This window comes from Schistosoma haematobium, chromosome ZW (genome assembly GCF_000699445.3).
Source record: "Schistosoma haematobium chromosome ZW, whole genome shotgun sequence".
Classification (NCBI taxonomy): Eukaryota; Metazoa; Platyhelminthes; class Trematoda; order Strigeidida; family Schistosomatidae; genus Schistosoma; species Schistosoma haematobium.
The window spans coordinates 8,528,051-8,593,473 of NC_067195.1; the positions used below are offsets into that span (position 1 = coordinate 8,528,051).

Below are 65,423 nucleotides of genomic sequence, written 5' to 3' on the forward strand. Positions count from 1 at the left end.
TTAAAAGACTTTCTACTGAAGCACTCTGTACTGTTGAAACTCAACTGTGAGATTCTTTTCATCTGTCGGTTGCAAAAGTAACTTCCGTGTGTGCTCATTTGGAGATCCTCTGGTACCAGGTTCGGTTTTAAAGTAAAAAAACTAAGAGTTAAACTTGAAGCTTCGTCATCTGACCAGACCTCAGTTGATAGCCATCAACTCTGACATGCAGGTACGTCCAGTTGGCGAGTCCCGAATAGGACGAAACGCGCGCCATGGATTTCACTTCTAGCCACTATCCATCTTTGCTTAAAAAGCTTATGACTTAAGGCTCTATCGAGGCGATCCGCACAGGATTCACATATGCCAACATGAGACTGATCAATTGCAGTCCTAAACAACAATGTGAAGATTCATGTAAACAATACCAAGTGAAGTTACACTTATCATTTTAATCATCTAAGTATTTGTAAAGCACACTTCATATATGTGTTTTCTTTGATTATTTCAAAAGAGTGAGTAATTTATTTCAATGAGAATGAAGAGTTTTCACTAATATGATCGCAATACTTATTGGATAATGAATATGAAGTAGTTATCTTTAAAGTCTTTAGGTCGATAGATTCTATCTATACAAGAGAAGAATAAATGACATTATTATTATCTATCAAGAAAATCGTGAACTTAAAGGTATCCTACATGAATTCAATAATTGTTTAGGGTCAATTATTTTGAAGCTGGAGTTGGAGATGAACTCGGAATATCCATTCCTTGATATCTTGTTGAAGAAAAAGATGAATAGTTCTCTACAAATATAAGTATATGTAATGCTAACCTAGAATAAGCAATATACAGATCTTCAAGTTGAATGGCTTTGGTTTGAACGACAAACTTAATCTACTCTCTATCTTTGAAGATCAGATTAATTTACATCGAGGACGCTATCAATGACGAATTGAATGTAGTCCTTTCTCAGGTTTATTAAAAAAAGTCTAATACCCAAAAGTAAGTGAAAAACGTCATTGGTGATGAATGTTAAATCTAAAGGCAATGACACAGGAATTGCGAAAAAAGATGATTAGCAAAATCATTATCAAAGAATTTATGCTCTGTAGACCTTCGAAATACCTTCGCGGGCCGACTAGTTATTCAACGATATCTTAATAATAAATTTTCACTTTGACTCAACTTAGTATGTTTATCAGTTCACTTGGTCTTGTGGAGCAAGTTATATAGGCTACACAAAGTGTAGTGCAATTTGGTTGGCTGTTGCGCAATCACTATAATTTTGTAATATATTTTATTATTATTATTATCAGAATAGGGGTTTATGGAGATTTTAGTAATTTAATAGTTGAATTCATGAGTCGATGTAAGCTAGACCATCATTGAAAACCTGGGAGTACTGAACGCCTGTTTCATTCTACTATGGGACTCATCAATGGTGCTCACTCATGAACCCGCATCAAAGGGACGCAAATTCACGACCTTCTGTCTCAAGCACAAATTCTTAAACTCTAGACCACTGAACCGACATCTAACGGTGTTAGTGTCTAACTTCCACCAATCCATGATCTTGCTCAACCATTCATCCATTGTCTGTAGCAGATACCTGTCTGTACCCAACACAGATTGGAATCCACTGGTCACGGCATGGGAGATTGTGGATGTACACTGTTGAGGAGTCCCATACTACAAAGAAAGGGCCGTCCAGTGCTTCCAGATTTTCAGTGGTGGTCTAGCTTGCATCTACTCATGAATTCAACTATTAAACTACTACCATCTCCAATAACCCCCATCCTGGTAATTTTTTTTGTCTAATGCAACCTCAAATTTTCATTTTATTGACTTCTACATATGAGACTCATTTTATTACAAATATCCTTTTTTATTTAGATAGATGTAAGTCACAACCATCATGCATAATACCGTTTTCTTTGTTATATTACTCGAGATAGCTATCTCACTTCGTACTTCCACTTTAAATTCAATAACCAAATTCTATAGATCTTTTGTTTCTAGCTTTATTATTCATGATAAATTTATGGTATTTGTAATTGACACAAAGCTTTCGAAATTTGTTCTAATGTTAGAAAGTATAGTTCTATAGAATAACTTCGTTTATCATCCTCCAATATGAATCAGTTCATTATTCAATATGCAGTGAAAGTGATATATTATGGAACTTCTACTAATCCTAATCTATAAAATTTAGAATAGTCAATATTTAAGATTTACAATGTACTTAATATTTTTACATTCAGCAATTAAAAATAATGAAAACAAAAAAAGGAACTAGTCTCCATCAATAATAGAGTATACTTTAAAACATTTCAAGTAAAACTGAAGATAAACGATATATATATATATATATATATATATTCATTTCAAAACTTCGATTTGTTCTTCCATCTATGAAAAGTGCTTATTACTTTGACAAAAAGGTTTTCTGTTTTGTTTTTCGGCACCAAAATCTTTTGTGATATAAATTTAACTACTGTTTTATTGTAAGTAGTTAAAATTGTTCGTTTAATTTACTGTGTTAAATAACACTACTACAACGTTGTAAGTTGTATTTGAAGATTTGACAATAAAATACAACGAAGCTAATTATTAAAATTCTTATTTCTGAGGTTTTTAATATTTCTGTCAGATTAATGAATATTGTGTTGGAAATTCTGGTGTATCTCTACAATGATTTGATGAAATATCATTTGAAGCATCCTCTTCATCATTTATTTCATTTCGATGTATATTAATTCTATCGGTTAATGATCTAGAAAAAAATTCTGTTGTTATAGAATCTGCTTCATTCAAATCTAAATTTGTATATGTTTGTGTATAGTATGAATTATTTGCTTTCTCAGACATTAAATAAAATGGGAATTTAACAATATCTGTAGTAACTTCTGGTAGATTAGTTGTTAAATGAGATGATTGAAAAGAGGGCGAAGAAGATGATGAGGAAGAAGAAGGTATAAAATATGACATATATGTTCTAGATAAATCATTATTTGACTGGAATCCATCTTTATAATTATCTTTATTAAATACAGGTTCGTTATTTAACAAAGAATCTTGTTCAATATGACCATATATTGTATTTGTATCATTACATGGAATTTTTGCCATTAATTCAGATCCAGAAAATTTTGATAATCTTCCTTGATCAATATTTTGATTTATATTTGATAAAGGTTTATTATCTAATGCTGAATCCATAAAATTTAAGGAATCATTTATTGTAGAAGTTCTATTCGATAATCGATTTAAGTATTTACTCGAAAGATTTGAATTTGTCGGCAATATAAATGAAATTCCGGATTCATTATTATTGAATGTGGTAAATGATGGAGATGAAGATGATGAAAATGATGTTGATGAATTATAAAGTTCATCTTTACTATCATTTATTGTAGAATTGTCATTATGTTCAATAGATTTCTTGATTATTGTTGGCGAATCATGATCTAATGTGGGTATTGAAGAACAGTTTGTTATTAACTTTGTAGTATCTGAAACAAAGCAAAAGAATTAAGGAAAAATATATCACTGATATAGGAATATTGAATAAGTTTGTAAGGATTTTCCTATACTCTATAAAGTGAGTAATAACAGCCGATTTTAAGGGCTTGGATTTGAACATCTAGAGTTCTTGAAAAGCATTCAATCGTTCATTATTTAGTGTACTTAGTGTTATATAAATATATCTTACAACTTTCATGAAATAATATATCATTGTAATAGGTTTGAATATAAAGTAGTTGAAGGTAATCAGCAAGAAATTTAGAACCTAGTTTTTGTGGAAGCTAACACTTATCAATAAGGAGTATATACGATCGACCTTAAAGCATCACACTTCATGTGGTGTCCGATATGCTCTTGTCGGCCCTTGAAAATCCAAGCAAGGTAGCATAATTTTCGTGGCACGCCGTACTCATATCCCCAGCAGGTCTCCAAGGTGAACAGTCTCTGGCAATCGAACAATGTAGGTTAGTGAATTCGGCAAGTTGGATCGGTAATTTCGAGAGGAGGATTGGCTCTGGGGGTCGAGTCAGACAGACCGAGATCAGATACGTGTCGGTCCAGTTGGGGGTTGGTTTCTTTGCTGCTTTGCGTGCTTCGTTGCGCGGTGTGGTGAGGTTAAAGGACTTTGACCCGGGTCGATCGTGAACGGTTTCAGCTGTTAGTGTCGTGCAGCTATCAACGCGCGAGGACTTGCTCCACGTTACGTCAAGTGGCTGTACTTCCATTGGATCTTAAATTATTCATTACCACTTATGGATAAATCAATCTTAACTACTAAGTTCAATATGATTTTTCTTCTTCTTGTTATTTTAAACTAAACCTCATTGATTATGATTGGTGAATTTTTTGTTTAGAATAATATTACCAATAGAAATTTAGTCGGGTTTTTTTCACCTAATGTAAAGCTCTATTTAAATCTAAAGTCATAAAATTATAACATCTTAATTCTATGATGATGCTATGTTTGAAGCGGTTACAGGTTCACCTAGTCTGCGAACGCAACTAAAACTCTGTGACCAAAGATCAATAAGCTAGATATTCTTATGTGTCCCGGCCCCGCTAACCAAAGAGAGAAGTAGAAGCTTGGAACGGGAAAATATATCCCGCAAGTAGCGAGAAGCACGAGCGATAACAACAGACACAAATTAAACATATATATACAGCATAAAACTGTCCTTGGGAAACGTTACAAAATAGCGTACTAAAATATACAACGGACCAATAGCGTTAAAGATTCTCTCAAGTGGGAAATACGACATGAACATGAGAAGAGCGTTTTTGGCGCAAAACCAAAGAAATTTAAATTCTAAAAATAAAATTACAAAACTAAGGTATTTCCCAAGTGAATTCTGGGGTTCTAACATCCTCAACAGATGAGAATTTCCACATAGTTTGTATTATTAATTCAATGAGTACTCGAGAATAGAATTTACCTATAAGTGTTGGGGGATTCAATTATCTTACAAGAAAGCACGATTTTCGCACTATACAGTGAAGATTATTAAGCGAATAATGTAACATATATATATCAGTATAGAGTTGTGGAGATTGTTGAGTGTTAAATTGGCATCATGAATGGATCAATGTTAAACCATCATTGAAAACCTGGATGCACCCATGATATTGTGCATCAGTTCATCCTTGTCTTCAGTGAGTAACTGCTACATATTAGCAGTGTTCTAGAGAGTAAAAGTTTTTGGTTCGAATCCCGCATGTAAGATCGTGGATGAGCACTGTTGTAGAGTCCTATAGTAGAACGAAACGGTCGTTCAGTGCTTCCGAGTTTCCAATGGTGGTCTAACATTGATTATTTCATGATATATATTTTCGGATTTTGTATTGTTTTTATAACTGGAAAAAAATGGACTATCAAAGAAAACAAACATATTTGCATTATTTTTGTTAAGTTCACTCTGATTATATTTTCCATGAAATATAATCCAATTTTCCTACAATTGTATAGTTACAAACCGTTTCCGAATTTATATACATAAATCACGTCATTCATTCATATGTATATTAATTCTGACTCGTATTCAATGAATTTAAATATAAGAAATATTAGATTAGCTTTACCATATTTTACATGTATCCGGTCGTGACAACTCTTTATTGTAATCTCGAATCATTGTTTTCATTATTAAAAACAATAACCAATATCTATTTATGTATCTATCTGTCTACACTTCCTTCACTCTCTCACTCACACACATAAACACACACACACACGCAACATTCGCTAGTTTGTACGTCAAATTTTAAAAAGAAAAAGACTAAATATAACGAGAAAAAAAAGAAAACAAACAATAATAAAACTAATTTTTTTCGTTTTCTCTCAATGTTTTCCTTTAGAATCATTAACACGAAAAATAATACTACTCATTATGACTGTAATTTGAATAATTTATAAATACAACTAAGAGGAAATGATATAAGTTTGTCTGTTCCTCTTTTTGTATACTCTTTTTAATTATTGTTTATTTTGTAGAACAGATGAATTGTGGGTAACAATAGAATCAAGGATATATAGATTCTGTCTTATTTAGGAATTATCAGAAGGAGTTTTATGGAGATTTTTGTGGTCTGGTGTTTAAGCCTGCGAGCGCTTAACTGATAGGTCCTGGGTTTGATGCGCACAGCTGAGGAGTTCCATACTAGGGCGAAACGACCGTCCAGTGCTTCCAGGTTTTCTATGATGGTCTTCCTTCGATTGACTCATGATTTCAACTATTCAAATTATTTAAAAAATTATCATCTAGATGTTTCTGCATCTCATTGTTGATGTTCATATTTTAACATAATTCATCTATTCTATAAAGTTTTATCAAATCAATTCTCAACAGACATATATATTAACAATGATTGACTGAGATTCAGTTATGAATACATGAAGCTGAATAAACAAGATCTGTACTAATAATAATATTGTTCATTTAGTTTTTATAATATAGGAAGTTTAGATTGTTGAATTTTGGAATGAACATCCTAAACCAAAACACCTTGGACAATTGTTCAGACCTAGTATGAGACCCTTTACTAGTGGCGATCAATGATTCTACTGAGGATCAATTCTAGGGATTTCAAGTCACTCGGTGAACATTTAGACTATTGAGTTGGGATCCAAAGGTCTATTTGTTTTTCTTCAAGTTGTACAATCACTTTCTAGGTAATTGTTACACATTCAAGATGATTAAACTCCACTGGTCAAGATTTCTTCTGAAATCACCACTTCAAACAAGTTACTAACGAGCGCATGAATGTTACAATTATATGTGTGAGGTTGTGAATGCTCACTGCTTAGGATTAGCACATTAGGTTGAAACAACTATCTAATACTTTTTATTTCCATTTGTTACCTGACTAAGATTAGCTTGTGGTGTTGATCACATCATTTATTAATTAAATTCTTTAAAGCAAAATGAAGCTCTGACCAGTAGAGTTCATCTTTGTCAGTCGTGAGACAGTTACTCATTGAAGACAATGATGGACGGTCGCGCAATATTTTGGATTGTTTGACGTAAGACATTAACACCGTTGGATGCCAACTCAGTGGTGTAGAGATTAAGCGTTCGCGAGCGAGACTAGAGGTCCTAGGTTCGAGTGCCACGTGTGAGATCGTGGATGCGTACTGCTGAGGAGTTCCATAGGAGGACAAAATGGCTGTTCACTGCTTACAGCTTTTCAATCATCTAACATTGATCCATTCATAATATCAATCTAAACTCAACAATTTCCACAACCATATACTGATAAAATGAAATGAGACAGAAACACAATATTTTTATCTTTAAATGAAATGATACATAGGACTAGCGATAAATAGTTAATTAAATCCATTAGCATGTCATGTATTTCATTATCATAAACCAGCAAAAAATTATTTATAATTCTTTGTTGAATTACGCTTTATTCAATAGTTCAAAATCTTATTATTTAATCTGTTACTCAAAAACATCGTCAACAAACTGTTCAAACTAATCAGACTTTTGATTGAGATCATGAACCAATTGATGTTAGACCACCATTGAAAACCTGAAAGTACTGGACGACCATTTCGTTCCATTGTGGGACTCCTCAGCAGTGCGCATTTACGATCCCGCTCGCGAGATCTCAATCAAAATTTTAATAATCTCCACAACCCTATACTGATAATCAGACTTTAATACATTTATTTGTTGTTATCAATGAAATAATATGTAGAATATCGTGTAGTAGTTAAATACTATCGTTCAAGATTTCAACATCTATCACTAGACAGTATGTCATAACATTTTAGTATAATGTATTTGTTACTTCATATGCACTGAGGATCAACAGTTGATGTATCAGTGGAATAATTTATCATACGAGTGCCCCAGCGTTAATGTTCCTATTAAGTATTTGCTAATATACATTCAAGTACTCTACATGACTATCATTTTTCATGAGTTCTAATGATTTTGAAATTTTAGATTCATCGATTACTGAAAATCTCGTTTAACTATCAATTATACAGAATGAATTCAGACAACGTTTAGTAGGTATGACACCCAATGTTCGGCGGCCTACGCTCTATTGAGAGTAACAGGCGTAACTAAGTAAGTAAGGAAGGAAGGAAGGTAAGGAAGGGAGGAAGTAAGTAAGTGATTAAGTGATTGATTGATTGATTGATTGATTGAGTGAGTGAGTGAGTGAGTAACTATCGTTTCATAATTTACTCGCAAAACATGGATTAATCAAACCTAAACAAGAACAATCAGTAAACATTACAACATTATAACACTAACCTGTACATTTCACTTCGAAATTCTGTAATCGATTTTTACGATGTATATTGATGTGCTCTTTTCCTATCAATTTGTTTTTATGAATTGGCGTACTTGAAATTAATTTTAACGATGATGATGAGGATGATGTGAACAATTGTGGTCGTGTTACTGTATCTGTCATTACTGTAGTTGTTTTCTCTACCATTGTTGTTGCTATTATCGGTATTGAAGTAGATGATGATGATGTTGATGCTGAGATGGACAATGTTTCTACAATTTCATTCATATCATTCCTATGAGATGTATTATTATTAATTATTAATCCATTGTAATTTTTAAACATTTCTGGTTTAAATGTTGAACACTCTATGTTATCCAGTTGATTCTTTTCACCAATTTGATTTTCATTCTCATTATGTACATTAAGACTTTGAGATAATTTATAAGAAAGAAAATTCTGATGTTGTTGTACATAATCAGAATATTTCTCTGGATCATGTGTATGATTATTATCATGATGATGATGATGACGATGATGTTGATGATGATGATGAAGATGAGAATGAGATGATGAATATTGTGGAATTGCATTTTGTTGATGTGAAAACTCAACATTTAAATGACCTTGTTGTTCACTTTCTTGTTGTCGTTGTTGTTGGATATGAAAATTTTCAATTGTATCATTAATCAATAAATTCAAGTTCTTATTTTTCCCACCAAATGTATATCCATTTCCATATAATGTATTAAAACCATTTGATGCTGCCATTGTTAAACCTAATAATCCAGTTATACTATAATCAGTTGATAAACCAATATGATTAGATCCATTATTGAAACATGTTAAATCATTTAATGTATTTATATTTGATATAGATTGTTTACTGACAGATTTTTGTACTAAATAATTTGTAATACTACTATTATCATCATTATTAGTAATATTATAATCATCAGTATTATTTGTATTAGTTAATGAAGGATATAATTGATTACACATAGAACGTTGTATATATTCATCATGAATATAATGATTATGTAATAATCTTTCATCATTAATAATATTCCTATTTAATTTATTATATATATCATTTGGTAATGTATTTATAATTTTTGGTAATGTAATATCTTTAATATCATTAATAGTAGTAGTATTAGCAGTAGTATTAGTAGTAGTACTAATAGTTTTATTATAATTAGTTAAATAATTTCTTTCACCTATTTCATTTATTTCATCAATAAATTTAAAATTTAAATTATTTAATTGATTTTTAAATGATTCACAATTTTCTGATGAAATAACATTTGATAAATTTGAATTTACCGCTTGATTTAAATGTTCAACAGTTTCGTCATAATTTCGATTAAAATATGGTGTAAATTGTGAATATTCCAATGAACTAATGGTATTATTATTATTATTATTATTATTATTAGGAAATGTATAAGAAACTTCTGGATAACTATTATTATTATTATCATATATCCTTCCATTTCTTGAACTATTAAACATTGTCGGTGAATGATGAAAACGTTTTATATCGGGATTTAAAAGATTTGAAGTTGTTTTATCTGTGAACATTAATTGTTTAAATGATGATCTTACCGAATGAGATGATGTATTAGATTTTGTTGTTGTTGTTGTCATTGTTGTTGCTAAAGTTCCTATTGATGTTGATCTACCTCCAACTACTGATAATGTTATTGGACTATGATTTATATAGTTTTCTTGTCCAAACTCGCATAGTTTAATTGATTTTGGTGAAGAATCAGTTTGAAGACTTAAAGGTGTTGTTGCAGGTGAATCATGATAATTTGAATCTTGACTTAATTGAGTTTTATTTGTTGGTGATGTATTATGAATATGACGATGACTACGTTTTCTAGATAGTACATTATGTGGTTCCATTGAAGTTTGGTTATCCTATGTCAGTTAGATAGAAAAAAACAGTAACAAGTTGTTTGTTTAGAGAAGAGTTTTGAAATTTAGACTGAAACGATATCAGGACAGACGTTCATCAACATTTAAATGATAATATGGAGTGCAGTTAATGTATATTTGGATCACTTCACTTATCTAGGAAGTTTCATCAGTCCTAGTGGATTGTCATCTGACAAAACCTTTAGTTGAATTCAAAAAGCTCACTTGGCTTTTGGCGATTTGCATCACCTGTGGTGTGTGTACACCATCCGTCTGCCAACTGAAAGACGAGTATACTGTCCTGTAGTTCTTTCTTTTTTATTTTGAAGTTATGAAATCTAGTCATTAAAGATATGGGGATATTCGTGCATTACTAAGGTTTGCTCACAAATGCATTCAAAGTATTTCTCGCTTATGTTGGGACAGTTATGTTAACAATACTGATGTTAGACGTAAAGTACTAGGTAAAGTAGGCTAATCGATTGCTGAGATTATGAATCTTCATCAATTGATATGGTTGGAGCATGTACGTTAAATTATCAGAATACTAGTAAATTTATGAGATGTTGTATCAATCACATTGAAGAAAGTGGCAATTTTTTGGCCCAAAGTTCAAAATGTCTGCCAACTATTGACCGGGGAATGAATAATTTGAAAAAGAATCCAGTTCATTGACGAACACTACTTAAAAATCAATTTCTAGAAACCCTCTTATAGTACAATTTTACGTATTTATTATAGTTAAATTTTGATGTGTTTTCGTCAATGTACAATTACAGTCTTAATTTTGTAGAAATTCTGTCTTCATTTTGATGATTATCTGTTCATTCTAATTTCATAGATTAATGGTAAATATCACATAAGAAAAGTAAATATGATGGCTAAATTACTCCTTTGAGTATAAATACAGTTGTATGCAATAAATGGAGGAGAATTCCACTAGATTACAAATGGATTAAAATTAATACATTCAAAATAATCGGATTCCAACAAGCTGACATAAAAATACTATACTTTCTCGAAACAAAAACAGTGAAAATTTCGAATTCCAACCCAGTGTAAAATATTTAATTACTTACTCCTGCCTATTACCTCTCGTAGAGGAGTATAGGCCACACACCAGAATTCACCATCGAAATTTGTCCTGGGCAATCCTTTCCAGTTGTTATTCATCCTTTTAATGTCTGTTTCGAATTCTCGATGCAATGTGTTCTTTGATTTTCCTTATTTCCATTTTCCCTCAGGATTCAAGGTTAGCGCTTGTCTCGTGATGCAGTTTGGTGATTTCCGTAATGTATGTTCCATCTAACTCCACCGTCTTTACCCAATTTCCTCTTGAGTTGGGATCAGGTTTGTTCTCTCTTCCACAGTAGGTTGTTGCTCATAGTATGCAGTCAACGGACATTGAGCATCGGCTTATCTGTTTACTCTCACCCTTTCTCTTTCTTCTGGCCGTCGACCGGATTATGAAGACCTCTACATCTCAGGAGAAGCATGAAGTGTAATGGACAACTTGAATGCAACTTAACGATTTGGACTTCGCAGATGACCTAGCCCTTCTACCTCCTACACACGAGCAAATGCAGGTCAAGACAGCCAGTGTAGTAGCAGCCTCTGAGTCAGTATGCTCTAACATGCATAAGGGAAAAGCCAAGATCCTCAAATACAACACGGAGAACACCATCCCAATCACACTTCATAGAGAAGCTATAGAAGAGATGAGAACTTTCACATTTCTGGGCAGCATCACTGATGAACGAGGAGTATCTGATGCAGGGTGGATGTGATAATTAGAAGTATTTGCATTGTTATACAAACTAGGAATCTCAAAAATAACGCAATTTAGACCATGAAGAAATAGATGAGAACAAACGAACATATTGTATTCGAAATTCGAAATCAGGCAGTAATCAAGTACAAAGGAATCATTAGTTCATACAAACACCATAGCGGCATTCCTAAAACTGAAGAGCATGTTAAACTCAAAACAACTGTCAACCAACATCAAAATCAGAACCTTTAATAAGAACGTCAAGACAGTTCTACTGAATGGAGCTGAAACTTGAAGAACTACCACGACCATCGTGTCAAAAATGCACAAGTATTTGTAAACATTTACTTACACAAGATAATCAATGTCCGTTGACTGCATACTATGAGCAACAACCTACTGTGGAAGAGAGAACAAACCTGATCCCAACTCAAGAGGAAATTGGGTAAAGACGGTGGAGTTAGATGGAACATACATTACGGAAATCACCAAACTGCATCACGAGACAAGCGCTAACCTTGAATCCTGAGGGAAAATGGAAATAAGGAAAATCAAAGAACACATTGCATCGAGAATTCGAAACAGACATTAAAAGGATGAATAACAACTGGAAAGGATTGCCCAGGACAAATTTCGATGGTGAATTCTGGTGTGTGGCCTATACTCCTCTACGAGAGGTAATAGGCACAAGTAAGTAATAAAGAAATAAAACAAATATATTTAGAAGGACTTCAATCATGTGACAATAAGTTACAATATACATTCAAATACAAATGTAGGTAAAAATACTTTTATACGATAATGTTGTACTATGTAGTACTATATCAACCGCAAACGGGTTATTCTTGCTTCCAAACAGACCTTTTTATTCATTCTCCCAGAGTCACGTTTGACCTTGTCACTTATTCGCTTATTAATTTTGACTGGCTTTATATGAGCATATGTGTGTGTATTATGTACTCTATTCATCTCATGTCTTTAGCTTAGTTCTTCTCTCTATAAATGTTGAGTTACGTTTTATCAAAACGTGTTGCCTAGCTCGCCTTCTTGGCTTCACTTTGATTAACTACTTTTCATTATGAGTTTCTGTCTAGATAAATAAGTACTTGAAATAAGTTCATCCAACTCAACCCGTTTTTGGCTTCTTGTTACTGCCGTCATACAAACAGGGTTAGCCTATGTAATACATGGAGTTAAATGGAAGATCTACGTTCACAGAATATTTATACGTTCATCTAAATTCGGATCAGATCAACGAGCCACAAAAATGGGATGTAATCAATATATAAATTGTACTTTTTTTCCTTCATCTTATACTAACTTGCCTTATTTCTAACAATACGATTAATTGATGATACAGATGGTACATTTTCTACTGTACATATTTGATCCTTTAATAAACGATCACGTATTTCCCATGCGAACATAGTTGGATTATCCTCTTTATATTTGCAGATAGCTTCAACAACGGAAGCCGTTGCAACTTTTGGCTTTGATCCACCAATAACACCAGGTCGTATACTTCCAGTTTCATAATACCTAAATAATTAAAAATACATTATAAATTATAAATCATTCAATAAGTATCAGGTAACTGGATATTAACCTCCGATTACATCGAAGATTATGTTCATATGAAAACAATTTCTTACAACATACAAACATTGTATTGGTAATCGTTTACATTTTTCCGTTGAAGTTAACCACTGTATTTGATCAATCACTGTTGATACATATTCATTCTGAGTAGATTCCTCAACCAGTGTCATTTTGTTGTAAGCTTTCATTAAAGTCATGATTAGTAGTGACTAGCAGTTGAATTCAAGATGTTAGTTCCATTGTATTTGGAATTCGTCATTTAAATGTACCTATTTCTCAATATTGAGTTTCACAGCGATATTTGTAAATAGATGTCGTTATCAAGAGCATCCATTTAGAATGTAGATATGCCAGTAGGGATTCATCAATTCCAGACCAACAAAGTCAGATATGTTTAAACAGATGTAATTATTGATCAATTATATCAATTTACGACATCAGTAAATTGCAGATTAACCAAAGCTAGGAATGGGAATCTTTGTAAGGCAGTCATTAGCGTAAGTGACTTGAAATCGTGACACATTTCTTCTTATCTTAATTGATCGATATCAGTCAAATAAAAATGTCCTGATTTTGAAATAGTTTACGTTGTTAAAAGGAAAATTTATTATACGCTAGTATACTACTTAATTTGTATGTGAGCAGTGTAAGACGAGACTTCTTTATGTATTAAATAAACTATTAGATAGTAAAAGTTAAATGACTGGAGTATACAACCTTCGATAACTCAGTTTCAAACTAGTCATACTTTAACTTTTCGATTATCGATAATTAAATAGTGTTATTTGTTTCCACTAAAAAGTTTGATTTAAAGCTAAGTACATGAGTAGTCTTTGTCTGGAAGTAGTATAACTATTAAGTAAATTTTCATAGCCACACAATATGTACATCCAACAGAAGAGGTTGATAAATTATTGGTTTACCTACAAATTATCACAAGTTATAAAGCTATACGGGTTGTATATCGTATTTATAAATGTTGATGTTAGTAATAATTATCAACTTGTTTAAATGTAAATATAGTAAACGCAGGTACTCAGTAAAGTAAAGTTTTGGCCTAATTTGGAAGCTTCACAAGGTCTGTTCGAATGCCAGTCAACAGGAACATTTCCAGAGTACAAAATATTGATTAGCTTTGTCCAATAACATCACCTGAGGTGTAAACAAAAATATTCTCCTGCCTATAAAAAAGTTTAATAGTAGACATAACTCTTTTGTGTATCATTTTTTAACTACACTATTGTAAAATTGTCACTAAAGGCCACCCCTAACTTACTAGTGCTGTTAGGCAGTTTAAGGTTGTTGCTGAGATACTCTAAATTTATGTTACATTCTAGTCAAACCTCTTCAATAAGATATACCTACAATATTGAGCTAACTGATGTCACCTGTGGGATTTGAAATGATGTCACCCAATACTACGGCCTTAGATACCAACTTTGAGCTTTTGCCTCGCAGTTGACTAGTGGGATTGAGATATTTACAGTGATTAACAGTGCACACTATATTGAGTCGTTTAGACTGGTTATCATATTGCAACCGGATCGTTGTAATTCTTTTAGGCATTATAGGACTAACAAAACATTGGTCACTGTATAATAAATCAATGCAACTCTCAGTTATCGCTGTTAGTTTTTAATAGTGGAACAATTAAGTAAACAGAGGTAATCCCAAAAATAGTATTGAAAAAGTAATTCTGTTAATTGATTGATTGCAATGTCAAATTATCCTTTACTAAAATAATAGTAACATATATTACACTTTCTATTATATACCATATCTTGGTATACTATACTGATTAGGATATAAGAGTGCCAGAAAAACTCTCTGGATGATAAGAAATAAGACATAATTGATTCCTATAAACTGCATGAAATCAATGCTTGATAGTTGTCTAAAAAAATGGGATAATACTCAAATATATATTCACTTATAATTAATTACAATAATATAAGATTATACTTACCGTCCTAAAATTTTACTAACACAACCATGTGAAACTCTTAATTGTCTACTAATATCACATGGTCGTACATTTTGATTGGCTAATTGAACTATTTGTTGTCTAACTTGATTTGGTAATGGACGTCCATTGACAAAAACACCTCCAAGTTGATTTATTCCACCATGTCCTTTGAAAAAAAAAATAAACAAAAAATAAGGACATAGTAAACTACATTCACTTGGTATTGTTTTATTTGAATCTTCACATTGATGTTCAGAACTGCAATTGATCAGTCTCTTATTGGAATATGTACATCTTGTTCAGATTGCCTTGATATAGTCTTAAGTCACAGGGTCAGGTACATCCAGCTGACCAGTCCCAAATAGGACGAAACGCGCGTTCTGGATATCACTGCTAGCCACTATCCATCTTTGCTTATAGTAAACTACAGTCTATTATTTTTAGTAGTAGTATCAGTAGTATATATTTTTAGTTAAAGGTATTTATAAAATTTGTAAAAAACTTTTTTAAAATTATTTTTGTGATTCAAAACAATTTTATTCACTGTTGAATCTTTCAAAATTTCAGTCTGTAACTATTGCCTCACTTTATTGGATTATGATAATCAACATGACAGTAAATGGTGTTTATTTTGGAAAAACTCTGATTTTCAACTATACAAATAAACTGTTTCAATGGACCTTCTCTTTATTGAATTAAACTTTTGAGTTTGAACTTCTTCAATTCTTATTTATGTTTCTGGTTGACCTGCTATCATACTGCTATTAAATTAAAGTATTATTCGATTATTATGCATGTTATCAAACTTTATCTAGGAATGATTCTACTGAAGACTTTGGATTCTGTTTATTCAGTAGCCATTATTTATTTGTAAAGAAATCATTAATTCACATAGATTGATGTGAATCATCGTGCAGAATGTGCAAATAAACGATTTGAATTCATTGAAACCTTCTATATTGAGCTGCTTTCCGTAGACTTTAATTACTAGACATTATTAATTACAACCATCTTGAAGTTATTGTATCTAGTTCAATTACGTTAATGAATAAATACATTTTGGCTTACATTTTAGTTCACCTTTATCTCAGTTTAGTTTCATCTGGACAGATAATTCTAGTGCTTTTACTTTACTGCATGTTGTCGACAACATCAATCGTGTAGGGTTGTGGAGATTATTAAGTTATTGATTGAGATCATGAACCGATTGATGATAGACCACCATTGAAAACCTGGAAGCACTGGACGGCCGTTTTATCCTATAGTGGAACTCCTGAGCCATGCGCATCTACGATCTCGCACGCGGGATTCAAACCCATGGCCTTCAATCTCGCACACAAACGCTCAACCTACTAGAGTGAGGGTACAGACAGATATCCATCTCAGCACAATGGAAGATGGTCGCGGAATTTCGTGGATTGGTTAAGGTCAGACATTAACACCATTCGATGCCGGCTCATTGGTCTAGTAGGCTGAGAGTTCAGTGCTTTCAGGTTTTCAACAGTGATCTAACATCGATCGCTTCATGATCTCAATCAACAACATCAACTGTATCAAGTCCAGACTTGATACATATTTTTGTTTAGAATTCGTCCAAAAATCATAAATCAGATAAAAAACATTTGACGTAAAATACATAAGTATTTAAATATATATGTTCCCATAGTTACAAGATTAGTAAAAAAAAAACAATAATCCCTCTCAAACAATCTAACTATAATATTAAACAGAAATAAATACTTGAGGGAAGAAAACTCGACATTTTCTTTTTAAAACAGTAAAAATGAGTGTTTACATCATAACAGTCGAAATTAATAATAGTAATGATAGCAATAATAATAATAGTAATAATAGTAATAGTAATAATGTAGGGAGATATTTCTACATCTATTTATTCATTATTATGCCATACATTCCCTAAGTTGTTTCCATCTAGCATCTTGTCTTTAAGCACTATATATATATATATATATATATATATATATATATATATATATATATATATATATATATATAGTGCTCTTGTAAGAGATAATTTGTTATGCTCCATTTATAGCCGACTCTGATTTTCTTTTCTTGTTTTCTTTCATTTGTCTCATTCAACTGTTTTGCATATTTCTTTTCGTGTTTTTGTTGTTGTTATTATGGTCGTCGTCGTTGTGGTAGTTTCAGTTGTTTTCAACCTGCTAACATTTAATTTATTTAGATAAACTTTCTTTTCCCCCATCGAATTTATGTGTGTTTGTGAATGTGTATATAGAAAATAAGAGTTGTCTAGCTATTCACTCGTTAATATATAAACAGCTACATTTATTTCTGTTAGCAGGTTCGCACGCGCACACACACAAATAGGAACGTAAGCAACATTTCTGGTTATAGTTATGCATTTATTTAGTAGCCAGTCGTCAATCCTTATACTTTTCCTATGTTTTATTAATTGGGAAAATATAAAACTGAACGAATTCAAGAGAGATTTTATAAGAATGACAAGAAGAGAAATAGATTTCAAAGTGAATGCATGACTTAACATAAGTATAATAATAATATTATCAATTGTAAATTAGTGGAATTATTCGAATACTTCTAATGAATGTTATCATTATCATATTTGTATGCTTATTTGTTTATATATAATCTTCAGTTTTTCCCTTGCTTCGTAGCGCGTTTGCGCACGAGACCAAAGGTCCCGGGTTTGAGTCCCTCAGGTGCGGGACAGTGGATGCTCACCACTGAAGAGTTTCGCATCAGGACGAAACGGCCGTCCAGTGTTTTCACCTTTTCAATGGTGGTCTAACATTTATGATCTCAATCAAAATTATCTAAAGTGAATTGGTTTAGAATCTTCGATTGAACTGGAATCGTTCAATTTGACATATGTGGTGACTAATAGTTAAATTTAGAATATTCATTTCTTTGTATTCGGGACTCGTCATTTGAATTTACCTATATCCCAATGTGGAGTTTCACAGTGATGTTTGTAATTAAGTGTTGTCATTCAGAGAATCCATTTAAAATGTTGATATGCTATTGGGGATTCGTCAATTTCAGAACTTGACATAAAAAAAAACAATTCAAAATTCATATCTGTTACATAATCTATAAATTATTTGAATTCAGTAGCTCAGTGGGTAACACGTAGATGTTTAAAGCCTATAGTACCAGATTCAATTTTCAGTGTGAATATGATCACCAGAACTCTGGTGTATTAGAACGAAGCCTAATATATGGACTGAAATATGGATCTTTATATCCACTTCTAGCTATAATCCATGTGTAATATGAACATAGTGATTGTAATCTATCAAAATATTAGTAAATTACTCAAACTGAAATTCATTTCTGAATACTAATTAGATCACTAAAATCAATTTTGAATGGTACACTTTAATCATTTGATTTCATTATGGAAGATGACTTGGACTTTACTGTTTATTGTTGTGTGTTTTAATAAAATGTTATGAATGTACGATATTGATAAAGGAGTGTATTACTCTTACAAAATTAAATATTTCAAATGGATTTTGGATGTATTTTCATATATACAATTAGTAATGACTTGATGATGTCTAATGAAGGCTTCAAAAGAACATTAAATTACTGCAAGTTCATGGGTTTATTACTTGAAGTTTATTTTTTATTTTTCTGGCATGTGAAACTAAACTGGGGTTTATTTCTAAAATATATTTTATTTGAATCGATAAAGCAATAAAAATTATACACCAAATCTGAATATTATCCATAAATTCCATATGTTTAACATTTACATCAAAATCTGAGGTAGTTGAATGTTTGAAGTTGATCAAACGTTCGAAGATAGAAAGTCTAGCAGCTTACTGTTTGATCTTATAGGACGAGCTCCTGTAGTGTAAGATACATAGGTCATAGCTATAGCTCGCTTTCAATACGGATATTTAAATTTAAACCGTTTTTATATTAATTATTCATAGAAATTAGGTACTAATTCACAATTGCTCTATTACTGAATATTCAACTAACCACTCTTCCTTCGATTATTAAAGATCATTAACATTGTAGAGTAATATATGAAAAGCATAATGATTAATTATCAGTAAAATAAGACAGTCACTTATCTTATTAGTGAATAATTAACCAAATATTAAACCAATTTGATAGAATGATTCAATGAAACTATACCTTTATTTCATCTCAAAGTAAAAAAAGAAGATAGTCAAATGATCCATAATTAGAGCAATGCGTTCATTAAAAGTCAATCAGTCAGTTACAAGGTAGGATCAAATTGTCATACATTAGCATAGCAAGATGAATATCGGATTCATAGAAGGAGTTTATTCGATGATGTAATATATATGAAAGGAAGATTTTATGTTAGGATATAGTATAGAAAGCAATGAATATATTTTACAAATATTGGCTTTTACAAAATATGCTTTATCTGAAATCGTGATATCTATGGTCTAAGCCACTTACTTGCATCTTGTTTTTTAGATATAACAGTAAATTATCTTAACCTTTATAGTCAATACTAATAATTAGCATAAAAATAACTTTATAGAACAATAATTATAACACTGTACTATGTGTATATGAATCTGTCACATTAGATTTAAGTATCAAAATATTGGTTAAATGGAAATTTTTTTATTCATGGCTTCTAGAAGAACTTAAAATTCATATGATCCTTTTTATAGACTACATGGTTTTGATCAACAGATTCCACCACAAAGGAACTAGAATGTTTCCACTTTGACTGATGTAAAAATATCAGTATGGGGTTCTGGAGATTATTTAGTTACTGATTGAGATCATGAATCGGTTGATGTTAGACCAGTGGAGCTAATCCGTGTCTAATAGAGACAAGTATCTACCTCAGTACAATAGAAGATGATCACGCAGTATCGTGGATTGGTTGAGATCAGATATTAACACCATTGGATGCCGGCTCAGTGGTCTAGTTGGTTGGGCGTTCGCACGCGAGACTGGAGTCCATGTGTTCGAGTCCTGCGAGCGAGATCGTGGATGAGCACTGCTGGGGAGTCTCACAATATGACGAAATAACTGTCCAGTGCTTCCAGGTTTTCACTGGTGGTTCAACATCAACTGATTCATGATCTCAATCGATAATGTGAAAATACATGATTATTATGTAATCTGAAATTAAGGCTATGACATTTGTTAATTTCTTGTGTTGATGAACATATAAAGTAAAGTGCAATTTTTACTCACTATCTGGATTATTATTGATGGACTGAATTTGTGCGTATGGTTTCAGTATAAAATCTGTGGAGCATATAACTAGTAAAATGACAAATCAACTGAAATATCTAACTTCAGGGAATATTATGACCAATATAAATGGATATAGAGTATGGACATTGCAACAAATACAAATTATTTTGAAAGGGATAACATAAGTGTACACAAAGCTTCACAAAATAAGGCTTTACTTCAATTAATCTGTTTGTTGAACAGAATATATATTAACCGAATAGCATCATTTCTTTGATCACGTTAAAATTCTTTATATATATAAGCTATCAATATATCGAGAAAAAAACTGATTTAAACTGGCTAAGGATTGTAGGGAAGTTGAGTACGACGTCCACGCTCGTGATCTGGTGCGGATGCATGACCGAGCGCCTTTAGCTAGGTAAGTCCATTAAAACTAATGTCGAAGACTTATTTACCACTACAATATATATATATATATATATATATATCCTCCCATTATTTTAATGTTAAGATTGTCAATACAGAGGGATGGTATATGGTGAACTATTTAGAAGAAAGGTATAGAATAAAACTGAGAACCTAAAGTTCCCCTGATAAATTTACTACCCAATAAACTATTCAACAAGATTTTAGTGAAAAGTGACAATAGAAACAAACTGTAATATTTAATTAAGAGTTCAAATTCTACTTCCTTAGGAAATTTAAAATCAAAACAAATCAGGATAACTCAACTAATCAGTATTATGTACTCCTCCGGATCCCCTCTGGGGCTACTGACGGTGCCAAGTCCTCATAAAGGAGGAGGGGTTGGTATTGGGTTAGCGACCTCATCCAGTAGGAAACTAGCTCGCTAAAAAACGCTAACCAAAAACTTTTTCCTTTTCATCCAATAGAGTTTATTTACGTGATAACATTTAAATCTAAAATATTTTGATAAACCAGTTGATTAAGTCAAATAGTTAATTAGTAAGCAGTCTATCCTTCATTTTCGCTTTATTATAAATCGGATTACACAATTTATACAAATCTACTGATTTGGACAACTATTTTCATTTCAGTTTGAACCATTTATAAGAGTTCAAAACATTTATAAGTCATGATTTTTTAAAATCTCGAATTTGTTTTACGATTTACTAATCTTTAAATTCCTCATCTGACGACCTTCTTGAATATCCGTGTTACCTGTTCTTGCTATTTAGATATTCCAACAAGTTATCTGTTTCTTACTAGTAAAGGGGTTGTGGAGATTATTAAGGTTTTGATTGAGATCATGAACCGATTGATGTTAGACCATCACAATTGAAAACCTGGAAGCACTGGACTGCCGTTTCGTCCTATTGTGGGACTCCTCAGCAGTGCGCATCCACGATCCCGCGAGTGGGATTCGAACCCAGGGCCTTCGGTCTTGAAACGGCCGTCCAGTGCTTCCAGGTTTTCAATTGTGATGTTCTAACATTAATCGGTTCATGATCTCAACCAAAAACTTAATTATCTGTTTCTATTTATTTCAATATATCATTATGTTTATTATTGGCATGACCCATTCAAACGCATTTATTAAAAATTTGCAATCTTTTAGTGCACAACTTACAAAAAAAGTAAAATCAAAGACATTGTGGTGGTTGACAGAAGTATGCACTGAAAGGAGTGAACATTATTCAGATGTCAATTCATGAACTGCTAACATCTAACTGAAAATCACTAATTGGCAGGATGGACCATCTTTAACTCCTATTAAATCTAAACATGTATCTTAAGTGTGATGTAATCATAATTCAAGAATCTTGGTTAAATGATTTACAAGACGATTGTTCATCATCACTGTAAGATTTCAAGATTGATCTAGCAATAACAAAAGAAAACTTGTTGAAATACTTTGCACTGAGAATTCTATATTGTAACATAAAAACAATACTGAATAAAGCCATTAAGAATCATGATAATAATCAGCTTTTATTCAAATGTCATCTACTTTACATCAGATAGAAACTATTCCCTGATTACATAATACTTTTATTCTATTTCTCTATTTCACTAATTGATATTACTTCGTTGAAAATCAATATCTACTCAACATACGAAAAATAAAAATAGTTGTAACAAAATACATCAAAGAGAAATAATGAAAATAACGGCGTCATTCAACTATCTATAATATTAACTATTAATAATCTATGCTATAATTTTATTTAACCGCGGTGTATCCCTCTATATATTGATCTATATGTATATTTGTATATAAGATAGAGCGAGGGGTGGGGGTGGAATAAAGACAAAAGCATTTGCAACTATCATTTTGTCTTATCTTTTATTGTTGTATCATATTTTAAGATAATATAATATTAATATTTAAAAAACGTAATCCCTTAACTAATTGATACCATGTATTAGGTCTTATTAACTTGCTTTTTTAATAAGTTAACTAAATGACAAAAATTGATATTGTAGTGTATGCTACTTATATCGGCCGACATAAGTAGTATGTAACACAAATCAGAAGAGGGATGTATGTCAGCAGAAAAAGCGAGACTATGGGTGAACCAATCAGATTTACGATAAAAGGTCATGGATTTTGACGCGAAATTTATTCACTTATTTGGCTAAATAATGTCTTTGTATTATAGCTGATGTCAGTTCGTGATGAAAACCCTAAATCTACTTCCCAACACTAACCATCAACTGTAAGTCATAATCTTTATTCTGCGCACCCCTTTATAACCGTCATTTAGCCCAAGTAAGTAGTTAGACACTCTCAAGGTCATTTTAGCGACGCTCAAAGGTCGTCCATACATTATAGCCTGACCACAGAAGGCTGTGAAAGTCAACTTGAAGAAAACAGAAAAGGGAAATAGAAATGAATTGTGAATTAGAAGAATCATACAGAATGTGAAAGACAATTGTTAGAAGATTTACAAATGAAGTATTCAGTGTGTAGTTCTTATATTTTATGAAGATATTCTATAATTTTGTATGAAATCATGAATTGATCATTTTCACTTAGTCTTCATTCATGACAATATTACTAGGAAAATGTCAAATGAAATACTGGCCATATACATATAGAACATTAGTGGACCTATATACATGAATGTGTGAAAAAGAAACAATTTCTAAGGTTACAAAAGTGTTTGTGCGTATATTTTCGATGACCATTTATAATTTCTTGTAAAATATCTGTTAATAATTACAAAAAATGCGTTAGTTTTTACTTTAATAAAATAGAAAATATTAAGTTCCAAGACTGTTCTGTAACATGTAAATAGTAGACCATGTGTTTCTGTGTCTGTATGTATACATGTTTGTTAATAGGTGTAGCTGTTCCCTCTTCTAACTAATCACAAACTAGGAAGCCTTAGAGACATGAAAATTTCATAAATTTATAAAATCTACATTTTTGAGTTAGTTTACTGTTGTTCTGCATTGTGCGTGTGTGTATTTGCATATATACGAGCATACATGGATACATACATACATACATACATACATACATACATACATACATACATACATACATACATACATACATACATACATACATACATACATACATACATACATACATACATACATACATACATACATACATACATACATACATACATACATACATACATACATACATACATACATACATACATATACTCACTTTCTTTCTTCCCGCCTATTTTCTCATGGTTACATTTTTTGTTTTACCTCTTCTTCTTCTTCTTTTCTTCCTTTTTTCGTTCATATCAATAATTGTACCAACCATTTTTCATTAAATATGGTCATGCTTCAATAATCATTAACAATCGTCATCATTAAATATTATTTCCATCGATAATATATTCTTGTGTTATATATTTTTTTCTGTCATTTTGACAGGAAAACTATATTTTTAAAAATTCAAGATCATATTTTGTAGAATAAGAAGCATTATATAATCTTGTTGAAAGTAGTCACTTATTTTCAGATCAAAATTTCCTATATTTATTTGCTGATTACGTAGCTAAATATTGACAGAATTAAATAACAAACATAGTCACTACTCAATAAGTGCTTCTTTTATCATTTAAAATCAATCAGAATTGGATAGAATGAAAAAAAGTCAATAATTCGTAAAGTAGTTTTGTAACAGTATTGGAAATCATTACATGTGACATTATTAACGTGAGTCTGGAAGAAGAGGAACAAGCCTTACGTAAGCTAGAACCTACAGAACAATTGACAAAACTAATAAGTTTTCCCTTTTTGTACTCGAACCGCGTCTTTCAATTCTTTTCAAAAATATATCTGTTGTGACAGTACGCCGGCGTTCTTAGTTCAGAGGCATTTACCAGTCCTAACAGTTAGATTGTTGTTTCAGATTGTTCCTGCTTCAAACTAAACGCCAGTATTATGTGCTACAGTTTATCATAATATTCGTAGAAGAAAATCGATTTTTAATTATCTTTTTTTTATAGCTTATTACAAATTAGTTTTTCATGTCTAATCTTAATTGACATCATCATCACTATCAGTTGGACCAAAAAGTGTATCACATATAAGAATTGAATGTTGAATAGTAAGAAGTACAATTCATTGATTATTTTATTGAATATTTATCACTGACATTATAAACCTTTACCTATTCATATTCATAGTTATTAGTTTCTCATGGGGATTAAATTAATTAGTCAGATGTAATATTGAGTATACAATGAATGTTTTACGGAGAAAACGAAAAATATATAGTTAATTAGGTTCTAGACATTATAGCTATGTAGTTCTATTATATCAACCTTTATTTAAAGAATATGAATGACTCAGTAAATATACCGAGTTTTAATTTGATTAAACCGAACAAACAAAAAATGACTTTCATTTACATACATATGTACACATAAAAAGATGTTAAAATATTGTCATTTGAATCTGAACCGATCAATGTTAGACCATTAATGAAATCCTGGAAATACTAGATGGCTGTTTCGTTCCAGTATGAGGCTCTTCAGGAGTGCATATAAATGAACCCGTACTCAGGAATTGAACCTAAGACCTTCAGTTTTGTGCGAGAACGCTTAACCTTCACACCATTGAGCCGGTGTCCAACGGTGTTAATCTCTTAGTCTGACTAATCGACGATATTTAACGACCATCTTTCATTCATCCATGTCCATATCCGTATGTGTCTGTGGTTAACCATTAGACATAACTAGTCTTAAAACATCAAATAAATGAATTACTTTTTGATAAAATTGGTATGTTATTTAATAGTTTGGAAATTTATGATTTCATGCAAACTAAAATGTTATTCTAAATATTTTTCTATCTAGCTAAAGAACAATGAGTTCAGCTTAGGAATCCTCTCCAGTGAGCTCATTTTCGAAGGTGTATATTTGTTATACATATAAATTGTATTTTTTAATACATAGACTATGGCTAGTAGTAGAATCCAGAATGTGCATTTCGTTTCATTTAGGTTTCATCAACTCGCAGCATTACTGTTGTTTACGAAATTGAGATGACGAAAAGCGAATGTCCGGCGCTTTAACCAGGTTGGTGGGTATGGAGATCCATCTACGGGAGTTGGAAAACCTTGATTCCAAACCAATAGTTTATATGGGCTCCAGGATCCTGAGCAAAACAAATGAAGTGTGAACCTGTTGTTGGTCACCGGCTAACATGGGACTGAATATCCTAACATTTGTGGACAAGTTATTACTTCTATTTAAAAAAATTAATATTAAATTTATACGGCTATTCGTCAAGATTAGAACGAGTATTTTGACAATAAGTGAACGCCGAGTATAGAGAATTCAATATATATGAAAATTATACTTGAAGTAATCTCAGTGATTGAGATTTTTTAAAAATAATTCCAAATTTCGTCCAGCAACGTTGTCTGAAGTTCTTCACGGTAGAACAATCGAAATTAAGATCATCAAAGAAATATCTAGTGTTTTAACAATCAAATCAGATCAAATCTATACTATGTTAACCCAATCATATTTGGATGTAGATTTTAGTAAATAATATAACATGAATCAGTTAAATGTGAATTATTTAAAAAAGTTCAATACCAACGTCAAGGCAGTTTTACTGTACGGAGCTGAAACTTGGACAACTACAACAACCACCATCAAGAAGGTAGAAGTATTTGTAAATAGTTGTCTACGCAAGATACTCAGCATCCATTGGCCAGATACCATCAGCAACAGCCTTCTGTGGGAGGGAACAAACCAGCTCCCAGCTGAAGAGGAAATTAGGAAAAGACGATGGAAATGGATAGGACATACATTACGCAAATCATCAAACTCAACCTTACACACACACACAAAATTTGTTCATCCATTCATCTTCATATTGTGAACTTTTCATATGATTCGCGTTTAACTGACTTGTTATTCTTATTACTAAGTCTAATATCTAAACATGATTGATTTAGCACAGTAAAGATTTGATTTGATCGTTAAAATCCTATATATCTCTTTTATGATTTTGATTTCGATTATTCTACCCTGAAGAAGTCCAGAAACTTTTGTAGGACAAAACGTTAAAATTATTTTTTTAAATTTCAGTCACTGAAATTACTTCTAGCATTTCTATCGCACGCGCGACAACAAATGCAGAACATGACCAGTGTATCAGCTGCATCAGCAGCATTAGGTCTCAACATAAACAAAGGGAAAAGCAAGATTCCCCGATACAACACAGGATACACCCATCGAATCACAATTGACAGAGAAGCTTTGGAAGATGTAAAACCTTTACATAACTGGGCAGTATCATTGATGAACATGGTGGATCTGATGCAGATATGAAGGCACAGATCGGAAAAGCAAGAGCAGCATATTTACAACTGAAGAACATCTGCAACTCAAAACAACTGTCAACGAACACCAAAGTCACAATTTTTAATACAAATGTCAAGACAGTTCTACTGTATGTGGCGAAAACTTGGAGAACTACGAAAGTCATCATCCAGAAGATGCAAGTGTTTATTGATAGTTGTCCACGCAGGATACTTCAGATCCGTTGGCCAGACACTATCTACAACAACCTACTGTGAGAGAGAACAAACCAGATTTTATCGGAGAAAGAAATCAGGAAGAAGCGCTGGAAGTGGATAGAACACACTTGAGGAAACACCAAACTGCGTCACAAGGCAAGCCCTCACTTGAAATCCTCAAGACCGAAGGAGAAGAGGAAGACCAAAGAACACATTACGGCGAGAAACGGAGACAGACATGAGAAGAATGAATAACAATTGAATAGAACTAGAAAGGAAGGCTCAGAACAGAGTGGGTCGGAGAATGCTGGTCAGTGGCCTATGCTCCACTAGGAGTAAAAGGAGTAATTTACTATGTAAGTAAAAGATTATTTCAGATATAATTTTCATATATAATGAGTTGCTACTAAACATCAGAAAATAGTCATTTCAATATAATAAAATAGACATTTACAAAATCGAGTATTCTAGTAGAATTTTTTTCGAAATATTTTAAAATATTTATTTCAATTTTTCTTCTCTATATCCTACCTTATTATACTACTTCGTATCTAGAAGTAGTAAAACAAAATTACACATCACATGCAAAGATGGATAGTGGCTGGTAGTGTGATGCAGGACACGTGTTTCGTCCTATTTGCGACTCGTCAACTGGATATACCTGCATCCCAAAGTTTATCTTCACTCTGAGACTCGAACCCAGTACCCGTTCGCCTCAGACGCCATCGTGTTATCCACTTAGCTACCGAGTCCTGATAACCACTTACTTATGCAATCTTTACATACTTGCATATAATGCTTGTGAATTAAAGCTATATCGAAGCAATCTACACAGGATGTACATATGTCAACAAGAGACTGATCAATTGCAGTCCTAAACATCAATAGGAAGATTCAAACAAACAATATCAAATGAATTTAAAACTTCACATCATTGAAACTTTGAAAAATTATTATTAATATTGAACATTGACATGCATAAATTTATTGATACGCGTGTACATGAAACAATATATTTATGGTTTTATATATATATGAATATACATATGTACGTTGTTTTTCTTGGAAAAACTAGTTTCTGATAAATAAATTATTTATTTTACTCAAAACAGTAAAGAATTTTTTCTCCGAATATTGTGCTCATTTCTTATTTTTGTTTTTGTTTTTTGAAAAAAAAGAAAAAAAAGAGAACAGAAAACTTGTACTTAAATAGTAAACCAGTGTTAAAATAAAATAAAGTAAAATTTAAAACAAAGAAGACAGAATAATAATCATCATAGAAACAATAATAATAATAATAACCAATAGTATTCAGGATACTATGTGATTGTGCTCTGTATATCTACCTATCTATCTACCCATGTATATATATATATATATATATATATATATATATATATATATATATATATATATATATATATATATATGTATATATATATATAGTTTTATGTGTATTAAATAATTTTAGGAAGTAATAATAATCAACTCCCAAGGGGTTATATATACTATATACATAAATGTACATATGTGCAAAAAAATGGATTTACTTCTGCTAAGTAGCAATAATAGTACACATAGTATGAATATGTATACATCATTTACACGTATGTTCTTAACCAATCACTGTTGAGTATTATTTTATTTATGTTCATATAACATAATAATAATAAAGTGAAAAATAACAATACTACTGATATATTGGACCAAACTAATGAATTATAAATCAGTTTTAGTTTTGTCTTTGAATAGCGGTATACAATAATGTAGGGTATTTTGATTGGCATATTAATGCATAGAGGGAATATAATACAAATATAAATTGAATTGTATTTTTCTTATAAGAAACTAATTGGTTCGTTATTGTAAATATTGAGAAGAAAAAATTTGTTGTTGTAAATGTTGTCGTTATTAGAAACGTACATTATACTATTGGAACATTTCTAAGATCAGTTTTTGAAATGGTTTGTAACAATTATTCTAGTTAATAGATTACATTGTCTTATTAACGAGGAAAAAAAGTAATGAAGCAATCACTTGGTCATGTGATATGATTGGATGAGTTTTGTAAATCGTATATTTAATAAAATAAGGTTTCTATTATTTTGAATGATGATGATATATTTATCAGTATGGGGTTGTGAAGATTATTAAGTTTTTGATTGAGATCATGAATGGATCAATGTTAGAACACCATTGAAAATCAGCAAGTACTAGATGGCCGTTTTGTCCTATTGTGGGACTCTTCAGCAGTGTTCATTCACGATCCCGCCTGGCGTGATTCGAACCCAGGGCCTTTGGCTTCGCTCGCAAACGCTTAACCTCTAGACCACTGAGCCGGCATCAGGTGGTGTTAATGTCTAATCTCTACTAACTCACGAAATCGCGCGATCATCTTCCATTGTGTTGATATGTTTATCTGATAAATTTTGAAAGTATTTCGTACAAATTCTACGATTAATTAACTGTTGATATTCAGCAGTTGTTCAGTTTTCCGTTGGTATCAGCTTTACACTTTAGAATGCATTCGTTTTATTAATAAATTATAGTAGGTCAGTTATTTTGCGTATAGAAAATATTCTACGAATTTAGATGAATATTTTGTTATTCAAATGTATAAGAATGTCACAATTTAGATTTAAAAGAAGCATAAAATTCACTTGCTGTTGTTGTACTTGTATCTCCCGTTGTTAATTTGAACTGCAACTGATAAGCCTCATATTGGCTTATATGCATCCCGTGAGGAGTGCCTCGATGTACCCTTTAATTACAAGCATTTTTAAGCAAAGGTGGATAGTGGTTAGCAGTGGAATCCACGACGCACGTTTCGACTCGGTAGCCAATTGCATAACGCGAACGGTACTGGGTCGAGTCTCAGGGTGAACATCAACTCTGAGGTGCAGGTACATTCAGTTGACGAGTCTCGAATAGGACAGAACGCTCGTCAAACCGGATTTCACTGCTAGCCACTATCTATCTTCAAAAGAAACACTTTATGAAGAATCTATTGAAAATACCTGTCTTTGTAAATATTATTACTGATTTCTGGTATGCTTAGATAGAATTCAGTTTAGTTGATAATCCTCAAGGATTCCTCCTAAAAATGGTTAGAACATGAATACTTCGTCTTATCAATATTGTGCAGAAATTCTCAACGAGAACTAGCAACATGACGAATATTGAGTCATATCATGGTTAGATAATGAATGATTTTTTTACCAGGTTCATAGTAATTCCAGGAAGCTTATTTAATATGAAAGTTATGACTTAGTGTACAAATATCCTTATTTTCTGTAATTTGACTAACTTTGTACGTAAATTTTTCCCTTTTACCCTACCTACCTTTTACCATTTGTTCAAAGTGTGAGATATCGATGTCGGACTGAGAAGTGATTATTAACTCACATCAAGCGTTCAAGTACTAGACAGATCAAAATAAATACGAATTTATTCACATTCTGAATTTAAGGGCAGTTCCTAACAGTGACTTATTCTATTTAAAGTACGGATGGAAAACCAGGTAGAGCTGGTTATTTGTTTTATTTTAATAGGAGATTATTTAGCATTTAGATTCAGCAATCGATCTTTGAGTCAAAACCAGGATTTTCAAATCTTCATATGTAATATTCATCTTTCAGAATTTCAAGTTGTAATATAGCAGTTCTGATCATTAAATTAAGTCAACAAGGGAATTTGTTCAGTCGCTAATTTTAAAAAATTTATAGTAATATCTAGTGGTTTATAAATGAATCGTTGAGTGAAAGAGAAACAGAGAATCAATCTATTAGAAAATTACACATACATCTATCCAATGAGTTTAATATGACTGAATAAGAAATAACTTGCTTTCTGTTAGTCAACACCAAAACGTCCATTCTATAAATAGAATCCTATATATCACCTAACATATTTATAAATTCAGTTATCTTGTCAATAAAAAAACTAATAATACTAGTAGGAAACTGAAAATTACGTCAATTTTGAGGAAACCATCATTTTCTTATAATTAAAGTTCAGAGATGATATACAACCATACATTATTTTTAAACACTATCAGCAGATAGCAATCACGATTGAATCCACGAGTCGATTGAAGCTAGACCATCATTGATAACCTGGGAGTACTGTACGACCGTTTCATCCTACTATGGGACTCCTCAGCAGTAAGAATCCATGATCCCGCCTCAAAAGGTCTCGAACCCATAACCTTCGGTCTCGCGCGCGAAAGCTTGATATCTAGGACATCGAACTTGTATCCAACAGTGTTAATGTCTAACCTCAACAGATCCACGAAATTGCGCGACCATTTCTCATTGTTCTGAGGTAGATACCTGTCTCTTCCTGACACGGATTGGCTTCTCACTAGAACTCCGGGAATTCCTTCACAAAGCTAGTCACTAGTGAGCATATGGTAATTATCAGTATAAGGTTGTGGAGATTATTAAGTTTTTGATTGAGATCATGAACTGACTGATGTTTGTACACCACTTAGGAGTTGGTGAGGAATATGTGATTGAGTCTGTTTGATCTCAATTTGTTTATAACTAGCTTAAATTATTTAATTAATGATCTAACAATTGTTCAAAAAACAAGGACCGTTCAAGTAAACAATCGTTAGTCATAACCTCATCTGCAGACTCTTTGGTAATAAATTCAAAACCGATCTAAGTTAGACAATCAGTAAAAACTTGAAAGCACAGTATGGTCGAGCAATACGGTCAGTCGGTTGAAGTCAAACCTACACAACGTTGTACCCCGCTCAATGGTCTAAGGGTCGAACACTCGCATGAAATATCGAAGGTCCTTGGTTTAATTTCCAAGTGTGAAGTCGTGTATGTGCACTGCTGATGAGTCCCATGCTAAGATGAAATGGCGACCCAGTGCCTTCAGGTTTTAAATGGTAGTCTCACTTAAATCGATCCATTATTTCGATGAAATTCAACAATCTCCACAACCCCATACTAACAATAAATTCATAATACTGTATTACAGTAGTCTATATATAAAATGCATAAGAATAGAGGAAGTCGTGAAGATTAGTTAGCTTGTAGTCTGACACAAAAAACTGGCTTTAGTTAGACAACCATTGAAAACTGGGAAGCATTGGGGAGTTGTTTCATTTTAGTATGAGATTTCTCAGTAAAACATGTTCACGACTCAGACAGGAGATGAAACATTAGATGCTTCGTACACACTGTGAGACTATAATCATAAAGCGTGGTTGAATTAGTTAGTGTTATAGATCAAAATAATAAAGTTTTTATGTGTACAAAGTGTTATCATTAGTAAAGTTGAAAAGTCATCCTAGAAGGAGTACATAAACATTTAAGTTGAAGGAAACATTTAAATTCTTGGGATGAAGAGAGAAAAAATAGAAAGGTATCAACACAGTTGTTTACTTTTTGATTTCCAGATAATTTCAATAATGTAAACTTATATTGAGTACTGTACCATTGAATTACTCACACGAAATGAAACTATTGACAAATAAACTACTCACTGTATTAAAATGATTAAGTTTTATCAATAACTAGTGGGAAAGCAGTAACTGTCATTATTATTCTAGAGACTATTTGGTGTTACCAAGAATCTCTATTAAGTGAGACACATAACGATTGCGCAATACCGTGGATTGGTTGGAGTTAGACATTAACACTGTTGGATACCGGCTCAGTGGTCTACAGGTTAAACGTTCACATGACAGGTCGAAGGTCCTTGGTTCGAACACCTTTGGTGCGGGATGGTGGATGGGCATTGCTAAAGAGTTCCATAATTAAACTCAACAATCTCCGCAACTCTATACATATAAGTGTTATATTAGGGTGGGATTTTATGCACAATTTACATATTAAATTATCTTGAACAGAACAGACATTAAGAACTAGGCAGTATTGAATAACTTACACACCCTGCTATAAGATTTTGAAGAGGCTCCCACTCATAGGAAGACAATTATTTGAACTTGGAACCTTAAGTCTTTTAATCGAGCTAGTCTCCTATGAATAACCAATCTAATATTTAGCGTCTTATAATTCAGTTTCCAGTATACTGTACATATTATTACCTACTATGATTGAGGACTCACATCTTCGTTCCTATATGATTGAAGTTCACTAGTCAAGTGTTTATTTAATGGCAATAAATAAATACATTAATGGTGGTAACTGTATCCACCTACACATAGAATAACTAAATGAAAAAAAACTCTTTACAACAACAATATATGAATATAGGATGAGATGTCTTCCATTATTTATAAATGCAACACTCATTGAAAAATTTAAATTCTTCTGTAAAGGTATAACAGAAATAATTAACGTATCATGTATTGCAAAGAATGAAATGTTTTAAACAACATACACTATAGATATATCATTAATTTATAGATTCAGTTATTATATGGATGCAATTATATTAACTTTCCTAGTTCATATGCAGTACAGTTAGTTGGATTATGAAGTAAAATGATAGATTTTAAAAGATGTTTAGACATTGTTTATTTCTAAATTCACTTGGCGTTGTTTCATTTGTATCTCCCCATGGAGGTTTAAGACTGCAGTTGATCAGTCTCTTGTTGGCATATGTGCATACTGTGCGTATGCCTCGATATTGCTTTAATTCACAAGCTTTTTGTAAGCAATGATGGATAGTGGCTAGCAGTGGAATCCAGTTTGACTCGTGTTTCGTCCTACTTGGGACTCGTCAGCTGGGTTTACCTACATCACAGAGTTGATGTTCACCCCGGGATTCTATCTTTGCTTAAAAAGCTTGTGACTCAAGGCTATAACGAAGTAATCTACACAGAATGCACATATATCAACAAGAGACTGATCAATTGTAGTGCTAAATAAAAATGGGAAGATACAAGTAAAACAACACTAAGTGAATTCAAACTTCATCCCATGGCACAAGCAAGTGGCTATCAGGACTCAGTAACTAAGTGGATAACGCGATGATGTTTGAAGCGAACGGTACCTTCATAGAAATATAATTTTTCATAATAAAACTTCATATAATTTTCTAGATGTTACTTTTTCGTTGTATGACATAAAAGAAAGATATAGAATAGTTCAAGATTGATCTTTCATTTCAAATATAATCAGCGGATAGATAACTTTTACTTGTGAATTGAAAACTATTCAACACAACATACCTACAACTAGAAAGCTAGATTATTATCTTTTCTGGAGTAACAGGTTGGATTGAAATCAATGAGTTTAACTTCAATGGTTCGTCTTTTATTCATAAATGGTGTAACACAGTTCTTAATGATGATGGTCCTCTCTCTTTCTCTCTCTCTCTGGTTTAGTTAACTCTATTGGTTACAATCTCCTATAATAAGAATCTTATACTCTCACAAATCAGTAGTTTATTGCTTCTTAGATTTTAGTGGGCTTTTTTTAATTTATACTAATTCGCATAATTTAAATCCTTTAAAATTAAAATATATGGAATGTCAGTCATATGTTAAATGATCGGAAGCAGTTGGGCAAGAAACCTTAGATCTAACTTTTAAGCTAGTTAAGACGCGTCAGTAATTATTAAATACAATCTTGAGAGAATTGATTATCACTTCAACGTTTGAATAGATTATCTAGACTGATGGATATGTTGCATCTTGATCTAAAAGAAGGTCTAAACAAACAAAACATCAGTGATTACTCAACTGTTAATTAATATTTAGTTATTATTGAAAATTATTCTTTGTTCATTAAACTTCAGTGATTAAACTCTGCAACACAACTGAAAGTTTCATTTTTTTAATACAGACTAATGTTTATTCATTTTAAATAGTAGAAAACCCGTGATATTTATATACAATTGAAAATATATGTTATTGTTCGAAACAAGCATTAATTGATCAACCCGATATATTGGTTGCATGAAATTATTGATTTCTTAGTCGAATACTATACTTTCACCTTGCTTAACTCTTTACTCTTGTATGAATGTGGTTATATAGAAGTCGCTTTGATTCAATAATTAGTTTGTGTGAAGAGAATACAGTGTATTTATCTGATTTATAAGTGATATAAAGTCTCGGAAGCCTAATAGGAAAGATATCGAAAATGGCAAGAATCAGATTAAGAGATGTCTTGAATTGAATTTTAAGTTTTTCTTTGAAGTCTTTAATAATACCAATTAACTAATTGTTATTTAGATGAGTTCCTTGCCCTTTGAAGGATATTTTTTAAATGGGGTTATAACTATCCACCCGACACCTTAAACTACGAGATTGAAATTGCTTCATATCTTTCTTTCTACCAATTAATTCTTTCTTTCGGTACTATATCCTTATATGTAATCTTTCTTTTATATATTACCACCACTGAATTAACTACTTCTATGAATTCGGTGTTCATCTTGCGCTAATGAGGTATGGTAACTTGAACCAATGCACATATGTGCCTGTAACTGACTGACTGACTATCCACCTGACATGTAACAACGAATTATGAATAGAGAATAAATTTTTCCATTCAACTAATTATATAAAGAGGCAACTTGTTTTTGGCAATAACTAAGAATTAGATTTACAATTCCTAAATTCTTATATATCATTATTAGTATGGGGATTTGTGGAGATGGTAGTATTTTCACAATTTAACTCATGAGTAAATCTAAGCTAGACCACTATTAAAAACATGGAAGCCCTGGACAGCCTTTTCGTCCTAGTATGTGATTCTTCAGCAAAGTGCATCCATAATCTCATATATTATCTCTTATCATATAATGTTACCCACTATTTTATTTTCTTAGACTTTTAATGAAAGATTATTTTATCGTAAATATAATATTAGGGTCTATTAATACTATAAATGATAAACCATTTGGTGTTATTTTGAATATTGTTTTGTATAGACATTTAAAATACTGCAGATAATTAACGAATGGATGTTTTATCGAACATATATCATCCAATCTAGTCACATATCTTGATAGAACTGGACAGTGGTACATTGGAATTAATACGGATAGAGGAAAGTAAAATAAACTTACTATATCTGGTACATGCATTATGCAATAAAAAATCATAAGAGATCACCAACCATATGTGTTATGAATCATAGTTCTTTTACTGAAATGTTTTATGATAACAATTTCATATTGTACATAACATACAATGTTGGATAAAGTGATTATTAATTAGCTTGAGTATTTCTTTGTACACATTTATGCAAATTACATAACCGACATCGAGAAGAAAAATATTCACAGAATTTTCTATGAACTTCAAATTAAGCGTGATTAGTAACTTTAAACGGATCTACATGATGAATGTTTAATGTCTTATGTTAAATAATCATAATATGGACTATGGTTGATCAAAATGATAACAGATATTCATTTGATTGCCTCTATAGTTATTTTTTAGACAATCTAACTAAACATAAACTGTTTTTAAGCAAAGATGGATAGTGGTTATCAGTGAAATCCAGGACGCGTGTTTCGTCCTATTCGGGACTCGTCAACTGGATGTGCCTGAATCGCAGAGTTGGTGTTCACCCCGCGACTCCAACCCAGTACCGTTCGCGTTATCCACTTGGCTACTGAATCGAAACATGCGTTCCGGATTCCACTGCTAACCACTATCCATCTTTGCTTAAAAATGCTTGTGATTAAAGGGTACATCGAGGCACTCCTCACGGGATGCATATAAGCCAATATAAGACTGATCAATTGCATTCCTAAAAAACAATGTTGAGAGACAAGTAAACAACATCAAGTGAATTTATAAACTGTTTTATTTTAATCTTGCAATGAAATTAAATAAGTTAAAACAAAGTAATTAGTGAATGTTTCAATCTGTGATGAAAGACAATATAAGATTGAATTAAATAAATATCCATTAGATCTAAGGATTTGCTTATGTATTTAAAAAAATATTTTATCGACTTATTTTTATCATAATTCAAATTACGAACTGAAATTAGCTAGATCACCGTTTAAAAACAAAAATTTGTGAACGGCTGTTTTGTCATAATATGGGACTCCTTAGCAATGAACATTCACAACCTCTGTGGATAGTGGAACTAAAAGGTGTCCTGTACCAGGACGAAATAGCTGTCTAGTGATTTTAGGTTTTCAACGATAAATTAGCTACGATCACCTCATGATTTAAACTATGAAAATTCTGCAACCTTCAAAAAACCCATCATTTCTTAAATGTCACCTGATGACAGTCAACGAACACAATCAAATAGATGTATAATTTTTGATACTGAACAGTTAACGAATACAAATGAAAATCTTACCTTTGGCTTTATTCGATTTAGCACGTGAGTAAATACCTTGAAAGTATTGTACATGTTTATGCGCAGCTGCTGCAGCCAACACCACATTTGAATTAGAATTTCCAATACGTTGATGATAAGTTGAGTAGGGATATGAATTTAATGCATTAAAATCAAACATGGATGATTGTTGACAAGTAGGCGGTGGTGGTGGAGGTGGTAAAAACATTGAATTCGTTTGTTGTATTACAGGAAATGAAAGTGAATGGTGATTATGTTGGTGATAATCTCGTGAATTATGAATTGAATGATAGGCTGGCAATAATGAAGATGGTAATGTTGTAGATGATGATGCCAGTGGTGTTGAAGTACAAAATGATCTTGGATATAATGAATTCATATTTGATATATTAGTGGAACTATTCAATGTACTTAGTGAATTCGTTAAACTAGTTGTAGTCATTGTTCTTGTACAAGGGTCAAAATTATTGTATGACGCTGCAGCCATAGCAACACCATGATACAAACAAGAACGTGCATAACTAGCAGCTGCCGCTGCAGCAACTACATTGACACATTGACACTTTGAATCATCATAACTATGATTACAAGTTATAGGCATAAAAGAAGTACTATTATTATTATTATTATCATTATTGTCTATACATGACCAAGAAGGTCTTGATGTCGCATCACCAGTATTACTAGTATTAACAGTAGTATTTTTATTCAGTATGGAAGAACCACATTCTTCCATTTTAAGATGTCGTTGTTGATCTGCAAGTGCATGTACGTGCGTAAAAGCATTGTTATCATTACTATTACTATTACTGTCATTATTATTATTATTATTATGTAAATGAGAATTCATTTGATGAAATCTATCATTTTGATTAAGATGATCATGACTTAAAGTATGTAGATCATTTAAATTTTGAACTAGTTCTGGTGTCATTGATGAATTAGCTATAGAATGTATTAATTCATTAGAAGTAATAGAATTCATTGAACTAATAAAATGTTGTGATACATCAGATGAAAATGATGACGATGATGACGATGATGATGATGAAGAGAATGATGAAGAATTCAATGAATTAAATGTATTTCCATTCGATGTATTAAATCCCATTGAATTACCTAAAACAAATGCTGTAGATGGCCATAAATATTTCAAACTTGACATAATTATGATGATCAATGTTCAATTTATGAATTATACCATAACATATTAAACAAACAAATGTTCACTTTTTAAAAATTGTTTTCTCTTCACAGATTCTTTACATGTTTTGTTATTAACATATACATATAATCCATTTTATATACATGAATAGATTATTTATTATCACTAACTTATAATGGAATTTTTTTCTCTTTTTTAATTCAAGAGCAAAAAATAGAAAAAAGAAACTGTTATCACTTTTAATATTTAAATTACTTTTTCTTTTTTCAGGTCAATTTTTTTTTATTTTCTCAGGGTAACAAATCAAATTCTTTTCTTTTTACTTACATATAATAATCTTTTTTCGTATTCATATATACATATATATATGTTTTTATTTTATTTTAGATTTTCAATTAATTTAACTAGAAATTGAATGATTGATAGATTCATGAAGGTTTCATTTAGTTTCATTTGATTAGTTAGTTATCTGAATGAATGAATGAAGGAATGAAGGAATCAATGAATAAGTTCATAGGATGAGATAACATTCGTTTAAGCATTAAAATATTTAAACAAAATAAACAATGAACAATGAATCAATGGAATAAAAACAAATCAATGTATATTTATATGTTAGTCAGTTATCTAGTTATTTAAATAAATAGACGGATAGAAAGAGTTCATTGAATAATATATAATATAAATATATACTCTCCATTACGTTTTCAATATGAATGTATTATTTGTTTATTATAAATGTTCATTGATACAAATACATATAGATTAGTATTACTTTTGTTTGAATACATGGTAACTATTGATGATAGATTTAGTTTATACAATATAGATTTATGTATATATTTTTTAAGTATTTCGATGATCGGAATTATACTTTCTTTTCATAATTAATAATAAGACCAAAAAAATTCAAATTTACCACCTAAAATTTTCAAACAATAATTATTTCGTAAATATTGAATCTTAAAAGGAAGAAAGATTTGCTGAATGTAATTCACCTATATCAATATTATTATTACTATGATTAATATTAATATAATCGAAATTAACCAATCATAATTTTTGTCAATAATATCTGATTAATGATTGGTTAATTTAATTCCTATATACATATATAGACAATAATAACAGATAAGAAATATGACCGATTGATATAATAGTTTATATAGGAAGAAATAGGGAAAGAAAATTAAAACAAGAAAATTCCGCTATTTCATTTTTTAGTCTCTAATTTATATTATGAAATGTAACAGTATTTCCTTTTATCCATTCATTTTAGTTGAGGTTTTTTTATGAAAAAAAAGTTTTTCATTCTGTTTCACATCATACGTATATACACATACATGTGTATACATTTGAATGCTGTGAAAAACAACAAATTAGTATCAATAAGAGAAAGACAGAGAAATAAAGAGATAGGGATAGAAATAAATAAAAAGAAAGAGGGACAGAAATTCAGTGGAATAAACTCATATATATATGTATATATACACATAGAGAGCTGGAATAAGATATGGATAGAACTGAAAACTGCAAACAAAATGCATGTTAAATTCACTTGGTATTTTATGGCTTGTATCTTCTAATTGAGGTTTAAGACTGCAATTGATCAGTCTCTTGTTGGCATATGTGCATACTGTGCGTATGCCTCGATATTGCCTTAAGTCAGAAGCAATGGAATCCAGTTTGACGGGTGTTTCGCCCTATTTGAGGCTCGTCGGCTGAATGTACCTGCATCTCAGAGTTGATGTTCACACTGGAACTCGTTGAAAGTGAATTTAAATTCACCCCAATGCACAAGCAAGTGGCTATCAGGACTCAGTAGCTAAGTGGATAACGAGATGGTGTTTGAAGCGAATGGTACTGGGTTCGAGTCTCAGAGTGAACATCAACTGTGAGATGCATGTACATCCAGCCGACGAGTCCCAAATAGGACGAAACGCGCATCAAACTGGATTCCACTGCTAACCACTATCCATCATCGCTTACATAAATGCATGTTAGTCAATCATTATGAAATATTTAGTTGTGCTTAATTAGAAAAGAGAAAATTGATGTAATGAAAAAGATTTGTTCGTCTATTTATAAGTGTATTTTAGTTTACAATGAATTTTCGTGATTCAGTTACCTGGTGGACTGACATATTTTTTTTCTAGTAACATACAGTAAGCCGATAATAATTTAGAAATTGTGATAATTCTGTAATCTCCATACAACTTTATACTGATAATACTCATGATAATAATAGTGACCAATTTTAAGTGAATTTCAACTATGCCGAGTGTGAGGGAATAAAAGATAATCGCTCAATATCGTGAATGGATTGAATTTAGACATGCACACTTAGTGGTCTAGGGTTCAAACGTTCACAATCAATACTGAAGGTCTGAGGTTCAATACCCTATGAGGGGATCGTGTGTGGGCACGTTGGAGGAATCCCATACTAGGATGAGATAGCTGTCCAGGGATTATTTGTTTCCAATGTTGGTCTAGCAAAGATCAGTTTATGATGTAGAAACTATTAATCATAAAATATGATGTCTTATTATTTTTCCCTACTGTGTTATCACAAAATCACACTAATAAATTAGGATAAGTACGCGAAGGATAGTACTTCTTAGGGATGTGATTGTCAACAGTATTTTGCCTCAGACAACCAGCAACAATAACGATATTGTTTATTCGTAACAACAAGAAAGGGCTAGAAGAGGCCAGTCCTAAAAATAGAACACCTTATTTTGCTCTACATATTTCCGTCTTCAGAGGTTAGGCCTTTGAGATACAAAGCTAACGCATCACTCCATAACGAAACGTTGTGTGTGACGGGTTTCACGCTGTTGTCTGTTAGGCTCCAAAATAGTTAAAACCACTATCACAATAGTTTCCTTTTCATATACCTCAAAGACAATTATTTTTCAATGGTGTTGGAGACAGGATAGCGAAAACCACTCACACATCTCTAACAAGAAAAGAAATCAACCCTTAGCAACCAGATTCTTTCTGCTGACAAGCCGATAACATTACGGTGCGTTTGCGAAGTTCTACTGAAAGCCTAGAACACTAAGCAGTGAACCAAATCAGAAATGAAATAGTAGCTTACCAATAGCATTGTATGGAGACAGCAAATGACTAAAGTCGAAGATGTAGGCTACTTATACTCCTGACTGATACAACAATGAATGACAGGTACCCGCCAAAAGAACCACCATGATTCAGAGAAGAGGACAAAGATGACAGAGGAGGATTTACTAGACACTAAATACAAATAGAAACTGCATCTGACCACATTGATTTTAAAATATTTTATTTAGATTGCTCAGCAGTCGGTTTCGAAAAAATCAAATAGAGTAACAGTTAACAGTCAATAAATTAATGGATAAAAGCAATTTGCAATGTCAGAAGGGGTTTTGTGGATATTATAGTAATTTTAATAGTTGAGATCATGAGTCAATTGAAGCTAGACAAGCATGGAAAACCTGGAAGCGCTGGACGGCCGTTTCGTCCTAGTATGAGAGTCCTTCGCAGTGCTCATCCACGATCCCGCCCCGCAAGATTCGAATCCAGGACCTATCAGTCACAACAGTGAACTGTTAAAATTAACAAATACAGCTAATTAATAAGGTTATGAAATTGCTATTTATTAAAGTGTGATTAAATATCAAAGATGATGGGGGAAAAATCAATTTTATAGTTCACTTGACCTGCAACCAATTAAGATTACCGTCTTCAAACATAACTATACCATTATAAGCAAAAATGGATAGTGGCCTCCGCATCATCAAGCCTCAATTTACATAAGAGGAAAATCAAGATCCTCTACTACAACACAGCATCAACCAAATCACAATTGATGGAGAACCTCTGGAAGGGCTGGAAGTATTTATATACCTGGATGGCATCATCTATAAACAAAGAGAATGTGATACAGATATTAAGGCAGCGATTGGCAGATCACAAGGATCATTTCCACAGTTATGGGACATCTGAAACTTAGAACAACTGTCAGCCAACATAAAAGTCAGAATTTTCAATAAAACTGTCAAGACAGTTCTACTGTATGGAGCTAAAACGTGGAGAACTACAACAACCATCATCAAAAAAGTACAGGTACTTGTAAACAATTGTCACCCCGAAATAATCTCGATTTACTGGCCAATTACCATCAGTAACAAATCACTATGGTTAAGAGAAAGACAACTTCCAGATAAAAAGGAAATTAGGAAAAGACGCTGCAGGCGGACAGAGCACACATTACGATAATCATAATAACGCTTCACAAAAAAAGCTAACTTTGAATCCTGAAGAGAAAAGGGAAACGAGCAAACAAAATACTTATTGTGTTGGGGGGGTTTGAGGCGGATAATAAATTAATGAACAACAGTTGGAAGCAACTGAAAAAGAGAGTCCTGTTAGAGATCCCTGGTTGGCGGCCTATGCTCCACAACAGGTACCACTCATAAGTAAGTAAAGTAAGTAATATTGTTTTCACGCAGAATATTAATCCCAGAGAGAACCAATAAAATGACGAATTTAGTATTATGGTAACGGTTAGGTGTACCCAGTAGCATATTATAAACTTAAGTTTGTTACTGTTAGACACTCATTAGCAAGCTGTACCTATAAATTTGAGAGAACTGACACCCTGTAGCGGATTTGATCCCATATCATGAAGTTTCCCAGTCAGAGACGTTACCACCTAGCTATTAAAGCCGTGATTGATCTCCTGAATTCGATTACCACTGCGAAGGACTTAGCATACATAACAACGGTCACTGCTCAGTGATCAATCAATCCCAATCAAGTTTAGTTTATTTCCAAGGATTTGTACCTTCCTATCATTAATGCTCAGAACTATAGCTAATCAGCCTCTATTGGCAAATATGCACACTGACTTGATTATTTGAATATTGTCTTTTAGTATCAAGCTTTTATTCTAGTTGGATGGTAGCTAACAGTTGAATCTGAAGATGTCTCTTTATACAATGACATTATATGTTTAAAACGAAAGGTACTGTATTTGAGTATATATATATATAATTCAAAACATCTTTAGTTGTAAAGAAATTAGTTTTTCAATTACCCTATCATTTTGCGTATGTACAGATAGTCTTGCAAAATTTAGTTCATGATTAATCATCTATACACAGATGTTTTCATTGCCATTCGTATGTGACAATCTTTTTGGCCTTACTTTATCCTTAAAATCTTTACAGTTCTTATGGAAAAATTTAATCCACATGGAAAGTGATATCTTTCTTTTCGATAAGTTGTCGCTATAAATATCCATTGACCATTTACAAATTGACTGATAAAATTCTTCATGTATTTCATTAAAAACTTGTATAAGTTAAATTGTATGTACTTATTACATAAAATAGTGATGATGATAATAATAATAGTTCAATTTTGCTAATCATGTATGAAAATACAATAAGGCGAACCAATAGCTAATTATGAGTTTGTAAGGGATTTCAGTTACTCACTCACTTATTGTTACCCTTTGTGGATTTCAGTTAAAGTCTAGTAATCCTTTTGTGTGATGAATAACTGACTTTTTCATAATGATTTTTGATAAACATAAGTACTTTTCAATAAACCGTCCAAAATTTGAATTGTATAATCGTCTTCAACAACTTGAACGTTATGAAGTCTAAATCCTAACAAAAATACGATGCATAAAACATTTGCTTTTAATTATTTTGCTTCCACGTCTTCTTATTACCCAAATGCAATAACATATAGAGCTAAATTTGCGGAATTTCCGTGAAACGGAGGGCAATGGGTTCAATCCTCAGTGGGAGATATGCATATGTACTTCTGAGGAGTTCTATACTAGGACAAAACGGTCGTTCAAAGTCGTCTAATTTTTAAACAGTTGTTTATTGAAGATTAACTCAAGATGTAAACTATAAAATTCCACATTTTTCACAAACCTTCTACGATAAATTTTCTATTCATCAACACATTGAATCAATAAGATTTAATAAGAACAGCCAATATTGGTCGGTTAACAAATCTTAAGTGAGAAGAATAATGAAAAACATTAAAATTATGTATTCACTAGATGGAAATACGTTAATCAAGAATCTCGTATGTGCATTTTTATTGTGAAAACTTAACAAAATATAGCATCAAGTTCTATATGAGCTATAACGATAAAATCTCGCCAGAGATTTTTTAAACTTGAGTAATTGCGCAACAAAATATCTGAATACTGTATGCTTCACTTCATGGTCTATTAATATATATATATACAGATATAAATGAGAAGTATCAGATAGGTTTTGTGGATATTATAGTAATTTCAATGATTAAGATCATGAGTCAGTTGAAGCTAGACCACCATGGAAAACATGGAAGCACTGGATGGCCGTTTCGTTCTATTGCAGGACTCCTCAGCAGTGCGCATCCACGACCTCATCCCCTGCGAGATTCGAACCCAGGACCTACTGGTTTCGCGCGCGAGCAATTAATCACTAGATGAGAAGTGTCTCAACGAACAAACCATATGGTGTTCAGATACTAGATCACCATTTTGAATCACCTTCAAACTAGATTTAGACAACCTAACAGTGGTAGTACTGATAGTTCTAGTGTGGTGAACGACAATACAAGTGGGGACAATCGAATGTATTTCAATACAACATTACAGAATATCTTGATAAAATTTGAGAATCATATAGTAAATACTTCATTTTCAAAGTGTCAATCAATTGTCTCAGACTTGATTTTTCCTCCGTTTCCACACCAATCACTCTCCGTTCTCATTCTTTTTTCTTCGATCTTCTTAACCTTCTGCTATCGGGCATTCCACTTTCGACTGGTGTTGCATACTACTTGTATCTGTCTACATCAGTAGCACACACATGATAGTAATAGTAATAGTATTAAAAAATTACAGAGAAAAAGCTACATCGAAACTGTACTTCATAACTGAGTTACATTCAGATTTAAAAGAAATATTACATCAAATTACATTAAGATGTTTTTATCACTAACATTAAATTAATTCATAATCTTATGATATGCTGAAGATACAATATGTTACATATATTCAGCTAATTTATTTTAATGCAAAGTAGAATTTCTATTCATCAAAACAATTCTACCTTTTAAAACAGTATCAATATGTAACCGATGTAATCCAGTCTTGTTATTACTTCATAAAAGGTCAATTAAGATAAAAGAAAATTTGAAAAGAAGTATAAAGAAGGTCAACTATTCAACAACAAAAATAATAAGACAAATAACACCTCTAGAGCCATTCCCGTTATTGTTTGCATTCTATATTATTACTACCATTATTATTATTATTATTATTATTATTGTTGTTATTATTGGTAGTAGTAGTAGTAGTAGTAGTAGTATCAGTTTTTATCAACCTGACTATTTTTATTGAATCTTGTGTTCTACAATTCCATTAGAATAAGGCAAACTGAATGGGGATAGTGTATACATTTGTAAATGTATGTCTGTCCACATATAACCATATAGAGATATACAGACATACACGTGTCCCATCTTATAGGTGATAATGTCTTCTTTATTCATATTGTTACATTAATAAATGACTTTTATAAATTTCCTTTATTCTCATTATTATTTTTTTTATTATTTATTTATCTCTAATAAATTTGAGTCTAAAAATTATTATCATAATACTTTCTTCCATTATTTATTATATGATGAACTTGTATTCAATTCTATATAGATATACATATTATATAGAAACTGGACAAATATGACTTATTCTTACAGATTAAAAAAAAAGAAAAAGAAAAGAAAAAAAGGAATACAAGGAATAATCATGTGCTTAACTAACCTCAGCATGTAGTCTAATAATGAATAGAAATGGGTCTGAGAGAAATTTTAAAGAAAAAAACACAACTTAACTATTGAATTGAAGTCAACTAGATTGTGACACAGGCATATATATATATACAAGTACAATTGGGAATGTATTCAAATACATACAGAAAAGTATAATAAATATGTGATGTGGGCGTATGGACGTGTACATATGCATCAGGATGAATGCATATATAGGTCTTAGAATACTAAAACCCTTTCAGACTTCATAATATATTGATAATACTATATAAGTGGATCAAAATAACCTCCAACTAGTTAATCAATTACCTGTTAAGCAGTAAATTTCATGACAACTTTATAATGATGATAATGATGATGTTATATTACCCATATAGTATATGTCACGTAAAAAGAAATGTGTAATAATGAACATATTAAACTAAAGAGATTCTGTTATTTTCAACCAGCATCTATTCGAATACCAAATGATAAATACTACATCGTAAAAAAAGAAGAAAAAAAAACCAAAGAGCAAACAATCATATCATTTCATAAAATAACAAATACTGATTATTTTAAAGAATGAAATGAATGAAATTTGGACAAGGTAAGGGATAGAAAAAAAAGAAACGTAGTTTGGGGGAAGATAACAATATACTATACATGTAAAATATTGAATATAAACGAGAAAAATAATAATAATCTGTCAATATTCCCACATTTTATTGAAAATAATGTTTATTATTATCTATGAGAAAATGTCATATGAAATCTCCAATTTATATATTCGTTTATACAATTCATCAAACTCTATGAGTCTATTATTCAGAGGAAAATTTCTCTTCTGAATGTTCACTTTTAATAATTTTGATGTGATTTTATTCATGAAAATAACTGTTGAGACTACAATTTATGGATGATGTTTGAACAACATCAAAGTGATATTGAGAATATCCACTTACTAACTAAAATTAAATGAGGGTTATAAGGCAGTTCTGAAGAATATGGATTATGATTTACAGTTGATGGTTAGTGTTAGAAACTAGATTTATGGTTTTTATCACGAATTGACCATAAGCTACAATGCCAAAACGACATTTAGATAAGTAAGTGAATGAATTTCGCACCAAACTCCAAGAACTGTTATCGTAAATCTGAATGAATCGTCCATAAATTATAGTCTCGCCAATTTGAGGAGGTAGTTTCAGAAGATTCATGAAGATATTTTGATTTATATTAAGAAGTTACCATTGTCAGATAATCAATGAAAATCATAAAGCATTGGATAGCTGTTTTGTCATAGTATGGAACTATTTTTGCAATGTGAATCCACCATTCTATTTTCCATTGAACCCAGATAACAAAATTATTGTTAAAATTTTAAGCCACTGAACTGAAATCCATTGGCTTATATTTTAAAATTCTTTTAATTTATGATATTGCTTAATCATCTTTCAATACTATTGGTGGCTCAATTGTTCATAACCGATATGTTTGAACTTTACTCGTCATGGCTGCTCAATAAGACCCATAGAACTGATGTTCATACATAACGAAAATCATCTTCGTTTTAAATTGGTTAGCTACAATTTATTCATTAGTATGTCAAATCATTCATCAGTGTACATGAGAAATATCGTTTAGAATTCTCTTAGTAACATCTGTGTGGGTTTATCTAAAGTATATTGAGTTTACTTCTTTGTACAGAAATCAAAACAGGTCTCCTCCACACACATATATGAAGAAATAAAGGAATAGAAAATGCTTATTAACAAATAGTAAGAGAATTCCAAAGAATTGGCAAAACTTAGATTAGTAAAATGTAAGAGATATTGAGAAAATCATTATTTATTAAATTTTATTATTATTCAGTTATCACGTGTGCGAAGTCGTGGATGCGCATTGCTGACGAAACAGCCATCCAGTGCTTCCAGGTTTTTAATGATGGTCTAACATTGGTCAACTCATGAACTCGAACATATTATTCAGTTAATTATATTCACCTCTTGTAAAGTTTATTAATAGAGACTTTGGTAAAAACTACAAATTAATCATTCTGTTTCATTTACATGAATGTTATTTAATGTTTCTTTGTTCCTTTTCCCAGATTTCTTTCAAATAAATATTTCGAAATTTTAAATGCATACCTATTAAATGTTAACTCTTAATGGTCTAATAGTTAAAAGCTCACTGTAAGTTCTAAATGTCCTTAGACTAGATCCCTGATAGGATCGTAGATGTTAACTGTTAACAAAATTCTATACTAGAATCTAATTACAGTTCAATGTTCTTTGCTTTTCAATGTTATTCTAAATAACATCCAATCCATGTAGAATATTATTTGCAAATTTTTTAATTCACCAAGTGTCTGAGTAAAAATTCCTTTAGAAAACTAGAACTATTTATTGAATCTGATGAATTTCCACATCTTTTCTTTGATTATCATTTTAAGTATTGAACAGTGAAACAAAATTGGTACCAGAATGGGTTTTCGTGGATATTATAGTAATTTCAGTAGTTGAAATCATGAGTCAATTGAAACTAGACCAGTATGGAAAACCTGGAAGCACTGGACGACCGTTTCGTATCATTGTGGGGCTCCTCAACAGCAGAAATAAAATTACTTTGATGATTTATGAATAGAAATTATATGATATACTTTTAAAAAATCTTAACATTTTCCATCTATAGTGGCTAACCCTATGTCAAGCCTTTGGACAAATCAATTTATTCATTCTTTTTTAGTTATGTTTTGACCTTGTTAATTACTCGTTTATCAACCTTGCCTCGCGTTGCTTTGTTTTACATTGATTCGCCTTGATTCGACTTGACCATAAATATTGAGTAACACTTAATTAAAGTGAGTTGGCTCACATGCTTTCTCCAATCCGTTCCGCTTTACTCAATTCTTTTCGCCTTCTTCGTTTCTTTGATCATTTGTCTGGATCAGTGATTGTATAAAATATGCGTATTCGAAAATCCACTCTCATATTTGACTTATTTAATCCCGTTATTCATTAACGTGAGCCAAGTGGATAATTATATGCGAGGATTGACGGAATGTATGTTTCGATAGAAATCATCTTACGAGACAACTGAAGTTAGATAACAGGCCACTAAACATCCGAAATGAAACCATTGATAAAGCAAAAAATTATAAAGTCATTGAATCTTTCACATAAAATGGTCATAATTCATTTACAATAGATTTTTATGATTGTATATAATCTTCTAATTTACTCTCACTTGTTCATTCATTCATTCATTCACTCACTTATCATCATCTTATTATTCACCGTCTCGAAAAGCGATAATCGTTGATCTTGTCTCTATATTTTACAAATGAAAAAAGAAAATAAAAGAATAAGATTAATATCTTTTTCATAAACCCTATTTTTTTTCTGTATTCAAGTGTAGTTAACACTGACATCTGACAATAATTGCATGTTATATTCAATTTAATTTTACATCAACACATAGAAGTATAAGATTAAAGTATTTAATATCAAGTTGATTAGTTTACTCAAGCGTATTATATACATTATTGTAAAGAAATTGTCGTCAATCTTATGTCTGTCACAGCAACATGGTCATTTTCTTTATTTGATCCAGTTTTTTCATAAAAAAATATATAAAATACAATAATAATAATAATCACTTAGTGTTAAAAAAAACAAAAAAAGAACAACTGGTAACAACATATATATATATATATATATATATATATATATATATATATATATATATATATATATATATAAAGAAAACGTTGATCAGAAGAAGTAGAAGGAGAAAAATAAAATGCTATTCAAGGATATTTAAATACAGTGGATTCCTTCTTTTCTTTTTTCTTTTCTTTTTTTTCCGTGTCAGATATATATTTCAAAGTTCGTTTTTCTCATTACAAGTGTATAGATGTATTGTAAGTAAGCGCCAATTCATTCAAATTAATCTATAGATGACCTTAAGAAATATAATATTCAAGAATCACGTGACCTTTTTGAGGTATAGTTAAATGAAATGCTCACGCACATAAATGTACATACATGTAAATCTTAATACATACTCACAATAAAGATCAAATCAAACAAACAACAATTGATATATTAAAGATTAAAAAAAATTGTTGAAATAACTAACATTCATGTCAAAGATATGAGTTTCACATTAAAAACATTTCAAAATACACCTGCTCATAATGTACACAATGAAAATAGATAAATTTCAGGGAAGAAAAAATTAGAGTGAAGCAAAAAAGCAAAACTAATCACCTAGTGATACATTTCCTTTTATTGGGATGAATGAATTTTACTTAAATTTTCATCATGAATCAAAATTAAATTTAAAAGTGAAATTAAAGTACACTGAATTAGTAACCATAACCAAGTTAGATTCTGATAAAAGCTAATCACTACAAAGTTTATATTAGGATATTCCTAATAATTGCTTATAATCATTACCATGATGTTGATATATTTAGAATAGTGAATGTATTACATAATGAAAGAATTTTAGCTATGATAAGGTAATACAACAAGATATAATATTGGATTGTGTAAATATCTTACTTAATTAATTACGCCTGTTACTCTTAATGGAGCATAGGCCGCCGACCAGCATTCTCCAACCCACTCTGTCCCCCACCTTCTTTTCTAGTTCCATCCAGTTGTTGTTCATTTTTCTCATGTCTATTTCCATTTCCCGGCGTAATGTGTTCTTTGGTCTTCCTCTTTTCCTTTGGCCTTGAAGATTCGATATGAGGGCTTGTCTTGTGACGCAGTTGAGTGCTTTCCTCAATGTGTGTCCTATCCACTTCCAGCGCTTCTTTCTGATTTCTTCCTCCACTGGGATCTGGTTTGTTCTCTCCCACAGTAGGTTGTTGCTGATAGTATCTGTCCAACGGGTTCGAGGTATTTTGCGAAGACAACTGTTAATAAACACTTGTATCTTTTGGATGATGGCTCTCGTATTTCTCCAGGACCGGCAGTAGCTCCCGGAGAGACTCCAGGCAGAGTTGTAAATATCTAAAATCTATATAAAATGTACGTTAGGATTGAATTAAAAAATACTTCTGTAATTTTTTTTAAAATTTTGATTTGAAGTATTAGATTTAACGGTTAATCAGAACTGATTATGTTCACTAATAGTAATGAACTTATTAGATTCACGGTTTTAACATCACCAATAGTACATCTCATTTTTTTCTGATTAAGATACTGAATGATAAAAGTTCAATTTTATGCGATACAACATAATTCTTACAACTACAGTTGTTTCAACTACAAAGTTTCTTATCAGTTATACTAAAATACGTCATCTAGTAGAGATTCATGAGTTTGAGTTACACCTATTGATTAAAGCCTAATAACATAATCCTACAACCTAATTGAAAGTAGATGAGGCAGAATTGGAATGTAGAATTTAATGGTTACAAATCTAATACCTTAACCACGAAACCATTTCTCCACACTAATACTAACTTCATATTTTCATTTATTACCCAACAGTGAATCAAATATTTGTTGCATTACGTAAATCATTTATTCATATTAAAAAAGCCTATTTACTATATAATAGGTAAATATGTCATCTTCAGTAATCAACTGATTTTTATCAGAAGGATTTTTGTGGAGATTGTAGTAATTTCAATAGTTGAGATCATGAGTCAATCGAAGCTAGACCAGTATGGAAAACCTGGAACCACTGGACGACCATTTCGTCTTATTGTAGAACACTTCGGCAGCGAGCATCTACGACCCCGCCCCGTGAGATTCGAGCCCAGTACCTATCAGTCTCGCGCGCAGGCGTTTAACCGCCAAACCACTAAACCGGCATCCAACGATGCTAATGTCTAACTTGAACGCGAGGCGAGGTCGTGAACGCGCACTGCTGAGGAGTCCCACAATAGGACGAAACCGTTGACCAGTGCTTCCAGGTTTTCCATACTGGTTTAGCTTCAGTTGACTTATGATCTCAACTATTGAAATTACTACAATCTCCACAAAACCCTTCTGATATTAATCAACCTATGCTCACTAGTGACTGGCTTCAAGAGTTATATCCTGGAGTTCTAGTGATGAGCATTGATCAGCGGAGTTCAACCGGATCTGTTGTGATATAGTAACTCACTGATGTCAATGGTGGATGTGTCACTCAATTTCGTGGATCAATTGACTTTTCATTAAATAATCTACAAAACTGTTAGAAATACTCATATTTAAAACCAGTGAACATGAAAAGTAGAAAAAGAAAAAAAATCATACTGAACTATGTTCTTTTCTCATCATTAACGGATACTGACTGACACAAAAAGCAGTATCCAAATAATACAAGTCATCGTCATTATTAAAATACTGTAAGGAATAAATACTGAATTTCTACAAAGAAAAATAATGTAACAAAATAGTAATAATGACAATTATATTTTTGTCGATTAACCAATAACAAGTGTTTATCCCGTTATGGATCAATGATTCAATGAATAGATAAATAAAGAATGACTATTATTTGAATGAACATCACATAAGTAGCAGTCATAGTAATGATGTAGTATCAGTTAATCAGTTGGACAAAAATGAATGGATATATATATATATATATATATATATATATATCTGTGACTCATCTGAATAGATTGTACAGGAGACTCTGTAGTCAATATGCAATTTTGTTATAAATCTCCGAATTGATGCAGTATCATTTGAAGAATGGTAAGACCATAATTTATGGATGATGTTTGAACAACATCAAAGTGATATTGAGAATATCCACTTACTAACTAGAATTAAATGAGGGTTATAAGGCAGTTCTGAAGAATATGGATTATGATTTACAGTTGATGGTTAGTGTCGGAAATTAGATTTATGGTTTTCATCACTAACTGATATCAGCTAAGATTCCAAAACGCTATTTAGCTATATGGATGATAGTATTTTGCGCCGAAATCGAAGACCTGTTATTCTAAATCTGATTACTTTGTCCATAAAATTTATTTATCAGGCAAAGATTCATGCAATCGGTTACTAATCGCCATACCTTAAGTGTACACATTAGTAGTTGTGCTATCCAGTGAGCTAAAGCAAAGCGGATAAAGCCAGGTTCAGACGTTTTACCGGGTAACTGAAAGTCCAGTCTTAAAACCATTGGGAAAACATGCCACTATTGAAACTTATTGAAAGACAAATCTTTCTGAATAAAATCTGTATAACTATTGATCAGACTAAGAAATCTGCACTCAAAACGACTGATTCTCAAGGATACTCGAAATGATTATGCAAGTACCCATAGATTTATGTCTGTATCATTGTTAGTTGAAGTGTCAATCAGGTTTCTGCTTTGTTTTATCATTATTGTTGATTCGTAGGTCAAGAATCATTAAGAGGATGACAGAAGTTTATCTGAAAGTTATTTTACGTTTTGCCCATATTAATGTATTGATATTCAAAACTACATAGCTTGTGAAACAGCAGAATAGTTTTTCGTAGCAACGAAAAATTTCTTCAAAATAAACTAATCCCTACAAACTCTTAACTTAGATAATAATCATTTGTTCACTTCTAAGTAACTTTGAGATTGCTAGTCGAAATTCCAGTGGTACGTTGGGTTCAGTGTAGTTTATTATTATTATTAAATTTGTCCAATATTATATTGCTGGTACAATATGAAATTCTCAGAACAGAGTATTTCAACAAGTTTCCGTTTCTTATCTCTACATTGATATTGAAGATAAATTTTAAGTGGTTGCCAGTTGGATGCTAGAATCTCACGAATCGACATGTGCATAATGTACATTTTTTCTGATACATATTGCCAGCAACCACTATGTCTCTGATTGGGCTCTTTAATAACTTGTATAGCAAAAGGTCGAAAACTTTTTACAAACTTGTCTGGATAGCTGATGCAATAAGTTGACATAATGATCTGTAAAAACAAATAAAAAAAGATAACTTATTGAAATATTGAAATGACAGGAACAAGTAGTCCAAATATTCAAGCAGGCGGCCTTATTTGTCAAGTAAGTGACTGTTTGTTAGTCAGTAGACAATTTTGTTAAATTATATCACAAACTAAGTGAAATTGGAAATATGTACTTATAGATCCCGATAAACAAGCTAAAAGTATGTAGCTGATGTCATATTCATTGATGAGTTCTAAGTCCAAACCCCGAAGTTGACTTTAGGAAATGAATTACCAAACAGTTGATGGCTTGATTTCACTTACAAATTCATTTGTACAACACATTTTAGATCATATTACCCTGCTGCAAAATCAAATACTAAATTTAATACTATCATGAAAAAGCATAATAACCTTGAATTATTATTAGCATTACTATTAAATCAGTTCTTATTAGGAATTAAGTTATATAGTTGAGATCATGAGTTAATTGAAGCTAGACCATCATGAAAAACCTGGAAGTACTGGACGGCCGTTACGTCCTATTGTGAGACTCCTCAACAGTGTAGAGGTTAAGCGTTCGCGCGCGAGACCGATAGGTACTGGGTTCGACTGGTGAATGCACACTTCTGGGGAGTCCCACAATAGGGCGAAACGACCGTCCAGTGCTTTCAGGTTTTCCATACTGGTCTAGCTTCAATTGACTCATGATCTCAACTATTAAAATTACTGCAATCTCCACAAAACCCCCTTCTGATACTAATTAATTTAAACTTATATTATATATACATACATACGTACATACATACATACATACATACACAGATACATATACATATATAATTATTGGGAAATATATATATATTTATAGTTTTCTCATCAAATTAATCGAAAATAAAATAGGGAAATAAAATCAAAATCGAAAAACATTATACTATTTAGTTTTATCCCAATTCTTACTATAATAATAAGAAAATAAATAAATATAGAAAGAAAATTACTGTTTTAATATCCTAAGGCTATTTTCATTTTAACCGTTTACATTTGTTCATGTGTATTATATTAATAATTGTATTTGTAATAATATGATTGGCTCTTTAAATATGTTTGTATCTATGTATGTATATGTATGTGTGGTGGTGTGTGTGTTTGTATTTTGATGTATACATTTGTAGTTGTACACACTTGTGTCATATTTATATTTATCACCATTCTTAAACATTAAACAAATATTTCTTTAAATTTCAGTGTCGAACAGGTTGAAATGTCTCAAGAGATTTATTTCAATCGACCATGGGTGTATACTTTCACTTCATATTGATAAAACAGGAGAAATAATAAATATTAATAGAAATTAGACTGTTTTTCTCAAAATAGACCAAAGAAAAGAATGAAAAGAAATCCCTTTCTCTCTTTTCTTTTCTTCTCTTTTCTTTCTTTCTTTCTTTTTTTCTTATTTTTTCCTAAAGTAATAAGATTTAATGAAGCGTAATGAAGTTTGATTTTAGTATATAAATATATATATATAGTCTATTTTATAAAAAATGTTTAAAATTATATAAATTTGATCATTTAAGCAAGTAATTTGTGTGATACAAAACAAGATAAATAAAAAAGAAAATAATTTTCATTTCATTTTCAGAAAATAAAATAAAAGTTTAACCAATTGACTAATGGAAATTAGAAAAAGTTTCCTTTATTATTCAAGATTACATAATATGTATGTGTCAATAAAATTAACTGAATTGATAATGATAATAATAATGATTAATTAAGATGTTTCACCTAATGTACAATATTCCCGCGGCTATTGTTAATTTATTCAATAAATATAGTTTATAAATGTCAAATTTAAAAATTTCAGGTTCACTCTTATTGCAACAGAAAAGAAAAGAGTTTTTCTAACAATTCAAATTTTTAAAAAAGATTATTTCATTATATTTTGTTTTGAAAAAGTATTTGCTGATTTGTTTCGAGAAGGTTATTTTATTTAATTACGCCATGTACTTCTCGTGGAGGAGTATAGGCCGTCCACCAGCACTTTCCATCTAACCCTCACTTGGATAATCCTTTCCATATATTTCCAGTTGTTATTGATCCTTTTCATATCTGATTCTATTTCCCGATGTAATATGTTCTTTGATCTTCCTGTTTTCAAGCATCCCTTCAGGATTCCAAGTTAGGATTTGCCTCGTGATGCAGTTTGTGTAATGTATGTCCTATTCATTTCCACCATCTTTTCCTAATTTCCTCTTGAGCTGTGATGTGTGAGCAAGAATGATTGGTTGTCTGCTTGGTCAGACATGTAGATAGTCTGACAGGTGTCAGATGAGTTATATATTCCCTTATCCTTATTATTATTACTACTTCCTTATTATTGATGGTTCATTGTTGTTGGATTGTGTCGGGTTTTCGGTGTGGAAATATATTCACGTTGTGGCCAAGCTAACTACGCGTTCTTGACCTGAGTTGTGTTGAAGTCCTGTAGAATAGACACTGGGAGGGAATCTAGTTTAGATATTCGTCTAAGGTAAATTAACGTCCCATACGTGTAAAAGTAGAAACCCAACCGTTATAACATCAGACGAAGTAAAACCGAGCGCTATAACAAGCTAAAAGCTGGTTTGTTCTCTCGCACAGAAGGTTGTTGCTGAGAAAGTGATAAAGATTTATAGCTCATGTGAATGCTTTTGATATTTGTTGAATATTTTGTTCTAGATGATAGTGTTTCAAGACCTATTCAAGATAAATTTATTTTTGTTGTTGAAATAGATCATATATTTTGGAAGCTCCAGAAACAATTAATGATTTAAAGGGTTATTCGAATTTCCATGGACGAAATAGTATTGTTACAGATTGACTATTAAACCTATCATATTAGATATCCGATTAAGAGTTTGACCAAATATTTGATTTAGCATATTAACTACTTTTTATTGATATTAGTAATATTTTTTTTAATTTCATGATATTCGTAAACTGGTTGTGTACATACAACTATTGCAATGGTGAACATGTTTCACTTAAAATATATATTCATTCAAACTAAAGCAGAACAACAGTTTTATTCACAGCTATACACTTTGTCATAGTACAGAATTCTCAGCAACTATCATGAAATGTTACAATAAATATACCTTTTTCTACATGAATTCTAATTGTAATTATTCAAAACATAGTTTATAAATGTTCTTAACAGTCAATGCTTGATACTCGTATTCTACCAATTCAATTATCATTGCAAGGATTTTTGAAGATTGTAGTATATTCAATAACTTTCACTGGTGATGTAGCTTAGATTGACCGGCGAATTTAACTGTGAAAATATAATTCAATTGTCACAATTATTTTCCCGTCAACAGTTTCAGTTTTCAATTTGTGTATGGTTTGTTCCATTAATGAATTGATAAAAATGATAATATGTCAAGGGAAACAGTGTTCTTGTAAAATGAAATATTTAGATAGTTAAAATGTAGGTTACTCAAACATTATAGAAGACCAGTTTTCATCTAACAATTAATGCATTAATTATCATAAATTAATCAATGCAAGTCCTTTTTTCTCCTTATACTTCAAAGGTAAATTTTATTATTATAATTAGTAAGTTAAATGACTTGAAATTTTAATACTAAGTAGCTGGCACAAAATAAATAATCCGAAGTTAACACAGCTAACTGAAATAATAATTAATGAAGATTAAAAGTATTATAAGTTATTGAATAATTGTATCAAATAGAGAGTCTAGGCACAAAGATGTCCTGTGCATATATTCCACCATCAGAATCAAGCTCACTGATTATGGAGCTACGTTACACTACGATTCAGTTAGTTTTAAACTCATAACAGTATGATGTTGGCTAGTGTTAAGTTATCGATTTTTATGTGATACTCGTAATTGTAAACCCTTGCAGTTGCTGATCTAGTAGCTTATAGGATTTCATTCATCGCTCAACTATACAGATTTGGTCTTCCGATCATAGTTGCTTCAGTCGTTGCTGTCACTCAACGACAGTGGAAGATGGTCGCTGAATATCGTGGATGGTTAAGAGTTATTCATCAACGGAATTGGATGCCAGCTCAATGGTCTAGATGTTAAGCTTTCGCTCTCAAGAACGGAGGTTATTGCTTCGATTCCCTCACGCAGAATCGTGAATGTGCATTGCTGAGGAGTCTCATACTGGGACGAAATGGCCGTTCAGTGCTTCTAGGTTTTCAATGGTCGTCTAGCTTAAATCGACTCATAAATTCAATTATTAAAATTTATATTATTAGTTTAAGCATTTATAAGGTTAATACAATGTAATCACTTGAAATAAATTGCCTTACAATAAAGGCAAATAAATATATCATTCCCTTTCAGCAATAAATTTCCTTAATTTAACTTTAATTCAGCTAAATACTGAATTAACTTATTAGTTTAGCGATAAACCACTTCGTGTTGTAATTAGGTATATTTTATTTGAGTTATTCGGAGTTATTTGAGCAGCTCATTAGGACAGTCTTTAGATGCAACACTGGGTGACGCTGGTTTAAGTCTTACAAATGATATCAGCCCATTTCGATTGCATATATCCTTTGTGGACAAGTGCCAACCAGCAAATACTGGATGTGGCTAGTGACACTCTGAAATACAGGTTAACCAAAGTAATCACCAGGACATTCTACGCAGCCAATCTTGAGTTGACCTTCTCTTGTCGACCAGCAATGTCTACTCAAACGAAGGATAAGTTACCTGAGTTGGCCTCTTCCATGTGCATTTACAAATTCAGCTGCTCCTGTGGAGATAGCTATATAGGGCGTACTACCAGGCAACTTAACCAACGAATGAGTGAACACCTACCAAATTGGTACATAAAGGGCCAGAGAAAAACTATTCGCAGTTCTATATTGGCACATCTTATTGATAGCGGTCATGCAGTAGATAAATCGAAATCATTTCGAGTTATCTATCGTATACCTCCATCATTTCCCGACGGAGTCCGTTCCCGTCTCCTATATATAGCTGAAGCCATTGGAATTCGTACATATAACCCCAATTTATGTGTACAAAAGAAATACGTGACTCCTCTATCCCTTCCATGGCCAGTTATAACTTAACTAACAATTATTATTATTATTTTTATTTATTTTCATTATTATTATTTTTATTTTAAATTTTATTATTATCATTATTTATTTTATTCTATTTGTGTTATCATTAACGTTATTTCCACATCCATTATTTGTTTGTAATTTTCCGCCTCTTTGTATTCTTCACTATCTAATTATTTACACACATCTTATTACGTAATAATTTAAATGTTTTGTGATTACTATTCCAAGTCTATTTACCCACGTTTGTTTGACCTTCTATTGCCAACGTTTAACTATTGATAAGAGTTTTGTTATTGTATTTTATTATTCTCACTATTATCAGTTCACCTGTCTTCCTACTACTATCAACTTGTACTTTTACCTATTTTATGTGTAGAGACTAATTCTATTTCATTGTGATGATTGACCCATATTGCCTTGATTGGTTTAAAAAAATTTCCGTATAAATATTCATGTATATTAGAGTAAAGCCTGATGACGATCTAATTGAAAACAATTGTTCGCTTATACGTGTTGTTCTAATTTTCACAATGGGAATCTTTAATATTTCAACATAATGCAAGTAATGTCGAACTACTTAGATTAGTGTCCGTATTGTATCTTGATCGATAGAATTCGATTAGCAATAAAGGACTAGATAAGGATGAAATAGACCATCGTTACTCAGTAATCAATCAATTGTAAATTGACAGACATAATTCGAAAATTTCGGATCAATACTTAGCTAGATGTATGATCATAAATGATGTTTTTTGGTAGCCAACATCTTTTAGCGGGTAAGAAAACTACTCATCTTCATTGAATTTTTACCTGACGTTTAATTTATTCTAACTTGGAATGTCGATAGTCAATACTTTAATGAAAAGCAAAAAACGGTATTATTTATAGGCAAATTATATAGAGTCAAATTAAAGGTTAAATAACTCGATTTACAAACATTTCGTCCAAGAATTTAGGTGGTTAGAAATAGTCAACAAGAAACCTTAGATATAAATTTGATGCTGGCTGACCTTAAGGAAACTGACGCTTCTTGTGGAACTGGAACATTCATCATGCAGCATTTGAAATTACAGACGTTATTATATAGCTATTTGGCCCTCACGTAGGCCTCCTATAGGAATGAAATGTCCTATAACTGCGTAATCTCTGCTATGTTTGTTTAGTCTTTTCTAATGTTCTATTCTATCAGTCAAATTGAAATATCATCACTATTCTGAGTAACGCGACATCGTGGTCAATATACATTCACATCAAACATCACTTATTTTGGTTAGGTAAATTTAAAGTATAACAATCACTAACCATCATATTTGACTTAAAGCTAAACATACAAACAAATTTAGTTGTTTACAGAAAATTACGATAACTCCAACAAATAACTGATATATAAGAAAGTTCAATATTCAACAGATGAATCCATAGAATAAGAAAAGACATTGAAATACTACACATTATATAATATAACAAAACTTACTGTTTTTCTTCATGTTTGTCAACTTACAATAATATTTTATTGACCGTGGAACATCAAATTTATCTTTCGAAAAAGTCTATATATAATGACATTGAAAAGATATATTTAAATACAAGATTGACGTTCATGAAACCAGATGGTATTTTTACAAGTGATTTAGTTTTAAAATATTTGAATGAATCATTTTTAATTTTATAACCTAAACCTTATTTTTTTAAAGTTAGTCGTGAAATCCATGATACAAGTTTCGTTCGATTTGAGGCTCTTCAGTTGAGTATAATTGTATTCCACTGTTGATGTTTATATTGAAACTCAAATAAATAGAATGTTTTATACCTAACAACTCCGCCTGTAGCTCTTCTAGAGTTACTGTCGGTCCCAAGCCCGGGTAAAGGAGGAGGGTTGAGAATGAGGTTAGCGTCCCCATCCAGTAGAAAACTAACTCGTTAAAAAAACGCTTACCAGAAAAAGTAAAAGTAAGTAGGTAAGTTTATACCTAACGTCAATGTAAAATTCACAGAGATACTGAGTCTGTAATTCCATTAACTTGTTCAACAGGAATGATTTTTATCTGGTTGCTGGTACGGATTTGAATTCTCCCGTTATTGACAATAAGGATTACAATTGTTTGGTTACAGTTCTTATCAACAGTAACCGAAGGATTCATATGCTTACAAATTAATGCTTAAGTTTATTTCTAAGAAATTGAAACTAACTTCCTAGACAATAGTAGACTTTATTATCCTTTGAAATCGTCTGACGAATTTTCTTGGAAGCAGGAATTATTATACAAATATTTTTTTTCACTACACATAGCACTCACAGAAACTAACCATGACTTGATATAGTTGTCGACGCCCTGATAGTCAGATATTTTAATCAAAATGTTGGATTTTTCATCCTAAGTTGTTAGTCAACATATATTCACTTATTGACTCGCATTCTTTCAGTGAATTAGGGTTAATGTGAAACTTGCATCACTATTTTTTAGACTGATTATAAATGTATAGAAAACCAATAATTCAATGGAAAATACTCTATAAATGCATTTAATTGTCCTCGCTCTAGATGAACGGGTTTTGTGGAGAATAGTTTACTTTTTAGAGTGAATTCGCTATAGACTGGTCTCAATTGAAGTCACATCAAAAATCAAGAAATATAGCGAAGCTGTTACGTCCTAATATGGAAACACCCTGATAGTGTACATTTCCTACCCAATGACTGATTCAAGCCAAGAACTTCAGAACTTATGGTGAATACTTGAACCATTAGGTTGAATAAATAGTATATTTTGTAATATCCCAATGAGTAGAAAAAATTCGATTTTCTGACGTTTCGTGGCTTAGTGTAAGTCACTTCTTCAGAGAATAAATAACCAAATTAAAATTATCAAATCAAACCTTGATAATGATACCTACATTAGGTTGAAGTGCAGTTGCATCATTCCAACTTTAATCAACTTATTACATAACGTGACGGCTATTCAATGTCATCACTAACAACGACTTCACTCTCAACATGTTTGAACTACATCAGTCACAACTTCTAACTAGAAAAGTAAATTAAGGTAAGTCACCAGAGAGTTGAATACTATTTAACTTTCTATACTTTGATGTCGAGAAACAGAACATTTGGTAAAACTACTCGAGAAATCAGTCAAAAAGGAATTTTTAAAATTTCCATTTAGAAGTTTTTTAAAATGTGTACATTAAAATGAACCCAGTTAACTAAAACTTGGATTCTTAAGAATTAGTACCAGAGGTCATGTCAGTTATTGTCTGTAATTAGCCTCGCAGTTCACACTCTGCCATCACCAGTCGAGGTGGCAATAAAACTTATGATTTTTCCTTGTATAATTAACTATTGTAGCCTATGTTAGAGGATGTGTTATTGTATCTGGTCTCCAAATTTCGTAGTTGAGGTGATATGAATCAATACATATTCAGTGCACTATGAACGTTACTTATTTTTACAAGTAATGAAGTGGTAATCTGTGAATTTTTAAAGAAATATAATATTTTATTAATTACTAGGATTGACTACTCAACGATTTATATTCATAATTAAAGATAATAAAGTCTGGACCAACAAGATACTAACGAATAGACTTGGTTAACGTGCTTCTAGTAATAGGTAGGGACTGAAAACCCAAAGTATATGTTATATTTTGTTCAAGAAACCATCATCTTTGATGTATTAGATCCTATTGAACTATAACATCGATTGCTGAAAAATGAACATCCTAATAGACTTGTCTAACAAGTCAAACTATCAATATATCACCAACTGTACCATTATGAGTTCATTATATTTGGTTACTATGTTACATATAAACATATCTTTGTCAGCTGACATAAGATAATAAATAATAAACTTTGGGAGTAGTTATTACCTACTTAAAAATATTTCTTAGTCATAAATCACTAGCCTATAAAATAACATTATTTTTGAAGCACTGTGTACTAGGGTTCACTCTTCAAGTGGAAGGAACCGTAACATCAATGGATGTATAATCAATGAATAAATAATATGAGGTATATGAACTGGATTTTAGTGGTACATAAGATAAAGTACAATTTTTTAATACCATTATTTATGATGTAAAATGATTCATATGAGGAATTTATAAGTGACCAAGACATCATGTATTCAATCCCGATAAAATTACGATTGGAAATAACAAAATTAAACAGCTATTTTATTATAAGAATTGGGGTTTGTGGATATTGCAGTAATTTTAATAGTTGAATTCATGAGTCGATGTAAACCAGACCACTATTGAAAACCTGGAAGTACTGGAAGGCCGTTTCCTCCTACTATGGGACTCCTCAACAGTACGCATCCACCACCCCGCATCAAAGGGATTCAAACCCAGGACCTTCAGTCTCGTGAGTGAACACTTAATATCCAGATAAATGAGTCTGCATCCAAAAATTTTATTGTTTAACTCCGACCGATCCATGATCTTGCGCAACTCTCCATTCATTTTCTGAGGTAGATAACTGTCTCCAATAGTCACAGCTTCTCACTAGAACATCAACAAATCCATTTTGAAGATAGTCACTATTGAGCGCATGATGTGCTTCCAGGTTTTCAGTGGTGGTCTAGTTAACACCGATTCATGAATTCAATTATTAAAGCTACTTTATTATACAACTTGTTAATTTTGTACTGATAGTGTGATATAATTTAAGAAAATACTAACTTCCACAAAAGGCACTTGAGTAAACATTGTTATACAATGATAATCACATTAAATGTTTCGACGTAGTTTAAAATTCAACATTATAGCTAATTTAAAACTGTTGGTTTTCATATGCCATAATAAAAACATTCCAGTTAATCAACAATCGTATATAGATATTCAAGATGAATCAAACACATTTCAAAAGTACCTATTATTTTACATAAATTGGTGTTATATCAATTATTCAGCAGAGTGAAATAATAATACATTCTTATTCAACGACCTTAAGAAAGTGGTTAAATTGATGATGATTGATTGTTTGCTTCGTCAGACTTGTAAATAGTCTGATAGGCGTTAGATGAGTTATATATTCTCCTATCCTTATTATTATTGATTGTTGTCAGTTTTTGATATGGAAATACATTTATATTCTAGTTAAGCTAATCACATGTTCTTGATCTATGTTGGAGTCCTGTAGAATAGACACTGGGAGAGAATCTAGTGTAGATATTCGTCTAAGCTAAATTAACATCCGATTCATAAAGATAAAAAATCCCAACCGCTATAACAATATCACAACTAGACATGAAGAATATTTGCATAAAAAAGGCATTTATCTTAGCTTGTAAGTCATTATTATTATTGCCTTTATTCAATATTATATTTTTAGTACAATATAAAATTATCAGCACAAAGTATTTCAATAAGTTACCGTTTCTTATTTCTTGATCGATCTTTGCGATAAATATTGAGTGGTCACCAGTTAGATGTTAGCAGTTCAGGAATCGACATCTACATAATGTACATTGTTTTCGATATATATTGCCAGCTCTTCTGTAACTTTTA

General features: G+C 31.5%; 1 protein-coding gene across 1 annotated transcript; it reads right to left on the reverse strand.

The window, feature by feature from the left end:
• Positions 1-2,628: 2,628 nt before the first annotated feature.
• PAX5 (Paired box protein Pax-5) lies at positions 2,629-39,114 on the reverse strand (the record flags this gene model as incomplete). Its single annotated transcript, XM_051218655.1, has 5 exons — positions 2,629-3,494; positions 8,274-10,179; positions 13,273-13,486; positions 15,513-15,678; positions 37,950-39,114. 5 exons carry the CDS (start codon positions 39,112-39,114, stop codon positions 2,629-2,631), a joined length of 4,317 nt encoding a protein of 1,438 aa, XP_051070300.1.
• Positions 39,115-65,423: the final 26,309 nt, after the last annotated feature.